Here is a 72089-nt window from a genome sequence, read left to right on the forward strand (position 1 = left end):
AACCAAATGAAAATTTTACTCAAAAAAATTTGAAAACTATAATATATGTTAGAGAATGCACAAAAAATGAACTCCAAGGTTTTTTTTATCCATGTTTGAGAAATTCCATTAGTACAACTCCTAATAATAAGCTTGGTGGAATTGTATAGGAAAGGGACTTCTAACTGATCCTAACATGCTTTAAATGTGGTGGACATGCATGCCGGAAACATGTTGAGGATGCAAGTGGCCTAATGATCCAAAACTTTCACGGAGTAGAACAAATCATATTCTCAAGTAGTCGGATATTTACCAGAGCCAAACAACCCACTTTTTGCCTATCCTTAAAAATCACAGATACTCTTTGGAATGATCTCCCTCAGAATTTGTGCATTTACATTTTTGATATTCAAAATATTTTTTCAGATCCAAAACTCAATCTCCCATTTTGCTCGTAAAGAAAAAGATATGAGGCATAACAAAATGAAAATTTTAGTCAAAAAAATTTGAAAACTATAATAAATGTTAGTGAACGCACTAAGAATGAACACCAAGGTTTTGTTATCAATGTTTGGGAAATTCCTCTAGTACAACCTCTAATAATCAGCTTGGTGGAATTTTATAGGAAAGGGACTTCTAACTGATCCTAACATGCTTTAAATGTGGTTGACATGTATGCCGGTAACATGTTGAGGATGCAAGTGGCCTAATGATCCAAAATTTTCAAGGACTAGAACAAATCATATTCTCAAGTAGTCGGATATTTACCAGAGCCAAACAACCCACTTTTTGCCTATCCTTAAAAATCACAGATACTTTTTCGAATTATCCCTCTCAGCATTTGTGCATTTCCATTTTGGATGTCCAAATTTTTTTTCAGATCCAAAACTCTCGCTCCCATTTTTCTCGTAAACAAAAAATACATGAGGTATAACAAAAAGAAAATTTTACTCAAAAAAATTTGAAAACTATAATATATGTTAGAGAATGCACTAAGAATGAACTCCAAGGTTATTTTTATCCATGTTTGGGAAATTCCACTAGTACAACTCCTAATAATAACCTTGGTGGAATTTTATACGAAAGGGACTTCTAACTGATCCTAACATGCTTTAAATGTGGTGGACATGCATGCCGGAAACATGTTGAGGATGCAAGTGGCCTAATGATCCAAAACTTTCACGGAGAAGAAAAAATCAAATTCTCAAGTGGTTGGATATTTACCAGAGACAAACAACCCACTTTTTGCCTATCCATAAAAATCACAGATACTTTTTGGAATTATATCTCTCAGCATTTGTGCATTCACATTTTGGATGTTCAAATTTTTTTTTCAGATCCAAAACTCACTCTTCCATTTTTCTCGTAAACAAAATAGATATGAGGCATAACCAAATGAAAATTTTACTCAAAAAAATTTGAAAACTATAATATATGTTAGAGAATGCACTAAAAATGAACTCCAAGGTTATTTTTATCCATGTTTGGGAAATTCCACTAGTACAACTCCTCATAATAAGCTTTGTGGAATTTTATAGGAAAGGGACTTCTAACTGATCCTAACATGCTTTAAATGTGGTGGACATGCATGCCGGAAACATGTTGAGGCTGCAAGTGGCCTAATGATCCAAAATTTTCAAGGAGAAGAAAAAATCAAATTCTCAAGTGGTTGGATATTTACCGGAGCCAAACAACCCACTTTTTGCCTATCCATAAAAATCACAGATACGTTTTGGAATTATATCTCTCAGCATTTGTGAATTTCCATTTTGGATGTTCAAATTTTTTTTCAGATCCAAAACTCACTCTCCCATTTTTCTCGTAAACAAAATAGATATGAGGCATAACCAAATGAAAATTTTACTCAAAAAAATTTGAAAACTATAATATATGTTAGAGAATGCACAAAAAATGAACTCCAAGGTTTTTTTTATCCATGTTTGAGAAATTCCATTAGTACAACTCCTAATAATAAGCTTGGTGGAATTGTATAGGAAAGGGACTTCTAACTGATCCTAACATGCTTTAAATGTGGTGGACATGCATGCCGGAAACATGTTGAGGATGCAAGTGGCCTAATGATCCAAAACTTTCACGGAGTAGAACAAATCATATTCTCAAGTAGTCGGATATTTACCAGAGCCAAACAACCCACTTTTTGCCTATCCTTAAAAATCACAGATACTCTTTGGAATGATCTCCCTCAGAATTTGTGCATTTACATTTTTGATATTCAAAATATTTTTTCAGATCCAAAACTCAATCTCCCATTTTGCTCGTAAAGAAAAAGATATGAGGCATAACAAAATGAAAATTTTAGTCAAAAAAATTTGAAAACTATAATAAATGTTAGTGAACGCACTAAGAATGAACACCAAGGTTTTGTTATCAATGTTTGGGAAATTCCTCTAGTACAACCTCTAATAATCAGCTTGGTGGAATTTTATAGGAAAGGGACTTCTAACTGATCCTAACATGCTTTAAATGTGGTTGACATGTATGCCGGTAACATGTTGAGGATGCAAGTGGCCTAATGATCCAAAATTTTCAAGGACTAGAACAAATCATATTCTCAAGTAGTCGGATATTTACCAGAGCCAAACAACCCACTTTTTGCCTATCCTTAAAAATCACAGATACTTTTTCGAATTATCCCTCTCAGCATTTGTGCATTTCCATTTTGGATGTCCAAATTTTTTTTCAGATCCAAAACTCTCGCTCCCATTTTTCTCGTAAACAAAAAATACATGAGGTATAACAAAAAGAAAATTTTACTCAAAAAAATTTGAAAACTATAATATATGTTAGAGAATGCACTAAGAATGAACTCCAAGGTTATTTTTATCCATGTTTGGGAAATTCCACTAGTACAACTCCTAATAATAACCTTGGTGGAATTTTATACGAAAGGGACTTCTAACTGATCCTAACATGCTTTAAATGTGGTGGACATGCATGCCGGAAACATGTTGAGGATGCAAGTGGCCTAATGATCCAAAACTTTCACGGAGAAGAAAAAATCAAATTCTCAAGTGGTTGGATATTTACCAGAGACAAACAACCCACTTTTTGCCTATCCATAAAAATCACAGATACTTTTTGGAATTATATCTCTCAGCATTTGTGCATTCACATTTTGGATGTTCAAATTTTTTTTTCAGATCCAAAACTCACTCTTCCATTTTTCTCGTAAACAAAATAGATATGAGGCATAACCAAATGAAAATTTTACTCAAAAAAATTTGAAAACTATAATATATGTTAGAGAATGCACTAAAAATGAACTCCAAGGTTATTTTTATCCATGTTTGGGAAATTCCACTAGTACAACTCCTCATAATAAGCTTGGTGGAATTTTATAGGAAAGGGACTTCTAACTGATCCTAACATGCTTTAAATGTGGTGGACATGCATGCCGGAAACATGTTGAGGCTGCAAGTGGCCTAATGATCCAAAATTTTCAAGGAGAAGAAAAAATCAAATTCTCAAGTGGTTGGATATTTACCGGAGCCAAACAACCCACTTTTTGCCTATCCATAAAAATCACAGATACGTTTTGGAATTATATCTCTCAGCATTTGTGAATTTCCATTTTGGATGTTCAAATTTTTTTTCAGATCCAAAACTCACTCTCCCATTTTTCTCGTAAACAAAATAGATATGAGGCATAACCAAATGAAAATTTTACTCATAAAAATTTGAAAACTATAATATATGTTAGAGAATACACAAAAAATGAACTCCAAGGTTTTTTTTATCCATGTTTGAGAAATTCCATTAGTACAACTCCTAATAATAAGCTTGGTGGAATTGTATAGGAAAGGGACTTCTAACTGATCCTAACATGCTTTAAATGTGGTGGACATGCATGCCGGAAACATGTTGAGGATGCAAGTGGCCTAATGATCCAAAACTTTCACGGAGTAGAACAAATCATATTCTCAAGTAGTCGGATATTTACCAGAGCCAAACAACCCACTTTTTGTCTATCCTTAAAAATCACAGATACTCTTTGGAATGATCTCCCTCAGAATTTGTGCATTTACATTTTTGATATTCAAAATATTTTTTCAGATCCAAAACTCAATCTCCCATTTTGCTCGTAAAGAAAAAGATATGAGGCATAACAAAATGAAAATTTTAGTCAAAAAAATTTGAAAACTATAATAAATGTTAGTGAACGCACTAAGAATGAACACCAAGGTTTTGTTATCAATGTTTGGGAAATTCCTCTAGTACAACCTCTAATAATCAGCTTGGTGGAATTTTATAGGAAAGGGACTTCTAACTGATCCTAACATGCTTTAAATGTGGTTGACATGTATGCCGGTAACATGTTGAGGATGCAAGTGGCCTAATGATCCAAAATTTTCAAGGACTAGAACAAATCATATTCTCAAGTAGTCGGATATTTACCAGAGCCAAACAACCCACTTTTTGCCTATCCTTAAAAATCACAGATACTTTTTCGAATTATCTCTCTCAGCATTTGTGCATTTCCATTTTGGATGTCCAAATTTTTTTTCAGATCCAAAACTCTCGCTCCCATTTTTCTCGTAAACAAAAAATACATGAGGTATAACAAAAAGAAAATTTTACTCAAAAAAATTTTAAAACTATAATATATGTTAGAGAATGCACTAAGAATGAACTCCAAGGTTATTTTTATCCATGTTTGGGAAATTCCATTAGTACAACTCCTAATAATAACCTTGGTGGAATTTTATACGAAAGGGACTTCTAACTGATCCTAACATGCTTTAAATGTGGTGGACATGCATGCCGGAAACATGTTGAGGATGCAAGTGGCCTAATGATCCAAAACTTTCACGGAGAAGAAAAAATCAAATTCTCAAGTGGTTGGATATTTACCAGAGACAAACAACCCACTTTTTGCCTATCCATAAAAATCACAGATACTTTTTGGAATTATATCTCTCAGCATTTGTGCATTCACATTTTGGATGTTCAAATTTTTTTTTCAGATCCAAAACTCACTCTTCCATTTTTCTCGTAAACAAAATAGATATGAGGCATAACCAAATGAAAATTTTACTCAAAAAAATTTGAAAACTATAATATATGTTAGAGAATGCACTAAAAATGAACTCCAAGGTTATTTTTATCCATGTTTGGGAAATTCCACTAGTACAACTCCTCATAATAAGCTTTGTGGAATTTTATAGGAAAGGGACTTCTAACTGATCCTAACATGCTTTAAATGTGGTGGACATGCATGCCGGAAACATGTTGAGGCTGCAAGTGGCCTAATGATCCAAAATTTTCAAGGAGAAGAAAAAATCAAATTCTCAAGTGGTTGGATATTTACCGGAGCCAAACAACCCACTTTTTGCCTATCCATAAAAATCACAGATACGTTTTGGAATTATATCTCTCAGCATTTGTGAATTTCCATTTTGGATGTTCAAATTTTTTTTCAGATCCAAAACTCACTCTCCCATTTTTCTCGTAAACAAAATAGATATGAGGCATAACCAAATGAAAATTTTACTCAAAAAAATTTGAAAACTATAATATATGTTAGAGAATGCACAAAAAATGAACTCCAAGGTTTTTTTTATCCATGTTTGAGAAATTCCATTAGTACAACTCCTAATAATAAGCTTGGTGGAATTGTATAGGAAAGGGACTTCTATCTGATCCTAACATGCTTTAAATGTGGTGGACATGCATGCCGGAAACATGTTGAGGATGCAAGTGGCCTAATGATCCAAAACTTTCACGGAGTAGAACAAATCATATTCTCAAGTAGTCGGATATTTACCAGAGCCAAACAACCCACTTTTTGCCTATCCTTAAAAATCACAGATACTCTTTGGAATGATCTCCCTCAGAATTTGTGCATTTACATTTTTGATATTCAAAATATTTTTTCAGATCCAAAACTCAATCTCCCATTTTGCTCGTAAAGAAAAAGATATGAGGCATAACAAAATGAAAATTTTAGTCAAAAAAATTTGAAAACTATAATAAATGTTAGTGAACGCACTAAGAATGAACACCAAGGTTTTGTTATCAATGTTTGGGAAATTCCTCTAGTACAACCTCTAATAATCAGCTTGGTGGAATTTTATAGGAAAGGGACTTCTAACTGATCCTAACATGCTTTAAATGTGGTTGACATGTATGCCGGTAACATGTTGAGGATGCAAGTGGCCTAATGATCCAAAATTTTCAAGGACTAGAACAAATCATATTCTCAAGTAGTCGGATATTTACCAGAGCCAAACAACCCACTTTTTGCCTATCCTTAAAAATCACAGATACTTTTTCGAATTATCCCTCTCAGCATTTGTGCATTTCCATTATGGATGTCCAAATTTTTTTTCAGATCCAAAACTCTCGCTCCCATTTTTCTCGTAAACAAAAAATACATGAGGTATAACAAAAAGAAAATTTTACTCAAAAAAATTTGAAAACTATAATATATGTTAGAGAATGCACTAAGAATGAACTCCAAGGTTATTTTTATCCATGTTTGGGAAATTCCACTAGTACAACTCCTAATAATAACCTTGGTGGAATTTTATACGAAAGGGACTTCTAACTGATCCTAACATGCTTTAAATGTGGTGGACATGCATGCCGGAAACATGTTGAGGATGCAAGTGGCCTAATGATCCAAAACTTTCACGGAGAAGAAAAAATCAAATTCTCAAGTGGTTGGATATTTACCAGAGACAAACAACCCACTTTTTGCCTATCCATAAAAATCACAGATACTTTTTGGAATTATATCTCTCAGCATTTGTGCATTCACATTTTGGATGTTCAAATTTTTTTTTCAGATCCAAAACTCTCTCTTCCATTTTTCTCGTAAACAAAATAGATATGAGGCATAACCAAATGAAAATTTTACTCAAAAAAATTTGAAAACTATAATATATGTTAGAGAATGCACTAAAAATGAACTCCAAGGTTATTTTTATCCATGTTTGGGAAATTCCACTAGTACAACTCCTCATAATAAGCTTGGTGGAATTTTATAGGAAAGGGACTTCTAACTGATCCTAACATGCTTTAAATGTGGTGGACATGCATGCCGGAAACATGTTGAGGCTGCAAGTGGCCTAATGATCCAAAATTTTCAAGGAGAAGAAAAAATCAAATTCTCAAGTGGTTGGATATTTACCGGAGCCAAACAACCCACTTTTTGCCTATCCATAAAAATCACAGATACGTTTTGGAATTATATCTCTCAGCATTTGTGAATTTCCATTTTGGATGTTCAAATTTTTTTTCAGATCCAAAACTCACTCTCCCATTTTTCTCGTAAACAAAATAGATATGAGGCATAACCAAATGAAAATTTTACTCAAAAAAATTTGAAAACTGTAATATATGTTAGAGAATGCACAAAAAATGAACTCCAAGGTTTTTTTTATCCATGTTTGAGAAATTCCATTAGTACAACTCCTAATAATAAGCTTGGTGGAATTGTATAGGAAAGGGACTTCTATCTGATCCTAACATGCTTTAAATGTGGTGGACATGCATGCCGGAAACATGTTGAGGATGCAAGTGGCCTAATGATCCAAAACTTTCACGGAGTAGAACAAATCATATTCTCAAGTAGTCGGATATTTACCAGAGCCAAACAACCCACTTTTTGCCTATCCTTAAAAATCACAGATACTCTTTGGAATGATCTCCCTCAGAATTTGTGCATTTACATTTTTGATATTCAAAATATTTTTTCAGATCCAAAACTCAATCTCCCATTTTGCTCGTAAAGAAAAAGATATGAGGCATAACAAAATGAAAATTTTAGTCAAAAAAATTTGAAAACTATAATAAATGTTAGTGAACGCACTAAGAATGAACACCAAGGTTTTGTTATCAATGTTTGGGAAATTCCTCTAGTACAACCTCTAATAATCAGCTTGGTGGAATTTTATAGGAAAGGGACTTCTAACTGATCCTAACATGCTTTAAATGTGGTTGACATGTATGCCGGTAACATGTTGAGGATGCAAGTGGCCTAATGATCCAAAATTTTCAAGGACTAGAACAAATCATATTCTCAAGTAGTCGGATATTTACCAGAGCCAAACAACCCACTTTTTGCCTATCCTTAAAAATCACAGATACTTTTTCGAATTATCCCTCTCAGCATTTGTGCATTTCCATTTTGGATGTCCAAATTTTTTTTCAGATCCAAAACTCTCGCTCCCATTTTTCTCGTAAACAAAAAATACATGAGGTATAACAAAAAGAAAATTTTACTCAAAAAAATTTGAAAACTATAATATATGTTAGAGAATGCACTAAGAATGAACTCCAAGGTTATTTTTATCCATGTTTGGGAAATTCCACTAGTACAACTCCTAATAATAACCTTGGTGGAATTTTATACGAAAGGGACTTCTAACTGATCCTAACATGCTTTAAATGTGGTGGACATGCATGCCGGAAACATGTTGAGGATGCAAGTGGCCTAATGATCCAAAACTTTCACGGAGAAGAAAAAATCAAATTCTCAAGTGGTTGGATATTTACCAGAGACAAACAACCCACTTTTTGCCTATCCATAAAAATCACAGATACTTTTTGGAATTATATCTCTCAGCATTTGTGCATTCACATTTTGGATGTTCAAATTTTTTTTTCAGATCCAAAACTCACTCTTCCATTTTTCTCGTAAACAAAATAGATATGAGGCATAACCAAATGAAAATTTTACTCAAAAAAATTTGAAAACTATAATATATGTTAGAGAATGCACTAAAAATGAACTCCAAGGTTATTTTTATCCATGTTTGGGAAATTCCACTAGTACAACTCCTCATAATAAGCTTGGTGGAATTTTATAGGAAAGGGACTTCTAACTGATCCTAACATGCTTTAAATGTGGTGGACATGCATGCCGGAAACATGTTGAGGCTGCAAGTGGCCTAATGATCCAAAATTTTCAAGGAGAAGAAAAAATCAAATTCTCAAGTGGTTGGATATTTACCGGAGCCAAACAACCCACTTTTTGCCTATCCATAAAAATCACAGATACGTTTTGGAATTATATCTCTCAGCATTTGTGAATTTCCATTTTGGATGTTCAAATTTTTTTTCAGATCCAAAACTCACTCTCCCATTTTTCTCGTAAACAAAATAGATATGAGGCATAACCAAATGAAAATTTTACTCATAAAAATTTGAAAACTATAATATATGTTAGAGAATACACAAAAAATGAACTCCAAGGTTTTTTTTATCCATGTTTGAGAAATTCCATTAGTACAACTCCTAATAATAAGCTTGGTGGAATTGTATAGGAAAGGGACTTCTAACTGATCCTAACATGCTTTAAATGTGGTGGACATGCATGCCGGAAACATGTTGAGGATGCAAGTGGCCTAATGATCCAAAACTTTCACGGAGTAGAACAAATCATATTCTCAAGTAGTCGGATATTTACCAGAGCCAAACAACCCACTTTTTGTCTATCCTTAAAAATCACAGATACTCTTTGGAATGATCTCCCTCAGAATTTGTGCATTTACATTTTTGATATTCAAAATATTTTTTCAGATCCAAAACTCAATCTCCCATTTTGCTCGTAAAGAAAAAGATATGAGGCATAACAAAATGAAAATTTTAGTCAAAAAAATTTGAAAACTATAATAAATGTTAGTGAACGCACTAAGAATGAACACCAAGGTTTTGTTATCAATGTTTGGGAAATTCCTCTAGTACAACCTCTAATAATCAGCTTGGTGGAATTTTATAGGAAAGGGACTTCTAACTGATCCTAACATGCTTTAAATGTGGTTGACATGTATGCCGGTAACATGTTGAGGATGCAAGTGGCCTAATGATCCAAAATTTTCAAGGACTAGAACAAATCATATTCTCAAGTAGTCGGATATTTACCAGAGCCAAACAACCCACTTTTTGCCTATCCTTAAAAATCACAGATACTTTTTCGAATTATCTCTCTCAGCATTTGTGCATTTCCATTTTGGATGTCCAAATTTTTTTTCAGATCCAAAACTCTCGCTCCCATTTTTCTCGTAAACAAAAAATACATGAGGTATAACAAAAAGAAAATTTTACTCAAAAAAATTTTAAAACTATAATATATGTTAGAGAATGCACTAAGAATGAACTCCAAGGTTATTTTTATCCATGTTTGGGAAATTCCATTAGTACAACTCCTAATAATAACCTTGGTGGAATTTTATACGAAAGGGACTTCTAACTGATCCTAACATGCTTTAAATGTGGTGGACATGCATGCCGGAAACATGTTGAGGATGCAAGTGGCCTAATGATCCAAAACTTTCACGGAGAAGAAAAAATCAAATTCTCAAGTGGTTGGATATTTACCAGAGACAAACAACCCACTTTTTGCCTATCCATAAAAATCACAGATACTTTTTGGAATTATATCTCTCAGCATTTGTGCATTCACATTTTGGATGTTCAAATTTTTTTTTCAGATCCAAAACTCACTCTTCCATTTTTCTCGTAAACAAAATAGATATGAGGCATAACCAAATGAAAATTTTACTCAAAAAAATTTGAAAACTATAATATATGTTAGAGAATGCACTAAAAATGAACTCCAAGGTTATTTTTATCCATGTTTGGGAAATTCCACTAGTACAACTCCTCATAATAAGCTTTGTGGAATTTTATAGGAAAGGGACTTCTAACTGATCCTAACATGCTTTAAATGTGGTGGACATGCATGCCGGAAACATGTTGAGGCTGCAAGTGGCCTAATGATCCAAAATTTTCAAGGAGAAGAAAAAATCAAATTCTCAAGTGGTTGGATATTTACCGGAGCCAAACAACCCACTTTTTGCCTATCCATAAAAATCACAGATACGTTTTGGAATTATATCTCTCAGCATTTGTGAATTTCCATTTTGGATGTTCAAATTTTTTTTCAGATCCAAAACTCACTCTCCCATTTTTCTCGTAAACAAAATAGATATGAGGCATAACCAAATGAAAATTTTACTCAAAAAAATTTGAAAACTATAATATATGTTAGAGAATGCACAAAAAATGAACTCCAAGGTTTTTTTTATCCATGTTTGAGAAATTCCATTAGTACAACTCCTAATAATAAGCTTGGTGGAATTGTATAGGAAAGGGACTTCTATCTGATCCTAACATGCTTTAAATGTGGTGGACATGCATGCCGGAAACATGTTGAGGATGCAAGTGGCCTAATGATCCAAAACTTTCACGGAGTAGAACAAATCATATTCTCAAGTAGTCGGATATTTACCAGAGCCAAACAACCCACTTTTTGCCTATCCTTAAAAATCACAGATACTCTTTGGAATGATCTCCCTCAGAATTTGTGCATTTACATTTTTGATATTCAAAATATTTTTTCAGATCCAAAACTCAATCTCCCATTTTGCTCGTAAAGAAAAAGATATGAGGCATAACAAAATGAAAATTTTAGTCAAAAAAATTTGAAAACTATAATAAATGTTAGTGAACGCACTAAGAATGAACACCAAGGTTTTGTTATCAATGTTTGGGAAATTCCTCTAGTACAACCTCTAATAATCAGCTTGGTGGAATTTTATAGGAAAGGGACTTCTAACTGATCCTAACATGCTTTAAATGTGGTTGACATGTATGCCGGTAACATGTTGAGGATGCAAGTGGCCTAATGATCCAAAATTTTCAAGGACTAGAACAAATCATATTCTCAAGTAGTCGGATATTTACCAGAGCCAAACAACCCACTTTTTGCCTATCCTTAAAAATCACAGATACTTTTTCGAATTATCCCTCTCAGCATTTGTGCATTTCCATTATGGATGTCCAAATTTTTTTTCAGATCCAAAACTCTCGCTCCCATTTTTCTCGTAAACAAAAAATACATGAGGTATAACAAAAAGAAAATTTTACTCAAAAAAATTTGAAAACTATAATATATGTTAGAGAATGCACTAAGAATGAACTCCAAGGTTATTTTTATCCATGTTTGGGAAATTCCACTAGTACAACTCCTAATAATAACCTTGGTGGAATTTTATACGAAAGGGACTTCTAACTGATCCTAACATGCTTTAAATGTGGTGGACATGCATGCCGGAAACATGTTGAGGATGCAAGTGGCCTAATGATCCAAAACTTTCACGGAGAAGAAAAAATCAAATTCTCAAGTGGTTGGATATTTACCAGAGACAAACAACCCACTTTTTGCCTATCCATAAAAATCACAGATACTTTTTGGAATTATATCTCTCAGCATTTGTGCATTCACATTTTGGATGTTCAAATTTTTTTTTCAGATCCAAAACTCTCTCTTCCATTTTTCTCGTAAACAAAATAGATATGAGGCATAACCAAATGAAAATTTTACTCAAAAAAATTTGAAAACTATAATATATGTTAGAGAATGCACTAAAAATGAACTCCAAGGTTATTTTTATCCATGTTTGGGAAATTCCACTAGTACAACTCCTCATAATAAGCTTGGTGGAATTTTATAGGAAAGGGACTTCTAACTGATCCTAACATGCTTTAAATGTGGTGGACATGCATGCCGGAAACATGTTGAGGCTGCAAGTGGCCTAATGATCCAAAATTTTCAAGGAGAAGAAAAAATCAAATTCTCAAGTGGTTGGATATTTACCGGAGCCAAACAACCCACTTTTTGCCTATCCATAAAAATCACAGATACGTTTTGGAATTATATCTCTCAGCATTTGTGAATTTCCATTTTGGATGTTCAAATTTTTTTTCAGATCCAAAACTCACTCTCCCATTTTTCTCGTAAACAAAATAGATATGAGGCATAACCAAATGAAAATTTTACTCAAAAAAATTTGAAAACTGTAATATATGTTAGAGAATGCACAAAAAATGAACTCCAAGGTTTTTTTTATCCATGTTTGAGAAATTCCATTAGTACAACTCCTAATAATAAGCTTGGTGGAATTGTATAGGAAAGGGACTTCTATCTGATCCTAACATGCTTTAAATGTGGTGGACATGCATGCCGGAAACATGTTGAGGATGCAAGTGGCCTAATGATCCAAAACTTTCACGGAGTAGAACAAATCATATTCTCAAGTAGTCGGATATTTACCAGAGCCAAACAACCCACTTTTTGCCTATCCTTAAAAATCACAGATACTCTTTGGAATGATCTCCCTCAGAATTTGTGCATTTACATTTTTGATATTCAAAATATTTTTTCAGATCCAAAACTCAATCTCCCATTTTGCTCGTAAAGAAAAAGATATGAGGCATAACAAAATGAAAATTTTAGTCAAAAAAATTTGAAAACTATAATAAATGTTAGTGAACGCACTAAGAATGAACACCAAGGTTTTGTTATCAATGTTTGGGAAATTCCTCTAGTACAACCTCTAATAATCAGCTTGGTGGAATTTTATAGGAAAGGGACTTCTAACTGATCCTAACATGCTTTAAATGTGGTTGACATGTATGCCGGTAACATGTTGAGGATGCAAGTGGCCTAATGATCCAAAATTTTCAAGGACTAGAACAAATCATATTCTCAAGTAGTCGGATATTTACCAGAGCCAAACAACCCACTTTTTGCCTATCCTTAAAAATCACAGATACTTTTTCGAATTATCCCTCTCAGCATTTGTGCATTTCCATTTTGGATGTCCAAATTTTTTTTCAGATCCAAAACTCTCGCTCCCATTTTTCTCGTAAACAAAAAATACATGAGGTATAACAAAAAGAAAATTTTACTCAAAAAAATTTGAAAACTATAATATATGTTAGAGAATGCACTAAGAATGAACTCCAAGGTTATTTTTATCCATGTTTGGGAAATTCCACTAGTACAACTCCTAATAATAACCTTGGTGGAATTTTATACGAAAGGGACTTCTAACTGATCCTAACATGCTTTAAATGTGGTGGACATGCATGCCGGAAACATGTTGAGGATGCAAGTGGCCTAATGATCCAAAACTTTCACGGAGAAGAAAAAATCAAATTCTCAAGTGGTTGGATATTTACCAGAGACAAACAACCCACTTTTTGCCTATCCATAAAAATCACAGATACTTTTTGGAATTATATCTCTCAGCATTTGTGCATTCACATTTTGGATGTTCAAATTTTTTTTTCAGATCCAAAACTCACTCTTCCATTTTTCTCGTAAACAAAATAGATATGAGGCATAACCAAATGAAAATTTTACTCAAAAAAATTTGAAAACTATAATATATGTTAGAGAATGCACTAAAAATGAACTCCAAGGTTATTTTTATCCATGTTTGGGAAATTCCACTAGTACAACTCCTCATAATAAGCTTGGTGGAATTTTATAGGAAAGGGACTTCTAACTGATCCTAACATGCTTTAAATGTGGTGGACATGCATGCCGGAAACATGTTGAGGCTGCAAGTGGCCTAATGATCCAAAATTTTCAAGGAGAAGAAAAAATCAAATTCTCAAGTGGTTGGATATTTACCGGAGCCAAACAACCCACTTTTTGCCTATCCATAAAAATCACAGATACGTTTTGGAATTATATCTCTCAGCATTTGTGAATTTCCATTTTGGATGTTCAAATTTTTTTTCAGATCCAAAACTCACTCTCCCATTTTTCTCGTAAACAAAATAGATATGAGGCATAACCAAATGAAAAATTTACTCAAAAAAATTTGAAAACTGTAATATATGTTAGAGAATGCACAAAAAATGAACTCCAAGGTTTTTCTTATCCATGTTTGAGAAATTCCATTAGTACAACTCCTAATAATAAGCTTGGTGGAATTGTATAGGAAAGGGACTTCTAACTGATCCTAACATGCTTTAAATGTGGTGGACATGCATGCCGGAAACATGTTGAGGATGCAAGTGGCCTAATGATCCAAAACTTTCACGGAGTAGAACAAATCATATTCTCAAGTAGTCGGATATTTACCAGAGCCAAACAACCCACTTTTTGCCTATCCTTAAAAATCACAGATACTCTTTGGAATGATCTCCCTCAGAATTTGTGCATTTACATTTTTGATATTCAAAATATTTTTTCAGATCCAAAACTCAATCTCCCATTTTGCTCGTAAAGAAAAAGATATGAGGCATAACAAAATGAAAATTTTAGTCAAAAAAATTTGAAAACTATAATAAATGTTAGTGAACGCACTAAGAATGAACACCAAGGTTTTGTTATCAATGTTTGGGAAATTCCTCTAGTACAACCTCTAATAATCAGCTTGGTGGAATTTTATAGGAAAGGGACTTCTAACTGATCCTAACATGCTTTAAATGTGGTTGACATGTATGCCGGTAACATGTTGAGGATGCAAGTGGCCTAATGATCCAAAATTTTCAAGGACTAGAACAAATCATATTCTCAAGTAGTCGGATATTTACCAGAGCCAAACAACCCACTTTTTGCCTATCCTTAAAAATCACAGATACTTTTTCGAATTATCTCTCTCAGCATTTGTGCATTTCCATTTTGGATGTCCAAATTTTTTTTCAGATCCAAAACTCTCGCTCCCATTTTTCTCGTAAACAAAAAATACATGAGGTATAACAAAAAGAAAATTTTACTCAAAAAAATTTGAAAACTATAATATATGTTAGAGAATGCACTAAGAATGAACTCCAAGGTTATTTTTATCCATGTTTGGGAAATTCCACTAGTACAACTCCTAATAATAACCTTGGTGGAATTTTATACGAAAGGGACTTCTAACTGATCCTAACATGCTTTAAATGTGGTGGACATGCATGCCGGAAACATGTTGAGGATGCAAGTGGCCTAATGATCCAAAACTTTCACGGAGAAGAAAAAATCAAATTCTCAAGTGGTTGGATATTTACCAGAGACAAACAACCCACTTTTTGCCTATCCATAAAAATCACAGATACTTTTTGGAATTATATCTCTCAGCATTTGTGCATTCACATTTTGGATGTTCAAATTTTTTTTTCAGATCCAAAACTCACTCTTCCATTTTTCTCGTAAACAAAATAGATATGAGGCATAACCAAATGAAAATTTTACTCAAAAAAATTTGAAAACTATAATATATGTTAGAGAATGCACTAAAAATGAACTCCAAGGTTATTTTTATCCATGTTTGGGAAATTCCACTAGTACAACTCCTCATAATAAGCTTTGTGGAATTTTATAGGAAAGGGACTTCTAACTGATCCTAACATGCTTTAAATGTGGTGGACATGCATGCCGGAAACATGTTGAGGCTGCAAGTGGCCTAATGATCCAAAATTTTCAAGGAGAAGAAAAAATCAAATTCTCAAGTGGTTGGATATTTACCGGAGCCAAACAACCCACTTTTTGCCTATCCATAAAAATCACAGATACGTTTTGGAATTATATCTCTCAGCATTTGTGAATTTCCATTTTGGATGTTCAAATTTTTTTTCAGATCCAAAACTCACTCTCCCATTTTTCTCGTAAACAAAATAGATATGAGGCATAACCAAATGAAAATTTTACTCAAAAAAATTTGAAAACTATAATATATGTTAGAGAATGCACAAAAAATGAACTCCAAGGTTTTTTTTATCCATGTTTGAGAAATTCCATTAGTACAACTCCTAATAATAAGCTTGGTGGAATTGTATAGGAAAGGGACTTCTAACTGATCCTAACATGCTTTAAATGTGGTGGACATGCATGCCGGAAACATGTTGAGGATGCAAGTGGCCTAATGATCCAAAACTTTCACGGAGTAGAACAAATCATATTCTCAAGTAGTCGGATATTTACCAGAGCCAAACAACCCACTTTTTGCCTATCCTTAAAAATCACAGATACTCTTTGGAATGATCTCCCTCAGAATTTGTGCATTTACATTTTTGATATTCAAAATATTTTTTCAGATCCAAAACTCAATCTCCCATTTTGCTCGTAAAGAAAAAGATATGAGGCATAACAAAATGAAAATTTTAGTCAAAAAAATTTGAAAACTATAATAAATGTTAGTGAACGCACTAAGAATGAACACCAAGGTTTTGTTATCAATGTTTGGGAAATTCCTCTAGTACAACCTCTAATAATCAGCTTGGTGGAATTTTATAGGAAAGGGACTTCTAACTGATCCTAACATGCTTTAAATGTGGTTGACATGTATGCCGGTAACATGTTGAGGATGCAAGTGGCCTAATGATCCAAAATTTTCAAGGACTAGAACAAATCATATTCTCAAGTAGTCGGATATTTACCAGAGCCAAACAACCCACTTTTTGCCTATCCTTAAAAATCACAGATACTTTTTCGAATTATCCCTCTCAGCATTTGTGCATTTCCATTTTGGATGTCCAAATTTTTTTTCAGATCCAAAACTCTCGCTCCCATTTTTCTCGTAAACAAAAAATACATGAGGTATAACAAAAAGAAAATTTTACTCAAAAAAATTTGAAAACTATAATATATGTTAGAGAATGCACTAAGAATGAACTCCAAGGTTATTTTTATCCATGTTTGGGAAATTCCACTAGTACAACTCCTAATAATAACCTTGGTGGAATTTTATACGAAAGGGACTTCTAACTGATCCTAACATGCTTTAAATGTGGTGGACATGCATGCCGGAAACATGTTGAGGATGCAAGTGGCCTAATGATCCAAAACTTTCACGGAGAAGAAAAAATCAAATTCTCAAGTGGTTGGATATTTACCAGAGACAAACAACCCACTTTTTGCCTATCCATAAAAATCACAGATACTTTTTGGAATTATATCTCTCAGCATTTGTGCATTCACATTTTGGATGTTCAAATTTTTTTTTCAGATCCAAAACTCACTCTTCCATTTTTCTCGTAAACAAAATAGATATGAGGCATAACCAAATGAAAATTTTACTCAAAAAAATTTGAAAACTATAATATATGTTAGAGAATGCACTAAAAATGAACTCCAAGGTTATTTTTATCCATGTTTGGGAAATTCCACTAGTACAACTCCTCATAATAAGCTTTGTGGAATTTTATAGGAAAGGGACTTCTAACTGATCCTAACATGCTTTAAATGTGGTGGACATGCATGCCGGAAACATGTTGAGGCTGCAAGTGGCCTAATGATCCAAAATTTTCAAGGAGAAGAAAAAATCAAATTCTCAAGTGGTTGGATATTTACCGGAGCCAAACAACCCACTTTTTGCCTATCCATAAAAATCACAGATACGTTTTGGAATTATATCTCTCAGCATTTGTGAATTTCCATTTTGGATGTTCAAATTTTTTTTCAGATCCAAAACTCACTCTCCCATTTTTCTCGTAAACAAAATAGATATGAGGCATAACCAAATGAAAATTTTACTCAAAAAAATTTGAAAACTATAATATATGTTAGAGAATGCACAAAAAATGAACTCCAAGGTTTTTTTTATCCATGTTTGAGAAATTCCATTAGTACAACTCCTAATAATAAGCTTGGTGGAATTGTATAGGAAAGGGACTTCTAACTGATCCTAACATGCTTTAAATGTGGTGGACATGCATGCCGGAAACATGTTGAGGATGCAAGTGGCCTAATGATCCAAAACTTTCACGGAGTAGAACAAATCATATTCTCAAGTAGTCGGATATTTACCAGAGCCAAACAACCCACTTTTTGCCTATCCTTAAAAATCACAGATACTCTTTGGAATGATCTCCCTCAGAATTTGTGCATTTACATTTTTGATATTCAAAATATTTTTTCAGATCCAAAACTCAATCTCCCATTTTGCTCGTAAAGAAAAAGATATGAGGCATAACAAAATGAAAATTTTAGTCAAAAAAATTTGAAAACTATAATAAATGTTAGTGAACGCACTAAGAATGAACACCAAGGTTTTGTTATCAATGTTTGGGAAATTCCTCTAGTACAACCTCTAATAATCAGCTTGGTGGAATTTTATAGGAAAGGGACTTCTAACTGATCCTAACATGCTTTAAATGTGGTTGACATGTATGCCGGTAACATGTTGAGGATGCAAGTGGCCTAATGATCCAAAATTTTCAAGGACTAGAACAAATCATATTCTCAAGTAGTCGGATATTTACCAGAGCCAAACAACCCACTTTTTGCCTATCCTTAAAAATCACAGATACTTTTTCGAATTATCCCTCTCAGCATTTGTGCATTTCCATTTTGGATGTCCAAATTTTTTTTCAGATCCAAAACTCTCGCTCCCATTTTTCTCGTAAACAAAAAATACATGAGGTATAACAAAAAGAAAATTTTACTCAAAAAAATTTGAAAACTATAATATATGTTAGAGAATGCACTAAGAATGAACTCCAAGGTTATTTTTATCCATGTTTGGGAAATTCCACTAGTACAACTCCTAATAATAACCTTGGTGGAATTTTATACGAAAGGGACTTCTAACTGATCCTAACATGCTTTAAATGTGGTGGACATGCATGCCGGAAACATGTTGAGGATGCAAGTGGCCTAATGATCCAAAACTTTCACGGAGAAGAAAAAATCAAATTCTCAAGTGGTTGGATATTTACCAGAGACAAACAACCCACTTTTTGCCTATCCATAAAAATCACAGATACTTTTTGGAATTATATCTCTCAGCATTTGTGCATTCACATTTTGGATGTTCAAATTTTTTTTTCAGATCCAAAACTCACTCTTCCATTTTTCTCGTAAACAAAATAGATATGAGGCATAACCAAATGAAAATTTTACTCAAAAAAATTTGAAAACTATAATATATGTTAGAGAATGCACTAAAAATGAACTCCAAGGTTATTTTTATCCATGTTTGGGAAATTCCACTAGTACAACTCCTCATAATAAGCTTTGTGGAATTTTATAGGAAAGGGACTTCTAACTGATCCTAACATGCTTTAAATGTGGTGGACATGCATGCCGGAAACATGTTGAGGCTGCAAGTGGCCTAATGATCCAAAATTTTCAAGGAGAAGAAAAAATCAAATTCTCAAGTGGTTGGATATTTACCGGAGCCAAACAACCCACTTTTTGCCTATCCATAAAAATCACAGATACGTTTTGGAATTATATCTCTCAGCATTTGTGAATTTCCATTTTGGATGTTCAAATTTTTTTTCAGATCCAAAACTCACTCTCCCATTTTTCTCGTAAACAAAATAGATATGAGGCATAACCAAATGAAAATTTTACTCAAAAAAATTTGAAAACTATAATATATGTTAGAGAATGCACAAAAAATGAACTCCAAGGTTTTTTTTATCCATGTTTGAGAAATTCCATTAGTACAACTCCTAATAATAAGCTTGGTGGAATTGTATAGGAAAGGGACTTCTAACTGATCCTAACATGCTTTAAATGTGGTGGACATGCATGCCGGAAACATGTTGAGGATGCAAGTGGCCTAATGATCCAAAACTTTCACGGAGTAGAACAAATCATATTCTCAAGTAGTCGGATATTTACCAGAGCCAAACAACCCACTTTTTGCCTATCCTTAAAAATCACAGATACTCTTTGGAATGATCTCCCTCAGAATTTGTGCATTTACATTTTTGATATTCAAAATATTTTTTCAGATCCAAAACTCAATCTCCCATTTTGCTCGTAAAGAAAAAGATATGAGGCATAACAAAATGAAAATTTTAGTCAAAAAAATTTGAAAACTATAATAAATGTTAGTGAACGCACTAAGAATGAACACCAAGGTTTTGTTATCAATGTTTGGGAAATTCCTCTAGTACAACCTCTAATAATCAGCTTGGTGGAATTTTATAGGAAAGGGACTTCTAACTGATCCTAACATGCTTTAAATGTGGTTGACATGTATGCCGGTAACATGTTGAGGATGCAAGTGGCCTAATGATCCAAAATTTTCAAGGACTAGAACAAATCATATTCTCAAGTAGTCGGATATTTACCAGAGCCAAACAACCCACTTTTTGCCTATCCTTAAAAATCACAGATACTTTTTCGAATTATCCCTCTCAGCATTTGTGCATTTCCATTTTGGATGTCCAAATTTTTTTTCAGATCCAAAACTCTCGCTCCCATTTTTCTCGTAAACAAAAAATACATGAGGTATAACAAAAAGAAAATTTTACTCAAAAAAATTTGAAAACTATAATATATGTTAGAGAATGCACTAAGAATGAACTCCAAGGTTATTTTTATCCATGTTTGGGAAATTCCACTAGTACAACTCCTAATAATAACCTTGGTGGAATTTTATACGAAAGGGACTTCTAACTGATCCTAACATGCTTTAAATGTGGTGGACATGCATGCCGGAAACATGTTGAGGATGCAAGTGGCCTAATGATCCAAAACTTTCACGGAGAAGAAAAAATCAAATTCTCAAGTGGTTGGATATTTACCAGAGACAAACAACCCACTTTTTGCCTATCCATAAAAATCACAGATACTTTTTGGAATTATATCTCTCAGCATTTGTGCATTCACATTTTGGATGTTCAAATTTTTTTTTCAGATCCAAAACTCACTCTTCCATTTTTCTCGTAAACAAAATAGATATGAGGCATAACCAAATGAAAATTTTACTCAAAAAAATTTGAAAACTATAATATATGTTAGAGAATGCACTAAAAATGAACTCCAAGGTTATTTTTATCCATGTTTGGGAAATTCCACTAGTACAACTCCTCATAATAAGCTTGGTGGAATTTTATAGGAAAGGGACTTCTAACTGATCCTAACATGCTTTAAATGTGGTGGACATGCATGCCGGAAACATGTTGAGGCTGCAAGTGGCCTAATGATCCAAAATTTTCAAGGAGAAGAAAAAATCAAATTCTCAAGTGGTGGGATATTTACCGGAGCCAAACAACCCACTTTTTGCCTATCCATAAAAATCACAGATACGTTTTGGAATTATATCTCTCAGCATTTGTGAATTTCCATTTTGGATGTTCAAATTTTTTTTCAGATCCAAAACTCACTCTCCCATTTTTCTCGTAAACAAAATAGATATGAGGCATAACCAAATGAAAATTTTACTCATAAAAATTTGAAAACTATAATATATGTTAGAGAATGCACAAAAAATGAACTCCAAGGTTTTTTTTATCCATGTTTGAGAAATTCCATTAGTACAACTCCTAATAATAAGCTTGGTGGAATTGTATAGGAAAGGGACTTCTAACTGATCCTAACATGCTTTAAATGTGGTGGACATGCATGCCGGAAACATGTTGAGGATGCAAGTGGCCTAATGATCCAAAACTTTCACGGAGTAGAACAAATCATATTCTCAAGTAGTCGGATATTTACCAGAGCCAAACAACCCACTTTTTGTCTATCCTTAAAAATCACAGATACTCTTTGGAATGATCTCCCTCAGAATTTGTGCATTTACATTTTTGATATTCAAAATATTTTTTCAGATCCAAAACTCAATCTCCCATTTTGCTCGTAAAGAAAAAGATATGAGGCATAACAAAATGAAAATTTTAGTCAAAAAAATTTGAAAACTATAATAAATGTTAGTGAACGCACTAAGAATGAACACCAAGGTTTTGTTATCAATGTTTGGGAAATTCCTCTAGTACAACCTCTAATAATCAGCTTGGTGGAATTTTATAGGAAAGGGACTTCTAACTGATCCTAACATGCTTTAAATGTGGTTGACATGTATGCCGGTAACATGTTGAGGATGCAAGTGGCCTAATGATCCAAAATTTTCAAGGACTAGAACAAATCATATTCTCAAGTAGTCGGATATTTACCAGAGCCAAACAACCCACTTTTTGCCTATCCTTAAAAATCACAGATACTTTTTCGAATTATCTCTCTCAGCATTTGTGCATTTCCATTTTGGATGTCCAAATTTTTTTTCAGATCCAAAACTCTCGCTCCCATTTTTCTCGTAAACAAAAAATACATGAGGTATAACAAAAAGAAAATTTTACTCAAAAAAATTTTAAAACTATAATATATGTTAGAGAATGCACTAAGAATGAACTCCAAGGTTATTTTTATCCATGTTTGGGAAATTCCATTAGTACAACTCCTAATAATAACCTTGGTGGAATTTTATACGAAAGGGACTTCTAACTGATCCTAACATGCTTTAAATGTGGTGGACATGCATGCCGGAAACATGTTGAGGATGCAAGTGGCCTAATGATCCAAAACTTTCACGGAGAAGAAAAAATCAAATTCTCAAGTGGTTGGATATTTACCAGAGACAAACAACCCACTTTTTGCCTATCCATAAAAATCACAGATACTTTTTGGAATTATATCTCTCAGCATTTGTGCATTCACATTTTGGATGTTCAAATTTTTTTTTCAGATCCAAAACTCACTCTTCCATTTTTCTCGTAAACAAAATAGATATGAGGCATAACCAAATGAAAATTTTACTCAAAAAAATTTGAAAACTATAATATATGTTAGAGAATGCACTAAAAATGAACTCCAAGGTTATTTTTATCCATGTTTGGGAAATTCCACTAGTACAACTCCTCATAATAAGCTTTGTGGAATTTTATAGGAAAGGGACTTCTAACTGATCCTAACATGCTTTAAATGTGGTGGACATGCATGCCGGAAACATGTTGAGGCTGCAAGTGGCCTAATGATCCAAAATTTTCAAGGAGAAGAAAAAATCAAATTCTCAAGTGGTTGGATATTTACCGGAGCCAAACAACCCACTTTTTGCCTATCCATAAAAATCACAGATACGTTTTGGAATTATATCTCTCAGCATTTGTGAATTTCCATTTTGGATGTTCAAATTTTTTTTCAGATCCAAAACTCACTCTCCCATTTTTCTCGTAAACAAAATAGATATGAGGCATAACCAAATGAAAATTTTACTCAAAAAAATTTGAAAACTATAATATATGTTAGAGAATGCACAAAAAATGAACTCCAAGGTTTTTTTTATCCATGTTTGAGAAATTCCATTAGTACAACTCCTAATAATAAGCTTGGTGGAATTGTATAGGAAAGGGACTTCTAACTGATCCTAACATGCTTTAAATGTGGTGGACATGCATGCCGGAAACATGTTGAGGATGCAAGTGGCCTAATGATCCAAAACTTTCACGGAGTAGAACAAATCATATTCTCAAGTAGTCGGATATTTACCAGAGCCAAACAACCCACTTTTTGCCTATCCTTAAAAATCACAGATACTCTTTGGAATGATCTCCCTCAGAATTTGTGCATTTACATTTTTGATATTCAAAATATTTTTTCAGATCCAAAACTCAATCTCCCATTTTGCTCGTAAAGAAAAAGATATGAGGCATAACAAAATGAAAATTTTAGTCAAAAAAATTTGAAAACTATAATAAATGTTAGTGAACGCACTAAGAATGAACACCAAGGTTTTGTTATCAATGTTTGGGAAATTCCTCTAGTACAACCTCTAATAATCAGCTTGGTGGAATTTTATAGGAAAGGGACTTCTAACTGATCCTAACATGCTTTAAATGTGGTTGACATGTATGCCGGTAACATGTTGAGGATGCAAGTGGCCTAATGATCCAAAATTTTCAAGGACTAGAACAAATCATATTCTCAAGTAGTCGGATATTTACCAGAGCCAAACAACCCACTTTTTGCCTATCCTTAAAAATCACAGATACTTTTTCGAATTATCCCTCTCAGCATTTGTGCATTTCCATTTTGGATGTCCAAATTTTTTTTCAGATCCAAAACTCTCGCTCCCATTTTTCTCGTAAACAAAAAATACATGAGGTATAACAAAAAGAAAATTTTACTCAAAAAAATTTGAAAACTATAATATATGTTAGAGAATGCACTAAGAATGAACTCCAAGGTTATTTTTATCCATGTTTGGGAAATTCCACTAGTACAACTCCTAATAATAACCTTGGTGGAATTTTATACGAAAGGGACTTCTAACTGATCCTAACATGCTTTAAATGTGGTGGACATGCATGCCGGAAACATGTTGAGGATGCAAGTGGCCTAATGATCCAAAACTTTCACGGAGAAGAAAAAATCAAATTCTCAAGTGGTTGGATATTTACCAGAGACAAACAACCCACTTTTTGCCTATCCATAAAAATCACAGATACTTTTTGGAATTATATCTCTCAGCATTTGTGCATTCACATTTTGGATGTTCAAATTTTTTTTTCAGATCCAAAACTCACTCTTCCATTTTTCTCGTAAACAAAATAGATATGAGGCATAACCAAATGAAAATTTTACTCAAAAAAATTTGAAAACTATAATATATGTTAGAGAATGCACTAAAAATGAACTCCAAGGTTATTTTTATCCATGTTTGGGAAATTCCACTAGTACAACTCCTCATAATAAGCTTTGTGGAATTTTATAGGAAAGGGACTTCTAACTGATCCTAACATGCTTTAAATGTGGTGGACATGCATGCCGGAAACATGTTGAGGCTGCAAGTGGCCTAATGATCCAAAATTTTCAAGGAGAAGAAAAAATCAAATTCTCAAGTGGTTGGATATTTACCGGAGCCAAACAACCCACTTTTTGCCTATCCATAAAAATCACAGATACGTTTTGGAATTATATCTCTCAGCATTTGTGAATTTCCATTTTGGATGTTCAAATTTTTTTTCAGATCCAAAACTCACTCTCCCATTTTTCTCGTAAACAAAATAGATATGAGGCATAACCAAATGAAAATTTTACTCAAAAAAATTTGAAAACTATAATATATGTTAGAGAATGCACAAAAAATGAACTCCAAGGTTTTTTTTATCCATGTTTGAGAAATTCCATTAGTACAACTCCTAATAATAAGCTTGGTGGAATTGTATAGGAAAGGGACTTCTAACTGATCCTAACATGCTTTAAATGTGGTGGACATGCATGCCGGAAACATGTTGAGGATGCAAGTGGCCTAATGATCCAAAACTTTCACGGAGTAGAACAAATCATATTCTCAAGTAGTCGGATATTTACCAGAGCCAAACAACCCACTTTTTGCCTATCCTTAAAAATCACAGATACTCTTTGGAATGATCTCCCTCAGAATTTGTGCATTTACATTTTTGATATTCAAAATATTTTTTCAGATCCAAAACTCAATCTCCCATTTTGCTCGTAAAGAAAAAGATATGAGGCATAACAAAATGAAAATTTTAGTCAAAAAAATTTGAAAACTATAATAAATGTTAGTGAACGCACTAAGAATGAACACCAAGGTTTTGTTATCAATGTTTGGGAAATTCCTCTAGTACAACCTCTAATAATCAGCTTGGTGGAATTTTATAGGAAAGGGACTTCTAACTGATCCTAACATGCTTTAAATGTGGTTGACATGTATGCCGGTAACATGTTGAGGATGCAAGTGGCCTAATGATCCAAAATTTTCAAGGACTAGAACAAATCATATTCTCAAGTAGTCGGATATTTACCAGAGCCAAACAACCCACTTTTTGCCTATCCTTAAAAATCACAGATACTTTTTCGAATTATCCCTCTCAGCATTTGTGCATTTCCATTTTGGATGTCCAAATTTTTTTTCAGATCCAAAACTCTCGCTCCCATTTTTCTCGTAAACAAAAAATACATGAGGTATAACAAAAAGAAAATTTTACTCAAAAAAATTTGAAAACTATAATATATGTTAGAGAATGCACTAAGAATGAACTCCAAGGTTATTTTTATCCATGTTTGGGAAATTCCACTAGTACAACTCCTAATAATAACCTTGGTGGAATTTTATACGAAAGGGACTTCTAACTGATCCTAACATGCTTTAAATGTGGTGGACATGCATGCCGGAAACATGTTGAGGATGCAAGTGGCCTAATGATCCAAAACTTTCACGGAGAAGAAAAAATCAAATTCTCAAGTGGTTGGATATTTACCAGAGACAAACAACCCACTTTTTGCCTATCCATAAAAATCACAGATACTTTTTGGAATTATATCTCTCAGCATTTGTGCATTCACATTTTGGATGTTCAAATTTTTTTTTCAGATCCAAAACTCACTCTTCCATTTTTCTCGTAAACAAAATAGATATGAGGCATAACCAAATGAAAATTTTACTCAAAAAAATTTGAAAACTATAATATATGTTAGAGAATGCACTAAAAATGAACTCCAAGGTTATTTTTATCCATGTTTGGGAAATTCCACTAGTACAACTCCTCATAATAAGCTTGGTGGAATTTTATAGGAAAGGGACTTCTAACTGATCCTAACATGCTTTAAATGTGGTGGACATGCATGCCGGAAACATGTTGAGGCTGCAAGTGGCCTAATGATCCAAAATTTTCAAGGAGAAGAAAAAATCAAATTCTCAAGTGGTTGGATATTTACCGGAGCCAAACAACCCACTTTTTGCCTATCCATAAAAATCACAGATACGTTTTGGAATTATATCTCTCAGCATTTGTGAATTTCCATTTTGGATGTTCAAATTTTTTTTCAGATCCAAAACTCACTCTCCCATTTTTCTCGTAAACAAAATAGATATGAGGCATAACCAAATGAAAATTTTACTCATAAAAATTTGAAAACTATAATATATGTTAGAGAATGCACAAAAAATGAACTCCAAGGTTTTTTTTATCCATGTTTGAGAAATTCCATTAGTACAACTCCTAATAATAAGCTTGGTGGAATTGTATAGGAAAGGGACTTCTAACTGATCCTAACATGCTTTAAATGTGGTGGACATGCATGCCGGAAACATGTTGAGGATGCAAGTGGCCTAATGATCCAAAACTTTCACGGAGTAGAACAAATCATATTCTCAAGTAGTCGGATATTTACCAGAGCCAAACAACCCACTTTTTGTCTATCCTTAAAAATCACAGATACTCTTTGGAATGATCTCCCTCAGAATTTGTGCATTTACATTTTTGATATTCAAAATATTTTTTCAGATCCAAAACTCAATCTCCCATTTTGCTCGTAAAGAAAAAGATATGAGGCATAACAAAATGAAAATTTTAGTCAAAAAAATTTGAAAACTATAATAAATGTTAGTGAACGCACTAAGAATGAACACCAAGGTTTTGTTATCAATGTTTGGGAAATTCCTCTAGTACAACCTCTAATAATCAGCTTGGTGGAATTTTATAGGAAAGGGACTTCTAACTGATCCTAACATGCTTTAAATGTGGTTGACATGTATGCCGGTAACATGTTGAGGATGCAAGTGGCCTAATGATCCAAAATTTTCAAGGACTAGAACAAATCATATTCTCAAGTAGTCGGATATTTACCAGAGCCAAACAACCCACTTTTTGCCTATCCTTAAAAATCACAGATACTTTTTCGAATTATCTCTCTCAGCATTTGTGCATTTCCATTTTGGATGTCCAAATTTTTTTTCAGATCCAAAACTCTCGCTCCCATTTTTCTCGTAAACAAAAAATACATGAGGTATAACAAAAAGAAAATTTTACTCAAAAAAATTTTAAAACTATAATATATGTTAGAGAATGCACTAAGAATGAACTCCAAGGTTATTTTTATCCATGTTTGGGAAATTCCATTAGTACAACTCCTAATAATAACCTTGGTGGAATTTTATACGAAAGGGACTTCTAACTGATCCTAACATGCTTTAAATGTGGTGGACATGCATGCCGGAAACATGTTGAGGATGCAAGTGGCCTAATGATCCAAAACTTTCACGGAGAAGAAAAAATCAAATTCTCAAGTGGTTGGATATTTACCAGAGACAAACAACCCACTTTTTGCCTATCCATAAAAATCACAGATACTTTTTGGAATTATATCTCTCAGCATTTGTGCATTCACATTTTGGATGTTCAAATTTTTTTTTCAGATCCAAAACTCACTCTTCCATTTTTCTCGTAAACAAAATAGATATGAGGCATAACCAAATGAAAATTTTACTCAAAAAAATTTGAAAACTATAATATATGTTAGAGAATGCACTAAAAATGAACTCCAAGGTTATTTTTATCCATGTTTGGGAAATTCCACTAGTACAACTCCTCATAATAAGCTTTGTGGAATTTTATAGGAAAGGGACTTCTAACTGATCCTAACATGCTTTAAATGTGGTGGACATGCATGCCGGAAACATGTTGAGGCTGCAAGTGGCCTAATGATCCAAAATTTTCAAGGAGAAGAAAAAATCAAATTCTCAAGTGGTTGGATATTTACCGGAGCCAAACAACCCACTTTTTGCCTATCCATAAAAATCACAGATACGTTTTGGAATTATATCTCTCAGCATTTGTGAATTTCCATTTTGGATGTTCAAATTTTTTTTCAGATCCAAAACTCACTCTCCCATTTTTCTCGTAAACAAAATAGATATGAGGCATAACCAAATGAAAATTTTACTCAAAAAAATTTGAAAACTATAATATATGTTAGAGAATGCACAAAAAATGAACTCCAAGGTTTTTTTTATCCATGTTTGAGAAATTCCATTAGTACAACTCCTAATAATAAGCTTGGTGGAATTGTATAGGAAAGGGACTTCTAACTGATCCTAACATGCTTTAAATGTGGTGGACATGCATGCCGGAAACATGTTGAGGATGCAAGTGGCCTAATGATCCAAAACTTTCACGGAGTAGAACAAATCATATTCTCAAGTAGTCGGATATTTACCAGAGCCAAACAACCCACTTTTTGCCTATCCTTAAAAATCACAGATACTCTTTGGAATGATCTCCCTCAGAATTTGTGCATTTACATTTTTGATATTCAAAATATTTTTTCAGATCCAAAACTCAATCTCCCATTTTGCTCGTAAAGAAAAAGATATGAGGCATAACAAAATGAAAATTTTAGTCAAAAAAATTTGAAAACTATAATAAATGTTAGTGAACGCACTAAGAATGAACACCAAGGTTTTGTTATCAATGTTTGGGAAATTCCTCTAGTACAACCTCTAATAATCAGCTTGGTGGAATTTTATAGGAAAGGGACTTCTAACTGATCCTAACATGCTTTAAATGTGGTTGACATGTATGCCGGTAACATGTTGAGGATGCAAGTGGCCTAATGATCCAAAATTTTCAAGGACTAGAACAAATCATATTCTCAAGTAGTCGGATATTTACCAGAGCCAAACAACCCACTTTTTGCCTATCCTTAAAAATCACAGATACTTTTTCGAATTATCTCTCTCAGCATTTGTGCATTTCCATTTTGGATGTCCAAATTTTTTTTCAGATCCAAAACTCTCGCTCCCATTTTTCTCGTAAACAAAAAATACATGAGGTATAACAAAAAGAAAATTTTACTCAAAAAAATTTGAAAACTATAATATATGTTAGAGAATGCACTAAGAATGAACTCCAAGGTTATTTTTATCCATGTTTGGGAAATTCCACTAGTACAACTCCTAATAATAACCTTGGTGGAATTTTATACGAAAGGGACTTCTAACTGATCCTAACATGCTTTAAATGTGGTGGACATGCATGCCGGAAACATGTTGAGGATGCAAGTGGCCTAATGATCCAAAACTTTCACGGAGAAGAAAAAATCAAATTCTCAAGTGGTTGGATATTTACCAGAGACAAACAACCCACTTTTTGCCTATCCATAAAAATCACAGATACTTTTTGGAATTATATCTCTCAGCATTTGTGCATTCACATTTTGGATGTTCAAATTTTTTTTTCAGATCCAAAACTCACTCTTCCATTTTTCTCGTAAACAAAATAGATATGAGGCATAACCAAATGAAAATTTTACTCAAAAAAATTTGAAAACTATAATATATGTTAGAGAATGCACTAAAAATGAACTCCAAGGTTATTTTTATCCATGTTTGGGAAATTCCACTAGTACAACTCCTCATAATAAGCTTGGTGGAATTTTATAGGAAAGGGACTTCTAACTGATCCTAACATGCTTTAAATGTGGTGGACATGCATGCCGGAAACATGTTGAGGCTGCAAGTGGCCTAATGATCCAAAATTTTCAAGGAGAAGAAAAAATCAAATTCTCAAGTGGTTGGATATTTACCGGAGCCAAACAACCCACTTTTTGCCTATCCATAAAAATCACAGATACGTTTTGGAATTATATCTCTCAGCATTTGTGAATTTCCATTTTGGATGTTCAAATTTTTTTTCAGATCCAAAACTCACTCTCCCATTTTTCTCGTAAACAAAATAGATATGAGGCATAACCAAATGAAAATTTTACTCAAAAAAATTTGAAAACTATAATATATGTTAGAGAATGCACAAAAAATGAACTCCAAGGTTTTTTTTATCCATGTTTGAGAAATTCCATTAGTACAACTCCTAATAATAAGCTTGGTGGAATTGTATAGGAAAGGGACTTCTAACTGATCCTAACATGCTTTAAATGTGGTGGACATGCATGCCGGAAACATGTTGAGGATGCAAGTGGCCTAATGATCCAAAACTTTCACGGAGTAGAACAAATCATATTCTCAAGTAGTCGGATATTTACCAGAGCCAAACAACCCACTTTTTGCCTATCCTTAAAAATCATAGATACTCTTTGGAATGATCTCCCTCAGAATTTGTGCATTTACATTTTTGATATTCAAAATATTTTTTCAGATCCAAAACTCAATCTCCCATTTTGCTCGTAAAGAAAAAGATATGAGGCATAACAAAATGAAAATTTTAGTCAAAAAAATTTGAAAACTATAATAAATGTTAGTGAACGCACTAAGAATGAACACCAAGGTTTTGTTATCAATGTTTGGGAAATTCCTCTAGTACAACCTCTAATAATCAGCTTGGTGGAATTTTATAGGAAAGGGACTTCTAACTGATCCTAACATGCTTTAAATGTGGTTGACATGTATGCCGGTAACATGTTGAGGATGCAAGTGGCCTAATGATCCAAAATTTTCAAGGACTAGAACAAATCATATTCTCAAGTAGTCGGATATTTACCAGAGCCAAACAACCCACTTTTTGCCTATCCTTAAAAATCACAGATACTTTTTCGAATTATCTCTCTCAGCATTTGTGCATTTCCATTTTGGATGTCCAAATTTTTTTTCAGATCCAAAACTCTCGCTCCCATTTTTCTCGTAAACAAAAAATACATGAGGTATAACAAAAAGAAAATTTTACTCAAAAAAATTTTAAAACTATAATATATGTTAGAGAATGCACTAAGAATGAACTCCAAGGTTATTTTTATCCATGTTTGGGAAATTCCACTAGTACAACTCCTAATAATAACCTTGGTGGAATTTTATACGAAAGGGACTTCTAACTGATCCTAACATGCTTTAAATGTGGTGGACATGCATGCCGGAAACATGTTGAGGATGCAAGTGGCCTAATGATCCAAAACTTTCACGGAGAAGAAAAAATCAAATTCTCAAGTGGTTGGATATTTACCAGAGACAAACAACCCACTTTTTGCCTATCCATAAAAATCACAGATACTTTTTGGAATTATATCTCTCAGCATTTGTGCATTCACATTTTGGATGTTCAAATTTTTTTTTCAGATCCAAAACTCACTCTTCCATTTTTCTCGTAAACAAAATAGATATGAGGCATAACCAAATGAAAATTTTACTCAAAAAAATTTGAAAACTATAATATATGTTAGAGAATGCACTAAAAATGAACTCCAAGGTTATTTTTATCCATGTTTGGGAAATTCCACTAGTACAACTCCTCATAATAAGCTTTGTGGAATTTTATAGGAAAGGGACTTCTAACTGATCCTAACATGCTTTAAATGTGGTGGACATGCATGCCGGAAACATGTTGAGGCTGCAAGTGGCCTAATGATCCAAAATTTTCAAGGAGAAGAAAAAATCAAATTCTCAAGTGGTTGGATATTTACCGGAGCCAAACAACCCACTTTTTGCCTATCCATAAAAATCACAGATACGTTTTGGAATTATATCTCTCAGCATTTGTGAATTTCCATTTTGGATGTTCAAATTTTTTTTCAGATCCAAAACTCACTCTCCCATTTTTCTCGTAAACAAAATAGATATGAGGCATAACCAAATGAAAATTTTACTCAAAAAAATTTGAAAACTATAATATATGTTAGAGAATGCACAAAAAATGAACTCCAAGGTTTTTTTTATCCATGTTTGAGAAATTCCATTAGTACAACTCCTAATAATAAGCTTGGTGGAATTGTATAGGAAAGGGACTTCTAACTGATCCTAACATGCTTTAAATGTGGTGGACATGCATGCCGGAAACATGTTGAGGATGCAAGTGGCCTAATGATCCAAAACTTTCACGGAGTAGAACAAATCATATTCTCAAGTAGTCGGATATTTACCAGAGCCAAACAACCCACTTTTTGCCTATCCTTAAAAATCACAGATACTCTTTGGAATGATCTCCCTCAGAATTTGTGCATTTACATTTTTGATATTCAAAATATTTTTTCAGATCCAAAACTCAATCTCCCATTTTGCTCGTAAAGAAAAAGATATGAGGCATAACAAAATGAAAATTTTAGTCAAAAAAATTTGAAAACTATAATAAATGTTAGTGAACGCACTAAGAATGAACACCAAGGTTTTGTTATCAATGTTTGGGAAATTCCTCTAGTACAACCTCTAATAATCAGCTTGGTGGAATTTTATAGGAAAGGGACTTCTAACTGATCCTAACATGCTTTAAATGTGGTTGACATGTATGCCGGTAACATGTTGAGGATGCAAGTGGCCTAATGATCCAAAATTTTCAAGGACTAGAACAAATCATATTCTCAAGTAGTCGGATATTTACCAGAGCCAAACAACCCACTTTTTGCCTATCCTTAAAAATCACAGATACTTTTTCGAATTATCTCTCTCAGCATTTGTGCATTTCCATTTTGGATGTCCAAATTTTTTTTCAGATCCAAAACTCTCGCTCCCATTTTTCTCGTAAACAAAAAATACATGAGGTATAACAAAAAGAAAATTTTCCTCAAAAAAATTTTAAAACTATAATATATGTTAGAGAATGCACTAAGAATGAACTCCAATGTTTTTTTATCCATGTTTGGGAAATTCCACTAGTACAACTCCTAATAATAAGCTTGGTGGAATTTTATAGGAAAGGGACTTCTAACTGATCCTAACATGCTTTAAATGTGGTGGACATGCATGCCGGAAACATGTTGAGGATGCAAGTGGCCTAATGATCCAAAACTTTCACGGAGAAGAAAAAATCAAATTCTCAAGTGGTTGGATATTTACCAGAGCCAAACACCCCACTTTTTGCCTATCCATAAAAATCACAGATACTTTTTGGAATTATATCTCTCAGCATTTGTGCATTCACATTTTGGATGTTCAAATTTTTTTTCAGATCCAAAACTCACTCTTCCATTTTTCTCGTAAACAAAATAGATATGAGGCATAACCAAATGAAAATTTTACTCAAAAAAATTTGAAAACTATAATATATGTTAGAGAATGCACTAAAAATGAATTCCAAGGTTATTTTTATCCATGTTTGGGAAATTCCACTAGTTCAACTCCTCGTAATAAGCTTGGTGGAATTTTATAGGAAAGGGATTTCTAACTGATCCTAACGTGCTTTAAATGTGGTGGACATGCATGCCGGAAACATGTTGAGGATGCAAGTGGCCTAATGATCCAAAATTTTCAAGGAGAAGAAAAAATCAAATTCTCAAGTGGTTGGATATTTACCGGAGCCAAACAACCCACTTTTTGCCTATCCATAAAAATCACAGATACGTTTTGGAATTATATCTCTCAGCATTTGTGCATTTCCATTTTGGATGTTCAAATTTTTTTTCAGATCCAAAACTCACTCTCCCATTTTTCTCGTAAACAAAATAGATATGAGGCATAACCAAATGAAAATTTTACTCAAAAAAATTTGTAAACTATAATATATGTTAGAGAATGCACAAAAAATGAACTCCAAGGTTTTTTTTATCCATGTTTGAGAAATTCCATTAGTACAACTCCTAATAATAAGCTTGGTGGAATTTTATAGGAAAGGGACTTCTAACTGATCCTAACATGCTTTAAATGTGGTGGACATGCATGCCGGAAACATGTTGAGGATGCAAGTGGCCTAATGATCCAAAACTTTCACGGAGTAGAACAAATCATATTCTCAAGTAGTCGGATATTTACCAGAGCCAAACAACCCACTTTTTGCCTATCCTTAAAAATCAAAGATACTCTTTGGAATGATCTCCCTCAGAATTTGTGCATTTACATTTTTGATATTCAAAATATTTTTTCAGATCCGAAACTCAATCTCCCATTTTGCTCGTAAAGAAAAAGATATGAGGAATAACAAAATGAAAATTTTAGTCAAAAAAATTTGAAAACTATAATAAATGTTAGTGAACGCACTAAAAATGAACTCCAAGTTTTTGTTATCCATGTTTGGGAAATTCCACTAGTACATCCCCAAATAATAAAATTGGTGGAATTTTATAGGAAATGGACTTCTAACTGATCCTAACATGCTTTAAATGTGGTTGACAATTATGCCGGTAACATGTTGAGGATGCAAGTGGCCTAATGATCCAAAAATTTGAAAGAGTAGAAAAAATCAAATTCTCAAGCGGTTGGATATTTACCAGAGCCAAACAACCCACTTTCTTGCCTACCATTAAAAATCTCAGATACTTTTTGGAATTATATCTCTCAGCATTTGTGCATTTCCATTTTGGATGTTCAATTTTTTTTTCAGATCCAAAACTCACTCTCCCATTTTTCTCGTAAACGAAAAAGATATTAGCCATAACAAAATGAAAATTTTATGCAAAAAAATTTGAAAACTATAATAAATGTGAGTGAACGCACTAAGAATGAACACCAAGGTTTTGTTATCCATGTTTGCGTAATTCCTCTAGTACAACCTCTAATAATAAGTTTGGTGAAATTTTATAGGAAAGGGACTTCTAATTGATTCTAACATGCTTTAAATGTGGTGGACATACATGCCGGAAACATGTTGAGGATGCAAGTGGCCTAATGATCCAAAACTTTCACGGAGAAGAAAAAATCAAATTCTCAAGTGGTTGGATATTTACCAGAGCCAAACACCCCACTTTTTGCCTATCCATAAAAATCACAGATACTTTTTGGAATTATATCTCTCAGCATTTGTGCATTCACATTTTGGATGTTCAAATTTTTTTTCAGATCCAAAACTCACTCTTCCATTTTTCTCGTAAACAAAATAGATATGAGGCATAACCAAATGAAAATTTTACTCAAAAAAATTTGAAAACTATAATATATGTTAGAGAATGCACTAAAAATGAATTCCAAGGTTATTTTTATCCATGTTTGGGAAATTCCACTAGTTCAACTCCTCGTAATAAGCTTGGTGGAATTTTATAGGAAAGGGATTTCTAACTGATCCTAACGTGCTTTAAATGTGGTGGACATACATGCCGAAAACATGTTGAGGATGCAAGTGGCCTAATGATCCAAAATTTTCAAGGAGAAGAAAAAATCAAATTCTCAAGTGGTTGGATATTTACCGGAGCCAAACAACCCACTTTTTGCCTATCCATAAAAATCACAGATACGTTTTGGAATTATATCTCTCAGCATTTGTGCATTTCCATTTTGGATGTTCAAATTTTTTTTCAGATCCAAAACTCACTCTCCCATTTTTCTCGTAAACAAAATAGATATGAGGCATAACCAAATGAAAATTTTACTCAAAAAAATTTGTAAACTATAATATATGTTAGAGAATGCACAAAAAATGAACTCCAAGGTTTTTTTTATCCATGTTTGAGAAATTCCATTAGTACAACTCCTAATAATAAGCTTGGTGGAATTTTATAGGAAAGGGACTTCTAACTGATCCTAACATGCTTTAAATGTGGTGGACATGCATGCCGGAAACATGTTGAGGATGCAAGTGGCCTAATGATCCAAAACTTTCACGGAGTAGAACAAATCATATTCTCAAGTAGTCGGATATTTACCAGAGCCAAACAACCCACTTTTTGCCTCTCCTTAAAAATCAAAGATACTCTTTGGAATGATCTCCCTCAGAATTTGTGCATTTACATTTTTGATATTCAAAATATTTTTTCAGATCCGAAACTCAATCTCCCATTTTGCTCGTAAAGAAAAAGATATGAGGAATAACAAAATGAAAATTTTAGTCAAAAAAATTTGAAAACTATAATAAATGTTAGTGAACGCACTAAGAATGAACACCAAGTTTTTGTTATCCATGTTTGGGAAATTCCACTAGTACATCCCCAAATAATAAGCTTGGTGGAATTTTATAGGAAAGGGACTTCTAACTGATCCTAACATGCTTTAAATGTGGTTGACATGTATGCCGGTAACATGTTGAGGATGCAAGTGGCCTAATGATCCAAAATTTTCAAAGACAAGAACAAATCATATTCTCAAGTAGTCGGATATTTACCAGAGCCAAACAACCCACTTTTTGCCTATCCTTAAAAATCACAGATACTTTTTCGAATTATCTCTCTCAGCATTTGTACATTTCCATTTTGGATGTCAAAATTTTTTTTCAGATCCAAAACTCTCGCTCCCATTTTTCTCGTAAACAAAAAATACATGAGGTATAACAAAAAGAAAATTTTCCTCAAAAAAATTTTAAAACTATAATATATGTTAGAGAATGCACTAAGAATGAACTCCAATGTTTTTTTATCCATGTTTGGGAAATTCCACTAGTACAACTCCTAATAATAAGCTTGGTGGAATTTTATAGGAAAGGGACTTCTAACTGATCCTAACATGCTTTAAATGTGGTGGACATGCATGCCGGAAACATGTTGAGGATGCAAGTGGCCTAATGATCCAAAACTTTCACGGAGAAGAAAAAATCAAATTCTCAAGTGGTTGGATATTTACCAGAGCCAAACACCCCACTTTTTGCCTATCCATAAAAATCACAGATACTTTTTGGAATTATATCTCTCAGCATTTGTGCATTCACATTTTGGATGTTCAAATTTTTTTTCAGATCCAAAACTCACTCTTCCATTTTTCTCGTAAACAAAATAGATATGAGGCATAACCAAATGAAAATTTTACTCAAAAAAATTTGAAAACTATAATATATGTTAGAGAATGCACTAAAAATGAATTCCAAGGTTATTTTTATCCATGTTTGGGAAATTCCACTAGTTCAACTCCTCGTAATAAGCTTGGTGGAATTTTATAGGAAAGGGATTTCTAACTGATCCTAACGTGCTTTAAATGTGGTGGACATGCATGCCGGAAACATGTTGAGGATGCAAGTGGCCTAATGATCCAAAATTTTCAAGGAGAAGAAAAAATCAAATTCTCAAGTGGTTGGATATTTACCGGAGCCAAACAACCCACTTTTTGCCTATCCATAAAAATCACAGATACGTTTTGGAATTATATCTCTCAGCATTTGTGCATTTCCATTTTGGATGTTCAAATTTTTTTTCAGATCCAAAACTCACTCTCCCATTTTTCTCGTAAACAAAATAGATATGAGGCATAACCAAATGAAAATTTTACTCAAAAAAATTTGTAAACTATAATATATGTTAGAGAATGCACAAAAAATGAACTCCAAGGTTTTTTTTATCCATGTTTGAGAAATTCCATTAGTACAACTCCTAATAATAAGCTTGGTGGAATTTTATAGGAAAGGGACTTCTAACTGATCCTAACATGCTTTAAATGTGGTGGACATGCATGCCGGAAACATGTTGAGGATGCAAGTGGCCTAATGATCCAAAACTTTCACGGAGTAGAACAAATCATATTCTCAAGTAGTCGGATATTTACCAGAGCCAAACAACCCACTTTTTGCCTATCCTTAAAAATCAAAGATACTCTTTGGAATGATCTCCCTCAGAATTTGTGCATTTACATTTTTGATATTCAAAATATTTTTTCAGATCCGAAACTCAATCTCCCATTTTGCTCGTAAAGAAAAAGATATGAGGAATAACAAAATGAAAATTTTAGTCAAAAAAATTTGAAAACTATAATAAATGTTAGTGAACGCACTAAAAATGAACTCCAAGTTTTTGTTATCCATGTTTGGGAAATTCCACTAGTACATCCCCAAATAATAAAATTGGTGGAATTTTATAGGAAATGGACTTCTAACTGATCCTAACATGCTTTAAATGTGGTTGACAATTATGCCGGTAACATGTTGAGGATGCAAGTGGCCTAATGATCCAAAAATTTGAAAGAGTAGAAAAAATCAAATTCTCAAGCGGTTGGATATTTACCAGAGCCAAACAACCCACTTTCTTGCCTACCATTAAAAATCTCAGATACTTTTTGGAATTATATCTCTCAGCATTTGTGCATTTCCATTTTGGATGTTCAATTTTTTTTTCAGATCCAAAACTCACTCTCCCATTTTTCTCGTAAACGAAAAAGATATTAGCCATAACAAAATGAAAATTTTATGCAAAAAAATTTGAAAACTATAATAAATGTGAGTGAACGCACTAAGAATGAACACCAAGGTTTTGTTATCCATGTTTGCGTAATTCCTCTAGTACAACCTCTAATAATAAGTTTGGTGAAATTTTATAGGAAAGGGACTTCTAATTGATTCTAACATGCTTTAAATGTGGTGGACATACATGCCGGAAACATGTTGAGGATGCAAGTGGCCTAATGATCCAAAACTTTCACGGAGAAGAAAAAATCAAATTCTCAAGTGGTTGGATATTTACCAGAGCCAAACACCCCACTTTTTGCCTATCCATAAAAATCACAGATACTTTTTGGAATTATATCTCTCAGCATTTGTGCATTCACATTTTGGATGTTCAAATTTTTTTTCAGATCCAAAACTCACTCTTCCATTTTTCTCGTAAACAAAATAGATATGAGGCATAACCAAATGAAAATTTTACTCAAAAAAATTTGAAAACTATAATATATGTTAGAGAATGCACTAAAAATGAATTCCAAGGTTATTTTTATCCATGTTTGGGAAATTCCACTAGTTCAACTCCTCGTAATAAGCTTGGTGGAATTTTATAGGAAAGGGATTTCTAACTGATCCTAACGTGCTTTAAATGTGGTGGACATACATGCCGAAAACATGTTGAGGATGCAAGTGGCCTAATGATCCAAAATTTTCAAGGAGAAGAAAAAATCAAATTCTCAAGTGGTTGGATATTTACCGGAGCCAAACAACCCACTTTTTGCCTATCCATAAAAATCACAGATACGTTTTGGAATTATATCTCTCAGCATTTGTGCATTTCCATTTTGGATGTTCAAATTTTTTTTCAGATCCAAAACTCACTCTCCCATTTTTCTCGTAAACAAAATAGATATGAGGCATAACCAAATGAAAATTTTACTCAAAAAAATTTGTAAACTATAATATATGTTAGAGAATGCACAAAAAATGAACTCCAAGGTTTTTTTTATCCATGTTTGAGAAATTCCATTAGTACAACTCCTAATAATAAGCTTGGTGGAATTTTATAGGAAAGGGACTTCTAACTGATCCTAACATGCTTTAAATGTGGTGGACATGCATGCCGGAAACATGTTGAGGATGCAAGTGGCCTAATGATCCAAAACTTTCACGGAGTAGAACAAATCATATTCTCAAGTAGTCGGATATTTACCAGAGCCAAACAACCCACTTTTTGCCTCTCCTTAAAAATCAAAGATACTCTTTGGAATGATCTCCCTCAGAATTTGTGCATTTACATTTTTGATATTCAAAATATTTTTTCAGATCCGAAACTCAATCTCCCATTTTGCTCGTAAAGAAAAAGATATGAGGAATAACAAAATGAAAATTTTAGTCAAAAAAATTTGAAAACTATAATAAATGTTAGTGAACGCACTAAGAATGAACACCAAGTTTTTGTTATCCATGTTTGGGAAATTCCACTAGTACATCCCCAAATAATAAGCTTGGTGGAATTTTATAGGAAAGGGACTTCTAACTGATCCTAACATGCTTTAAATGTGGTTGACATGTATGCCGGTAACATGTTGAGGATGCAAGTGGCCTAATGATCCAAAATTTTCAAAGACAAGAACAAATCATATTCTCAAGTAGTCGGATATTTACCAGAGCCAAACAACCCACTTTTTGCCTATCCTTAAAAATCACAGATACTTTTTCGAATTATCTCTCTCAGCATTTGTACATTTCCATTTTGGATGTCAAAATTTTTTTTCAGATCCAAAACTCTCGCTCCCATTTTTCTCGTAAACAAAAAATACATGAGGTATAACAAAAAGAAAATTTTCCTCAAAAAAATTTTAAAACTATAATATATGTTAGAGAATGCACTAAGAATGAACTCCAATGTTTTTTTATCCATGTTTGGGAAATTCCACTAGTACAACTCCTAATAATAAGCTTGGTGGAATTTTATAGGAAAGGGACTTCTAACTGATCCTAACATGCTTTAAATGTGGTGGACATGCATGCCGGAAACATGTTGAGGATGCAAGTGGCCTAATGATCCAAAACTTTCACGGAGAAGAAAAAATCAAATTCTCAAGTGGTTGGATATTTACCAGAGCCAAACACCCCACTTTTTGCCTATCCATAAAAATCACAGATACTTTTTGGAATTATATCTCTCAGCATTTGTGCATTCACATTTTGGATGTTCAAATTTTTTTTCAGATCCAAAACTCACTCTTCCATTTTTCTCGTAAACAAAATAGATATGAGGCATAACCAAATGAAAATTTTACTCAAAAAAATTTGAAAACTATAATATATGTTAGAGAATGCACTAAAAATGAATTCCAAGGTTATTTTTATCCATGTTTGGGAAATTCCACTAGTTCAACTCCTCGTAATAAGCTTGGTGGAATTTTATAGGAAAGGGATTTCTAACTGATCCTAACGTGCTTTAAATGTGGTGGACATGCATGCCGGAAACATGTTGAGGATGCAAGTGGCCTAATGATCCAAAATTTTCAAGGAGAAGAAAAAATCAAATTCTCAAGTGGTTGGATATTTACCGGAGCCAAACAACCCACTTTTTGCCTATCCATAAAAATCACAGATACGTTTTGGAATTATATCTCTCAGCATTTGTGCATTTCCATTTTGGATGTTCAAATTTTTTTTCAGATCCAAAACTCACTCTCCCATTTTTCTCGTAAACAAAATAGATATGAGGCATAACCAAATGAAAATTTTACTCAAAAAAATTTGTAAACTATAATATATGTTAGAGAATGCACAAAAAATGAACTCCAAGGTTTTTTTTATCCATGTTTGAGAAATTCCATTAGTACAACTCCTAATAATAAGCTTGGTGGAATTTTATAGGAAAGGGACTTCTAACTGATCCTAACATGCTTTAAATGTGGTGGACATGCATGCCGGAAACATGTTGAGGATGCAAGTGGCCTAATGATCCAAAACTTTCACGGAGTAGAACAAATCATATTCTCAAGTAGTCGGATATTTACCAGAGCCAAACAACCCACTTTTTGCCTATCCTTAAAAATCAAAGATACTCTTTGGAATGATCTCCCTCAGAATTTGTGCATTTACATTTTTGATATTCAAAATATTTTTTCAGATCCGAAACTCAATCTCCCATTTTGCTCGTAAAGAAAAAGATATGAGGAATAACAAAATGAAAATTTTAGTCAAAAAAATTTGAAAACTATAATAAATGTTAGTGAACGCACTAAAAATGAACTCCAAGTTTTTGTTATCCATGTTTGGGAAATTCCACTAGTACATCCCCAAATAATAAAATTGGTGGAATTTTATAGGAAATGGACTTCTAACTGATCCTAACATGCTTTAAATGTGGTTGACAATTATGCCGGTAACATGTTGAGGATGCAAGTGGCCTAATGATCCAAAAATTTGAAAGAGTAGAAAAAATCAAATTCTCAAGCGGTTGGATATTTACCAGAGCCAAACAACCCACTTTCTTGCCTACCATTAAAAATCTCAGATACTTTTTGGAATTATATCTCTCAGCATTTGTGCATTTCCATTTTGGATGTTCAATTTTTTTTTCAGATCCAAAACTCACTCTCCCATTTTTCTCGTAAACGAAAAAGATATTAGCCATAACAAAATGAAAATTTTATGCAAAAAAATTTGAAAACTATAATAAATGTGAGTGAACGCACTAAGAATGAACACCAAGGTTTTGTTATCCATGTTTGCGTAATTCCTCTAGTACAACCTCTAATAATAAGTTTGGTGAAATTTTATAGGAAAGGGACTTCTAATTGATTCTAACATGCTTTAAATGTGGTGGACATACATGCCGGAAACATGTTGAGGATGCAAGTGGCCTAATGATCCAAAACTTTCACGGAGAAGAAAAAATCAAATTCTCAAGTGGTTGGATATTTACCAGAGCCAAACACCCCACTTTTTGCCTATCCATAAAAATCACAGATACTTTTTGGAATTATATCTCTCAGCATTTGTGCATTCACATTTTGGATGTTCAAATTTTTTTTCAGATCCAAAACTCACTCTTCCATTTTTCTCGTAAACAAAATAGATATGAGGCATAACCAAATGAAAATTTTACTCAAAAAAATTTGAAAACTATAATATATGTTAGAGAATGCACTAAAAATGAATTCCAAGGTTATTTTTATCCATGTTTGGGAAATTCCACTAGTTCAACTCCTCGTAATAAGCTTGGTGGAATTTTATAGGAAAGGGATTTCTAACTGATCCTAACGTGCTTTAAATGTGGTGGACATACATGCCGAAAACATGTTGAGGATGCAAGTGGCCTAATGATCCAAAATTTTCAAGGAGAAGAAAAAATCAAATTCTCAAGTGGTTGGATATTTACCGGAGCCAAACAACCCACTTTTTGCCTATCCATAAAAATCACAGATACGTTTTGGAATTATATCTCTCAGCATTTGTGCATTTCCATTTTGGATGTTCAAATTTTTTTTCAGATCCAAAACTCACTCTCCCATTTTTCTCGTAAACAAAATAGATATGAGGCATAACCAAATGAAAATTTTACTCAAAAAAATTTGTAAACTATAATATATGTTAGAGAATGCACAAAAAATGAACTCCAAGGTTTTTTTTATCCATGTTTGAGAAATTCCATTAGTACAACTCCTAATAATAAGCTTGGTGGAATTTTATAGGAAAGGGACTTCTAACTGATCCTAACATGCTTTAAATGTGGTGGACATGCATGCCGGAAACATGTTGAGGATGCAAGTGGCCTAATGATCCAAAACTTTCACGGAGTAGAACAAATCATATTCTCAAGTAGTCGGATATTTACCAGAGCCAAACAACCCACTTTTTGCCTCTCCTTAAAAATCAAAGATACTCTTTGGAATGATCTCCCTCAGAATTTGTGCATTTACATTTTTGATATTCAAAATATTTTTTCAGATCCGAAACTCAATCTCCCATTTTGCTCGTAAAGAAAAAGATATGAGGAATAACAAAATGAAAATTTTAGTCAAAAAAATTTGAAAACTATAATAAATGTTAGTGAACGCACTAAGAATGAACACCAAGTTTTTGTTATCCATGTTTGGGAAATTCCACTAGTACATCCCCAAATAATAAGCTTGGTGGAATTTTATAGGAAAGGGACTTCTAACTGATCCTAACATGCTTTAAATGTGGTTGACATGTATGCCGGTAACATGTTGAGGATGCAAGTGGCCTAATGATCCAAAATTTTCAAAGACAAGAACAAATCATATTCTCAAGTAGTCGGATATTTACCAGAGCCAAACAACCCACTTTTTGCCTATCCTTAAAAATCACAGATACTTTTTCGAATTATCTCTCTCAGCATTTGTACATTTCCATTTTGGATGTCAAAATTTTTTTTCAGATCCAAAACTCTCGCTCCCATTTTTCTCGTAAACAAAAAATACATGAGGTATAACAAAAAGAAAATTTTCCTCAAAAAAATTTTAAAACTATAATATATGTTAGAGAATGCACTAAGAATGAACTCCAATGTTTTTTTATCCATGTTTGGGAAATTCCACTAGTACAACTCCTAATAATAAGCTTGGTGGAATTTTATAGGAAAGGGACTTCTAACTGATCCTAACATGCTTTAAATGTGGTGGACATGCATGCCGGAAACATGTTGAGGATGCAAGTGGCCTAATGATCCAAAACTTTCACGGAGAAGAAAAAATCAAATTCTCAAGTGGTTGGATATTTACCAGAGCCAAACACCCCACTTTTTGCCTATCCATAAAAATCACAGATACTTTTTGGAATTATATCTCTCAGCATTTGTGCATTCACATTTTGGATGTTCAAATTTTTTTTCAGATCCAAAACTCACTCTTCCATTTTTCTCGTAAACAAAATAGATATGAGGCATAACCAAATGAAAATTTTACTCAAAAAAATTTGAAAACTATAATATATGTTAGAGAATGCACTAAAAATGAATTCCAAGGTTATTTTTATCCATGTTTGGGAAATTCCACTAGTTCAACTCCTCGTAATAAGCTTGGTGGAATTTTATAGGAAAGGGATTTCTAACTGATCCTAACGTGCTTTAAATGTGGTGGACATGCATGCCGGAAACATGTTGAGGATGCAAGTGGCCTAATGATCCAAAATTTTCAAGGAGAAGAAAAAATCAAATTCTCAAGTGGTTGGATATTTACCGGAGCCAAACAACCCACTTTTTGCCTATCCATAAAAATCACAGATACGTTTTGGAATTATATCTCTCAGCATTTGTGCATTTCCATTTTGGATGTTCAAATTTTTTTTCAGATCCAAAACTCACTCTCCCATTTTTCTCGTAAACAAAATAGATATGAGGCATAACCAAATGAAAATTTTACTCAAAAAAATTTGTAAACTATAATATATGTTAGAGAATGCACAAAAAATGAACTCCAAGGTTTTTTTTATCCATGTTTGAGAAATTCCATTAGTACAACTCCTAATAATAAGCTTGGTGGAATTTTATAGGAAAGGGACTTCTAACTGATCCTAACATGCTTTAAATGTGGTGGACATGCATGCCGGAAACATGTTGAGGATGCAAGTGGCCTAATGATCCAAAACTTTCACGGAGTAGAACAAATCATATTCTCAAGTAGTCGGATATTTACCAGAGCCAAACAACCCACTTTTTGCCTATCCTTAAAAATCAAAGATACTCTTTGGAATGATCTCCCTCAGAATTTGTGCATTTACATTTTTGATATTCAAAATATTTTTTCAGATCCGAAACTCAATCTCCCATTTTGCTCGTAAAGAAAAAGATATGAGGAATAACAAAATGAAAATTTTAGTCAAAAAAATTTGAAAACTATAATAAATGTTAGTGAACGCACTAAAAATGAACTCCAAGTTTTTGTTATCCATGTTTGGGAAATTCCACTAGTACATCCCCAAATAATAAAATTGGTGGAATTTTATAGGAAATGGACTTCTAACTGATCCTAACATGCTTTAAATGTGGTTGACAATTATGCCGGTAACATGTTGAGGATGCAAGTGGCCTAATGATCCAAAAATTTGAAAGAGTAGAAAAAATCAAATTCTCAAGCGGTTGGATATTTACCAGAGCCAAACAACCCACTTTCTTGCCTACCATTAAAAATCTCAGATACTTTTTGGAATTATATCTCTCAGCATTTGTGCATTTCCATTTTGGATGTTCAATTTTTTTTTCAGATCCAAAACTCACTCTCCCATTTTTCTCGTAAACGAAAAAGATATTAGCCATAACAAAATGAAAATTTTATGCAAAAAAATTTGAAAACTATAATAAATGTGAGTGAACGCACTAAGAATGAACACCAAGGTTTTGTTATCCATGTTTGCGTAATTCCTCTAGTACAACCTCTAATAATAAGTTTGGTGAAATTTTATAGGAAAGGGACTTCTAATTGATTCTAACATGCTTTAAATGTGGTGGACATACATGCCGGAAACATGTTGAGGATGCAAGTGGCCTAATGATCCAAAACTTTCACGGAGAAGAAAAAATCAAATTCTCAAGTGGTTGGATATTTACCAGAGCCAAACACCCCACTTTTTGCCTATCCATAAAAATCACAGATACTTTTTGGAATTATATCTCTCAGCATTTGTGCATTCACATTTTGGATGTTCAAATTTTTTTTCAGATCCAAAACTCACTCTTCCATTTTTCTCGTAAACAAAATAGATATGAGGCATAACCAAATGAAAATTTTACTCAAAAAAATTTGAAAACTATAATATATGTTAGAGAATGCACTAAAAATGAATTCCAAGGTTATTTTTATCCATGTTTGGGAAATTCCACTAGTTCAACTCCTCGTAATAAGCTTGGTGGAATTTTATAGGAAAGGGATTTCTAACTGATCCTAACGTGCTTTAAATGTGGTGGACATACATGCCGAAAACATGTTGAGGATGCAAGTGGCCTAATGATCCAAAATTTTCAAGGAGAAGAAAAAATCAAATTCTCAAGTGGTTGGATATTTACCGGAGCCAAACAACCCACTTTTTGCCTATCCATAAAAATCACAGATACGTTTTGGAATTATATCTCTCAGCATTTGTGCATTTCCATTTTGGATGTTCAAATTTTTTTTCAGATCCAAAACTCACTCTCCCATTTTTCTCGTAAACAAAATAGATATGAGGCATAACCAAATGAAAATTTTACTCAAAAAAATTTGTAAACTATAATATATGTTAGAGAATGCACAAAAAATGAACTCCAAGGTTTTTTTTATCCATGTTTGAGAAATTCCATTAGTACAACTCCTAATAATAAGCTTGGTGGAATTTTATAGGAAAGGGACTTCTAACTGATCCTAACATGCTTTAAATGTGGTGGACATGCATGCCGGAAACATGTTGAGGATGCAAGTGGCCTAATGATCCAAAACTTTCACGGAGTAGAACAAATCATATTCTCAAGTAGTCGGATATTTACCAGAGCCAAACAACCCACTTTTTGCCTCTCCTTAAAAATCAAAGATACTCTTTGGAATGATCTCCCTCAGAATTTGTGCATTTACATTTTTGATATTCAAAATATTTTTTCAGATCCGAAACTCAATCTCCCATTTTGCTCGTAAAGAAAAAGATATGAGGAATAACAAAATGAAAATTTTAGTCAAAAAAATTTGAAAACTATAATAAATGTTAGTGAACGCACTAAGAATGAACACCAAGTTTTTGTTATCCATGTTTGGGAAATTCCACTAGTACATCCCCAAATAATAAGCTTGGTGGAATTTTATAGGAAAGGGACTTCTAACTGATCCTAACATGCTTTAAATGTGGTTGACATGTATGCCGGTAACATGTTGAGGATGCAAGTGGCCTAATGATCCAAAATTTTCAAAGACAAGAACAAATCATATTCTCAAGTAGTCGGATATTTACCAGAGCCAAACAACCCACTTTTTGCCTATCCTTAAAAATCACAGATACTTTTTCGAATTATCTCTCTCAGCATTTGTACATTTCCATTTTGGATGTCAAAATTTTTTTTCAGATCCAAAACTCTCGCTCCCATTTTTCTCGTAAACAAAAAATACATGAGGTATAACAAAAAGAAAATTTTCCTCAAAAAAATTTTAAAACTATAATATATGTTAGAGAATGCACTAAGAATGAACTCCAATGTTTTTTTATCCATGTTTGGGAAATTCCACTAGTACAACTCCTAATAATAAGCTTGGTGGAATTTTATAGGAAAGGGACTTCTAACTGATCCTAACATGCTTTAAATGTGGTGGACATGCATGCCGGAAACATGTTGAGGATGCAAGTGGCCTAATGATCCAAAACTTTCACGGAGAAGAAAAAATCAAATTCTCAAGTGGTTGGATATTTACCAGAGCCAAACACCCCACTTTTTGCCTATCCATAAAAATCACAGATACTTTTTGGAATTATATCTCTCAGCATTTGTGCATTCACATTTTGGATGTTCAAATTTTTTTTCAGATCCAAAACTCACTCTTCCATTTTTCTCGTAAACAAAATAGATATGAGGCATAACCAAATGAAAATTTTACTCAAAAAAATTTGAAAACTATAATATATGTTAGAGAATGCACTAAAAATGAATTCCAAGGTTATTTTTATCCATGTTTGGGAAATTCCACTAGTTCAACTCCTCGTAATAAGCTTGGTGGAATTTTATAGGAAAGGGATTTCTAACTGATCCTAACGTGCTTTAAATGTGGTGGACATGCATGCCGGAAACATGTTGAGGATGCAAGTGGCCTAATGATCCAAAATTTTCAAGGAGAAGAAAAAATCAAATTCTCAAGTGGTTGGATATTTACCGGAGCCAAACAACCCACTTTTTGCCTATCCATAAAAATCACAGATACGTTTTGGAATTATATCTCTCAGCATTTGTGCATTTCCATTTTGGATGTTCAAATTTTTTTTCAGATCCAAAACTCACTCTCCCATTTTTCTCGTAAACAAAATAGATATGAGGCATAACCAAATGAAAATTTTACTCAAAAAAATTTGTAAACTATAATATATGTTAGAGAATGCACAAAAAATGAACTCCAAGGTTTTTTTTATCCATGTTTGAGAAATTCCATTAGTACAACTCCTAATAATAAGCTTGGTGGAATTTTATAGGAAAGGGACTTCTAACTGATCCTAACATGCTTTAAATGTGGTGGACATGCATGCCGGAAACATGTTGAGGATGCAAGTGGCCTAATGATCCAAAACTTTCACGGAGTAGAACAAATCATATTCTCAAGTAGTCGGATATTTACCAGAGCCAAACAACCCACTTTTTGCCTATCCTTAAAAATCAAAGATACTCTTTGGAATGATCTCCCTCAGAATTTGTGCATTTACATTTTTGATATTCAAAATATTTTTTCAGATCCGAAACTCAATCTCCCATTTTGCTCGTAAAGAAAAAGATATGAGGAATAACAAAATGAAAATTTTAGTCAAAAAAATTTGAAAACTATAATAAATGTTAGTGAACGCACTAAAAATGAACTCCAAGTTTTTGTTATCCATGTTTGGGAAATTCCACTAGTACATCCCCAAATAATAAAATTGGTGGAATTTTATAGGAAATGGACTTCTAACTGATCCTAACATGCTTTAAATGTGGTTGACAATTATGCCGGTAACATGTTGAGGATGCAAGTGGCCTAATGATCCAAAAATTTGAAAGAGTAGAAAAAATCAAATTCTCAAGCGGTTGGATATTTACCAGAGCCAAACAACCCACTTTCTTGCCTACCATTAAAAATCTCAGATACTTTTTGGAATTATATCTCTCAGCATTTGTGCATTTCCATTTTGGATGTTCAATTTTTTTTTCAGATCCAAAACTCACTCTCCCATTTTTCTCGTAAACGAAAAAGATATTAGCCATAACAAAATGAAAATTTTATGCAAAAAAAATTGAAAACTATAATAAATGTGAGTGAACGCACTAAGAATGAACACCAAGGTTTTGTTATCCATGTTTGCGTAATTCCTCTAGTACAACCTCTAATAATAAGTTTGGTGAAATTTTATAGGAAAGGGACTTCTAATTGATTCTAACATGCTTTAAATGTGGTGGACATACATGCCGGAAACATGTTGAGGATGCAAGTGGCCTAATGATCCAAAACTTTCACGGAGTAGTAGAACAAATCATATTCTCAAGTAGTCGGATATTTACCAGAGCCAAACAACCCACTTTTTGCCTATCTTTAAAAATCACAGATACTTTTTCGAATTATCTCTCTCAGCATTTGTGCATTTCCATTTTGGATGTCAAAATTTTTTTTCAGATCCAAAACTCTCGCTCCCATTTTTCTCGTAAACAAAAAATACATGAGGCATAACAAAAAAAAAATTTTACTCAAAAAATTTTTAAAACTATAATATATGTTAGAGAATGCACTAAAAATGAACTCCAATGTTTTTTTATCCATGTTTGGGAAATTCCACTAGTACAACTCCTAATAATAAGCTTGGTGGAATTTTATAGGAAAGGGACTTCTAACTGATCCTAACATGCTTTAAATGTGGTGGACATGCATGCCGGAAATATGTTGAGGATGCAAGTGGCCTAATGATCCAAAACTTTCACAGAGTAGAAAAAATCAAATTCTCAAGAGGTTGGATATTTACCAGAGCCAAACAAACCACTTTTTGCCTATCCTTAAAAATCACAGATACTCTTTGGAATGATCTCCCTCAGAATTTGTGCATTTACATTTTTGATATTCAAAATCTTTTTTCAGATCCAAAACTCAATCTCCCATTTTGCTCGTAAAGAAAAAGATATGAGGCATAACAAAATGAAAATTTTAGTCAAAAAAATTTGAAAACTATAATAAATGTAAGTGAACGCACTAAAAATGAACTCCAAGTTTTTGTTATCCATGTTTGGGAAATTCCACTTGTACATCCCCAAATAATAAAATTGGTGGAATTTTATAGGAAATGGACTTCTAACTGATCCTAACAAGCTTTAAATGTGGTTGACATGTATGCCGGTAACATGTTGAGGATGCAAGTGGCCTAATGATCCAAAAATTTGAAAGAGTAGAAAAAATCAAATTCTCAAGCGGTTGGATATTTACCAGAGCCAAACAACCCACTTTCTTGCCTACCATTAAAAATCACAGATACTTTTTGGAATTATATCTCTCAGCATTTGAGCATTTCCATTTTGGATGTTCAATTTTTTTTTCAGATCCAAAACTTACTCTCCCATTTTTCTCGTAAACGAAAAAGATATTAGCCATAACAAAATGAAAATTTTATGCAAAAAAATTTGAAAACGATAATAAATGTGAGTGAACGCACTTACAATGAACACCAAGGTTTTGTTATCCATGTTTGCGTAATTCCTCTAGTACAACCTCTAATAATAAGCTTGGTCGAATTTTATAGGAAAGGGACTTCTAATTGATTCTAACATGCTTTAAATGTGGTGGACATACATGCCGGAAACATGTTGAGGATGCAAGTGGCCTAATGATCCAAAATTTTCAAGGACTAGAACAAACCATATTCTCAAGTAGTCGGATATTTACCAGAGCCAAACAACCCACTTTTTGCCTATCCTTAAAAATCACAGATACTTTTTCGAATTATCTCTCTCAGCATTTGTGCATTTCCATTTTGGATGTGCAAATTTTTTTTCAGATCCAAAACTCTCGCTCCCATTTTTCTCGTAAACAAAAAATACATGAGGTATAACAAAAAGAAAATTTTCCTCAAAGAAATTTTAAAACTATAATATATGTTAGAGAATGCACTAAGAATGAACTCCAATGTTTTTTTATCCATGTTTGGGAAATTCCACTAGTACAACTCCTAATAATAAGCTTGGTGGAATTTTATAGGAAAGGGACTTCTAACTGATCCTAACATGCTTTAAATGTGGTGGACATGCATGCCGGAAACATGTTGAGGATGCAAGTGGCCTAATGATCCAAAACCTTCACGGAGAAGAAAAAATCAAATTCTCAAGTGGTTGGATATTTACCAGAGCCAAACAACCCACTTTTTGCCTATCCATAAAAATCACAGATACTTTTTGGAATTATATCTCTCAGCATTTGTGCATTCACATTTTGGATGTTCAAATTTTTTTTCAGATCCAAAACTCACTCTTCCATTTTTCTCGTAAACAAAATAGATATGAGGCATAACCAAATGAAAATTTTACTCAAAAAAATTTGAAAACTATAATATATGTTAGAGAATGCACTAAAAATGAACTCCAAGGTTATTTTTATCCATGTTTCGGAAATTCCACTAGTACAACTCCTCATAATAAGCTTGGTGGAATTTTCTAGGAAAGGGACTTCTAACTGATCCTAACATGCTTTAAATGTGGTGGACATGCATGCCGGAAACATGTTGAGGATGCAAGTGGCCTAATGATCCAAAATTTTCAAGGAGAAGAAAAAATCAAATTCTCAAGTGGTTGGATATTTACCGGAGCCAAACAACCCACTTTTTGCCTATCCATAAAAATCACAGATACGTTTTGGAATTATATCTCTCAGCATTTGTGCATTTCCATTTTGGATGTTCAAAGTTTTTTCAGATCCAAAACTCACTCTCCCATTTTTCTCGTAAACAAAATAGATATGAGGCATAACCAAATGAAAATTTTACTCAAAAAAATTTGAAAACTATAATATATGTTAGAGAATGCACAAAAAATGAACTCCAATGTTTTTTTTATCCATGTTTGAGAAATTCCATTAGTACAACTCCTAATAATAAGCTTGGTGGAATTTTATAGGAAAGGGACTTCTAACTGATCCTAACATGCTTTAAATGTGGTGGACATGCATGCCGGAAATATGTTGAGGATGCAAGTGGCCTAATGATCCAAAACTTTCACGGAGTAGAACAAATCATATTCTCAAGTAGTCGGATATTTAGCAGAGCCAAACAACCCACTTTTTGCCTATCTTTAAAAATCACAGATACTTTTTCGAATTATCTCTCTCAGCATTTGTGCATTTCCATTTTGGATGTCAAATTTTTTTTTCAGATCCAAAACTCTCGCTCCCATTTTTCTCGTAAACAAAAAATACATGAGGCATAACAAAAAGAAAATTTTACTCAAAAATTTTTTAAAACTATAATATATGTTAGAGAATGCACTAAAAATGAACTCCAATGTTTTTTTATCCATGTTTGGGAAATTCCACTAGTACAACTCCTAATAATAAGCTTGGTGGAATTTTATAGGAAATGGACTTCTAACTGATCCTAACATGCTTTAAATGTGGTTGACATGTATGCCGGTAACATGTTGAGGATGCAAGTGGCCTAATGATCCAAAAATTTGAAAGAGTAGAAAAATCAAATTCTCAAGCGGTTGGATATTTACCAGAGCCAAACAACGCACTTTCTTGGCTACCATTAAAAATCATAGATACTTTTTGGAATTATATCTCTCAGCATTTGTGCATTTCCATTTTGGATGTTCAATTTTTTTTTTCAGATCCAAAACTCACTCTCCCATTTTTCTCGTAAACGAAAAAGATATTAGCCATAACAAAATGAAAATTTTATGCAAAAAAATTTGAAAACTATAATAAATGTGAGTGAACGCACTAAGAATGAACACCAAGGTTTTGTTATCCATGTTTGCTAATTCCTCTAGTACAACCTCTAATAATAAGCTTGGTGGAATTTTATAGGAAAGGGACTTCTAATTGATTCTAACATGCTTTAAATGTGGTGGACATACATGCCGGAAACATGTTGAGGATGCAAGTGGCCTAATGATCCAAAATTTTCAAGGAGTAGAACAAATCATATTCTCAAGTAGTCGGATATTTACCAGAGCCAAACAACCCACATTTTGCCTATCCTTAAAAATCACAGATACTTTTTCGAATTATCTCCCTCAGCATTTGTGCATTTCCATTTTGGATGTCCAAATTTTTTTTCAGATCCAAAACTCTCGCTCCCATTTTTCTCGTAAACAAAAAATACATGAGGTATAACAAAAAGAAAATTTTCCTCAAAAAAATTTTAAAACTATAATATATGTTAGAGAATGCACTAAGAATGAACTCCAATGTTTTTTTATCCATGTTTGGGAAATTCCACTAGTACAACTCCTAATAATAAGCTTGGTGGAATTTTATAGGAAAGGGACTTCTAACTGATTCTAACATGCTTTAAATGCGGTGGAAATGCATGCCGGAAACATGTTGAGGATGCAAGTGGCCTAATGATCCAAAACTTTCACGGAGAAGAAAAAATCAAATTCTCAAGTGGTTGGATATTTACCAGAGCCAAACAACCCACTTTTTGCCTATCCATAAAAATCACAGATACTTTTTGGAATGATATCTATCAGCATTTGTGCATTCACATTTTGGATGTTCAAATTTTTTTTCAGATCCAAAACTCACTCTCCCATTTTTCTCATAAACAAAATAGATATGAGGCATAACCAAATGAAAATTTTACTCAAAAAAATTTGAAAACTATATTATATGTTAGAGAATGCACTAAAAATGAACTCCAAGGTTATTTTTATCCATGTTTGGGAAATTCCACTAGTACAACTCCTAATAATAAGCTTGGTGGAATTTTATAGGAAAGGGATTTCTAACTGATCCTAACATGCTTTAAATGTGGTGGACATGCATGCCGGAAACATGTTGAGGATGCAAGTGGCCTAATGATCCAAAAATTTCAAGGAGAAGAAAAAATCAAATTCTCAAGTAGTTGGATATTTACCGGAGCCAAACAACCCACTTTTTGCCTATCCTTAAAAATCACAGATACTTTTTCGAATTATATCTCTCAGCATTTGTGCATTTCCATTTTGGATGTCCAAATTTTTTTTCAGATCCAAAACTCTTGCTCCCATTTTTCTCGTAAACAAAAAATACATGAGGTATAACAAAAAGAAAATTTTACTCAAAAAAATTTTAAAACTATAATATATGTTAGAGAATGCACTAAGAATGAACTCCAATGTTTTTTTATCCATGTTTGGGAAATTCCACTAGTACAACTCCTAATAATAACCTTGGTGGAATTTTATAGGAAAGAGACTTCTAACTGATCCTAACATGCTTTAAATGTGGTGGACATGCATGCCGGAAACATGTTGAGGATGCAAGTGGCCTAATGATCAAAAACTTTCACGGAGTAGAAAAAATCAAATTCTCAAGTGGTTGGATATTTACCAGAGCCAAACAAACCACTTTTTGCCTATCCTTAAAAATCACAGATACTATTTGGAATGATCTCCCTCAGAATTTGTGCATTTACATTTTTGATATTCAAAATATTTTTTCAGATCCAAAACTCAATCTCCCATTTTGCTCGTAAACAAAAAGATATGAGGCATAACAAAATGAAAATTTTAGTCAAACAAATTTGAAAACTATAATAAATGTAAGTGAACGCACTAAAAATGAACTCCAAGTTTTTGTTATCCATGTTTGGGAAATTCCACTAGTACATCCCCAAATAATAAAATTGGTGGAATTTTATAGGAAATGGACTTCTAACTGATCCTAACATGCTTTAAATGTGGTTGACATGTATGCCGGTAACATGTTGAGGATGCAAGTGGCCTAATGATCCAAAAATTTGAAAGAGTAGAAAAAATCAAATTCTCAAGCGGTTGGATATTTACCAGAGCCAAACAACCCACTTTCTTGCCTACCATTAAAAATCACAAATACTTTTTGGAATTATATCTATCAGCATTTGTGCAGTCACATTTTGGATGTTCAAATTTTTTTTCAGATCCAAAACTCACTCTCCCATTTTTCTCTTAAACAAAATAGATATGAGGCATAACCAAATGAAAATTTTACTCAAAAAAATTTGAAAACTATATTATATGTTAGAGAATCCACTAAAAATGAACTCCAAGGTTATTTTTATCCATGTTTGGGAAATTCCACTAGTACAACTCCTCATAATAAGCTTGGTGGAATTTTATAGGAAAGGGACTTCTAACTGATCCTAACATGCTTTAAATGTGGTGGACATGCATGCCGGAAACATGTTGAGGATGCAAGTGGCCTAATGATCCAAAAATTTCAAGGAGAAGAAAAAATCAAATTCTCAAGTAGTTGGATATTTACCGGACCCAAACAACCCACTTTTTGCCTATCCATAAAAATCACAGATACGTTTTGGAATTATATCTCTCAGCATTTGTGCATTCACATTTTGGATGTCCAAATTTTTTTTCACATCCAAAACTCTCGCTCCCATTTTTCTCGTAAACAAAAAATACATGAGGCATAACAAAAAGAAAATTTTACTCAAAAAATTTTTAAAACTATAATATATGTTAGAGAATGCACTAAAAATGAACTCCAATGTTTTTTTATCCATGTTTGGGAAATTCCACTAGTACAACTCCTAATAATAAGCTTGGTGGAATTTTATAGGAAAGGGACTTCTAACTGATCCTAATATGCTTTAAATGTGATGGACATGCATGCCGGAAACATGTTGAGGATGCAAGTGGCCTAATGATCCAAAACTTTCACGGAGTAGAAAAAATCAAATTCTCAACTGGTTGGATATTTACCAGAGCCAAACAACCCAGTTTTGCCTATCCATAAAAATCACAGTTACTTTTTGGAATTATATCTCTCAGCATTTGTGCATTCACATTTTGGATGTTCAAATTATTTTCAGATCCAAAACTCACTCTCCCATTTTTCTCGTAAACAAAATAGATATGAGGCATAACCAAATGAAAATTTTACTCAAAAAAATTTGAAAACTATAATATATGTTAGAGAATGCACTAAAAATGAACTCCAAGGTTTTTTTTATCCATGTTTGAGAAATTCCATTAGTACAACTCCTAATAATAAGCTTGGTGGAATTTTAAAAGAAAGAGACTTCTAACTGATCCTAACATGTTTTAAATGTGGTGGACATGCATGCTGGAAACATGTTGAGGATGCAAGTGGCCTAATGATCCAAAACTTTCACGGAGTAGAAAAAATCATATTATCAAGTGGTTGGATATTTACCAGAGCCAAACAAACCACTTTTTGCCTATCCTGAAAAATCATAGATACTTTTTGGAATGATCTCCTTCAGAATTTGTGCATTTACATTTTGGATATTCAAATTTTTTTTTCAGATCCAAAACTCAATCTCCCATTTTGCTCGTAAACAAAAAGATACGAGGCATAACAAAATGAAAATTTTAGTCAAAAAAATTTGAAAACTATAATAAATGTAAGTGAACGCACTAAAAATGAACTCCAAGTTTTTGTTATCCATGTTGGGGAAATTCCACTAGTACATCTCCAAATAATAACCTTGGTGGAATTTTATAGGAAATGGACTTCTAACTAATCCTAACATGGTTTAAATGTGGTTGACATGTATGCCAGTAACATGTTGGGGATGCAAGTGTCCTAATGATCCAAAATTTTCAAAGAGTAGAAAAAATCAAATTTTCAAGCGGTTGGATATTTACCAGAGCCAAACAACCCACTTTTTTGCCTATCATTAAAAATCACAGATACTTTTTGGAATTATATCTCTCAGCATTTGTGCATTTCCATTTTGGATGTTCAATTTTTTTTTTCAGATCCAAAACTCACTCTCCCATTTTTCTCGTAAACGAAAAAGATATTAGCCATAACAAAATGAAAATTTTATGCAAAAAATTTGAAAACTATAATAAATGTAAGTGAACGCACTAAGAATGAACACCAAGGTTTTGTTATCCATGTTTGCGTAATTCCTCTAGTACAACCTCTAATAATAAGCTTGGTGGAATTTTATAGAAAAGGGACTTCTAACTGATTATCACATGCTTTAAATGTGGTGGACATACATGCCGGAAACATGTTGAGGATGGAAGTGGCCTAATGATCCAAAATTTTCAAGGAGTAGAACAAATCATATTCTCAAGTGGTCGGATATTTACCAGAGCCAAACAACCCACTTTTTGCCTAACCTTAAAAATCACAGATACTTTTTCGAATTATCTCTCTCAGCATTTGTGCATTTCCATTTTGGATGTCCAAATTTTTTTTCAGATCCAAAACTATCGCTCCCATTTTTCTCGTAAACAAAAAATACATGAGGCATAACAAAAAGAAAATTTTACTCAAAAAAATTTTCAAAATATAATATATGTTAGAGAATGCACTAAAAATGAACTCCAATATTTTTTTATCCATGTTTGGGAAATTCCACTAGAACAACTCCTAATAATAAGCTTGGTGGAATTTTATAGGAAAGGGACTTCTAACTGATCCTAACATGCTTTAAATGTGGTAGACATGCATGCCGGAAACATGTTGAGGATGCAAGTGGCCTAATGATCCAAAAATTTCAAGGATTAGAAAAAATCAAATTCTCAAGTGGTTGGATATTTACCAGAACCAAACAACCCACTTTTTGCCTATCCATAAAAATCACAGATACTTTTTGGAATTATATCTCTCAGCATTTGTGCATTTCCATTTTGGATGTTCAAATTACTTTTCAGATCCAAAACTCACTCTCCCATTTTTCTCGTAAACAAAATAGATATGAGGCATAACCAAATGAAAATTTTACTCAAAAAAACTTGAAAACTATAATATATGTTAGAGAATGCACTAAAAATGAACTCCAAGGTTTTTTTTATCCATGTTTGAGAAATTCCATTAGTACAACTCCTAATAATAAGCTTGATGGAATTTTAAAAGAAAGAGACTTCTAACTAATCCTAACATGCTTTAAATGTGGTGGACATGCATGCCGGAAACATGTTGAGGATGCAAGTGGCCTAATGATCCAAAACTTTCACGGAGTAGAAAAAATCATATTCTCAAGTGGTTGGATATTTACCAGAGCCAAACAAACCACTTTTTGCCTATCCTTAAAAATCACAGATACTATTTGGAATGATCTCCCTCAGAATTTGTGCATTTCAATTTGGATATTCAAATTTTTTTTTCAGATCCAAAACTCAATCTCCCATTTTGCTCGTAAACAAAAAGATACGAGGCATAACAAAATGAAAATTTTAGTCAAAAAAATTTGAAAACTATAATAAATGTAAGTGAACGCACTAAAAATGAACTCCAAGTTTTTGTTATCCATGTTGGGGAAATTCCACTAGTACATCCCCAAATAATAAGCTTGGTGGAATTTTATAGGAAATGGACTTCTAACTGATCCTAACATGCTTTAAATGTGGTTGACATGTATGCCGGTAACATGTTCAGGATGCAAGTATCCTAATGATCCAAAAATTTGAAAGAGTAGAAAAAATCAAATTTTCAAGCGGTTGGATATTTGCCAGAGCCAAACAACCCACTTTTTTGCCTATCATTAAAAATCACAGATACTTTTTGGAATTATATCCCTCAGCCTTTGTGCATTTCCATTTTGGATGTTCAATTTTTTTTTTCAGATCCAAAACTCACTCTCCCATTTTTCTCATAAACAAAAAAGATATTAGCCATAACAAAATGAAAATTTTATGCAAAAAATTTGAAAACTATAATAAATGTAAGTGAACGCACTAAGAATGAAAACCAAGGTTTTGTTATCCATGTTTGCGTAATTCCTCTAGTACAACCTCTAATAATAAGCTTGGTGGAATTTTATAGGAAAGGGACTTCTAATTGATTCTAACATTCTTTAAATGTGGTGGACATACATGCCGGAAACATGTTGAGGATGGAAGTGGCCTAATGATCCAAAATTTTCAAGGAGTAGAACAAATCATATTCTCAAGTAGTCGGATATTTACCAGAGCCAAACAACCCACTTTTTGCCTATCCTTAAAAATCACAGATACTTTTTCGAATTATCTCTCTCAGCATTTGTGCATTTCCATTTTGGATGTCCAAATTTTTTTTCAGATCCAAAACTCTCGCTCCCATTTTTCTCGTAAACAAAAAATACATGAGGCATAACAAAAAGAAAATTTTACTCAAAAAAATTTTAAAACTATAATATATGTTAGAGAATGCACTAAGAATGAACTCCAAGGTTTTTTTAATCCATGTTTGAGAAATTTCATTAGTACAACTCCTAATAATAAGCTTGGTGGAATTTCATTGGAAAGGGACTTCTAACTGATCCTAACATGCTTTAAATGTGGTGGACATGCATGCCGGAAACATGTTGAGGATGCAAGTAGCCTAATGATCCAAAACTTTCACGGAGTAGAAAAAATCAAATTCTCAAGTGGTTGGATATTTACCAGAGCCAAACAACCCACTTTTTGCCTATCCTTAAAAATCACAGATACTTTTTGGAATGATCTCCCTCAGAATTTGTGCATTTCCATTTTGGATGTTCAATTTTTTTTTTCAGATCCAAAACTCACTCTCCCATTTTTCTCGTATACAAAAAAGATATTAGCCAAAACAAAATGAAAATTTTATGCAAAAAAATTTGAAAACTATAATAAATTTAAGTGAACGCACTAAGAATGAACGCCAAGGTTTTGTTATCCATGTTTACGTAATTCCTCTAGTACAACCTCTAATAATAAGCTTGGTGGAATTTTATAGGAAAGGGACTTCTAATTGATTCTAACATGCTTTAAATGTGGTGGACATACATGCCGGAAACATGTTGAGGATGGAAGTGGCCTAAAGATCCAAAATTTTCAAGGAGTAGAACAAATCATATTCTCAAGTAGTCGGATATTTACCAGAGCCAAACAACCCACTTTTTGCCTATCCTTAAAAATCACAGATACTTTTTCGAATTATCTCTCTCAGCATTTGTGCATTTCCATTTTAGATGTCCAAATTTTTTTTCAGAACCAAAACTCTCGCTCCCATTTTTCTTGTAAACAAAAAATACATGAGGCATAACAAAAAGAAAATTTTACTCAAAAAAATTTTAAAACTATAATATATGTTAGAGAATGCACTAAGAATGAACTCCAAGTTTTTGTTATCCATGTTTGGGAAATTCCTCTAGTACAACCTCTAATAGTAAGCTTGGTGGAATTTTATAGGAAAGGGACTTCTAATTGATTCTAACATGCTTTAAATGTGGTGGACATACATGCCGGAAACATGTTGAGGATGCAAGTGGCCTAATGATCCAAACTTTTCAAGGAGTAGAAAAAATCAAATTTTCAAGCGGTTGGATATTTACCAGAGCCAAACAACCCACTCTTTTGCCTATCATTAAAAATCACAGATACTTTTTGGAATTATATCTCTTAGCATTTGTGCATTTCCATTTTGGATGTTCTATTTTTTTTTCAGATCCAAAACTCACTCTCCCATTTTTCTCGTAAACAAAAAAGATATTAGCCATAACAAAATGAAAATTTTATGCAAAAAAATTTGAAAACTATAATAAATGTAAGTGAACGCACTAAGAATGAACACCAAGGTTTTGTTATCCATGTTTGCGTAATTCCTCTAGTACAACCTCTAATAATAAGCTTGGTGGAATTTTATAGGAAAGGGACTTCTAATTGATTCTAACATGCTTTAAATGTGGTGGACATACATGCCGGAAACATGTTGAGGATGGAAGTGGCCTAATGATCCAAAATTTTCAAGGAGTAGAACAAATCATATTCTCAAGTAGTCGGATATTTACCAGAGCCAAACAACCCACTTTTTGCCTATCTTTAAAAATCACAGATACTTTTTCGAATTATCTCTCTCAGCATTTGTGCATTTCCATTTTGGATGTCCAAATTTTTTTTCAGATCCAAAACTCACTCTCCTATTTTTCTCGTAAACAAAATAGATATGAGGCATAACCAAATGAAAATTTTACTCAAAAAAATTTGAAAACTATAATATATGTTAGCGAATGCACTAAAAATGAACTCCAAGGTTTTTTTTATCCATGTTTGAGAAATTCCTCTAGTACAACTCCTAATAATAAGCTTGGTGGAATTTTATAAGAAAGGGACTGCTAACTGATCCTAACATGCTTTAAATGTGGTGGACATGCATGCCGGAAACATGTTGAGGATGCAAGTGGCCTAATGATCCAAAACTTTCACTGAGTAGAAAAAATTATATTCTCAAGTGGTTGGATATTTAGCAGAGCCAAACAAACTACTTTTTGGAATGATCTCCCTCAGAATTTCTGCATTTACATTTTGGATATTCAAATTTTTTTTTCAGATCCAAAACTCACTCTCCCATTTTTCTCGTAAATAAAAAAGATATTAGCCATAACAAAATGAAAATTTTATGCAAAGAAAATTTGAAAACTATAATAAATGTAAGTGAACGCACTAAGAATGAACACCAAGGTTTTGTTATCCATGTTTGCGTAATTCCTCTAGTACAACCTCTAATAATAAGCTTGGTGGAATTTTATAGAAAAGGGACTTCTAATTGATTCTAACATGCTTTAAATGTGGTGGACATTCATGCCGGAAACATGTTGAGGATGGAAGTGGCCTAATGATCCAAAATTTTCAAGGAGTAGAACAAATCATATTCTCAAGTAGTCGGATATTTACCAGAGCCAAACAACCCACTTTTTGCCTATCCTTAAAAATCACAGATACTTTTTCGAATTATCTCTCTCAGCATTTGTGCATTTCCATTTTGGATGTCCAAATTTTTTTTCAGATCCAAAACTCTCGCTCCCATTTTTCTCGTAAACAAAAAATACTTGAGGCATAACAAAAAAAAAATTTTACTCAAAAAAATTTTAAAACTATAATATTTGTTAGAGAATGCACTAAGAATGAACTCCAATGTTTTTATATCCATGTTTGGGAAATTCCACTAGTACAACTCCTAATAATAAGCTTGGTGGAATTTTCAGATCCAAAATGGAAAAACACAATTGCTGAGAGAGATAATTCCAAAAAGTATCTGTGATTTTTAAGGATAGGCAAAAAGTGGGTTGTTTGGCACTGGTAAATATCCAACCACTTGAGAATTTGATTTTTTCTACTCCCTGAACTCCCTGAAATTTTTGGATCATTAAGTCACTTGCATCCTCAACATGTTTCTGTCATGCATGTCAACCATATTTAAAGCATGTTAGGATCAGTTAGAAGTCCCTTTCCTATAAAATTCCACCAAGCTTTTTATTAGGGGTTGTACTAGTGGAATTTCCGAAACATGGATAACTAAACCTTGGAGTTCATTTTTAGTGCCTTCACTTACTTTTATTATAGTTTTCAAATTTTTTTGCCTAAATTTTTCATTTTATTATGCCTCATATCTTTTTTGTTTACGAGAAAAATTGAATAGTGAGTTTTGGATCTGAAAGAAAAATAAGAACATCCAAAATGGAAATGCACAAATGCTGAGAGAGATAATTTCAAAAAGTATCTATGATTTTCAAGGTTAGGCAATAAAGTGGGTTGTTTTGCTCTGGTAAATATCCAAACACTTGAGAATTTGATTTTTTCTACTCCTTGAAATTTTTGGATCATTAGGCCACTTGCATCCTCAACATGTTTCCGGCCTGCATGTCTACCAAATTTATAGCATGTTAGGTTCAGTTAGAAGTCATTTCCTATAAAATACCATAAAGCTTATTATTAAAGGTTGTACTAGTGGAATTTCCCAAACATGGATAACAAAATCTTGGAGTTCATTTTAAGTGCCTCCACTTACATTTATTATAGTTTTCAAATTTTTTTTCCTAAAATTTTCATTTTGTTCTGCTTCATATCTTTTTTGTTTACGAGAAAAATGGGACAGTGAGTTTTGGATCTGAAAAAAAATTTGAACATCCCAAATGGAAATGCACAAATGCTGAGAGAGATAATTCCAAAAAGTATCTGCGATTTTTAAGGATAGGAAAAAAGTGGGTTGTTTGGCTCTGGTAAATATCTAACCACTTGAGAATTTGATTTTTACTACTTGAAATTTTTGGATAATTAGGTCACTTGCATCCTCTGCATGTTTCTAACATGCATGTCCACCACATTTAAAGCATGTTAGGATCAGTCAGAAGTATCCTATAAAATTCCACCAAGCTTATTATTAGGGGTTGTACTAGTGGAATTTCCCAACCAAGGGAAACAAAACCTTGGAGTTCATTTTTAGTATGTTCACTTACATTTATTATAGTTTTCAATTTTTTTTTACTAAAATTTTCATTTTGATCTGCCTCATTTTTTGTTTTCGAGAAAAATGGGAGAGTGGGATCTGAAAAAAAATAAGAACATCCAAAATGGAAATGCACAAATGCAGAGAGAGATAATTCCAAAAAGTATCTGTGATTTTCAAGGTTAGGCAAAAAACTGGGTTGTTTTGCTATGGTAAATATCCAACCATTTGAGAATTTGATTTTTTCTACTACTTGAAATTTTTGGATCATTAGGCCACTTGTATCCTTAACATGTTTCCGGCCTGCATGTCCACCACATTTATAGCATGTTAGGATCAGTTAGAAGTCCCTTTGCTATAAAATTCCAGCAAGCTTATTATTAGGAGTTGTACTAGTGGAATTTCCCAAATATGGATAACAAAACCTTGGAGTTCATTTTTAGTGCCTTCACTTACGTTTATTATAGTTTTCAAATTTTTTTGACTAAAATTTTCATTTTGTTATGCCTCATATCTTTTTTGTTTACGAGAAAAGTGGGAGAGTGAGTTTTGGATCTGAAAAAAATTGGAACATCCAAAATGGAAATGCACAAAAGCTGACGGAGATAATTCCAAAAAGTATCTGTGATTTTTAAGGACAGGTAAAAAGTGGATTGTTTGGCTCTGGTAAATATCCAACCACTTGAGAATTTGATTTTTTATACTCTTTGAAAATTTTGGATCATTAGGCCACTTGCATCCTCAACATGTTTCCGGCATGCATGTCCACCACATTTATAGCATGTTAGGATCAGTTAGAAGTCCTTTTCCTGTAAAATTCCACCAAGCTTATTATTAGGAGTTGAACTATTGGAATTTCCCAAAAATGGATAACAAAACCTAAGAATTCATTTTTAGTGTGTTCACTTACATTTATTATAGTTTTTAAATTTTTTTGACTAAAATTATCATTTTGTTATGCGTCATATCTTTTTTGTTTACGAGAAAAATGGGAGAGTGAGTTTTGGATCTGAAAAAAAATTTGAACATCCCAAATGGAAATGCATAAATACTCAGAGAGATAATTTCAAAAAGTATCTATGATTTTTAAGGATAGGCAAAAAGTGGGTTGTTTGGCTCTGGTAAAATTCCAACCACTTGAGAATTTGATTTTTTCTACTCCTTGAAATTTTTGGATCATTAGGCCACTTGCATCCACAACATGTTTCCGGCCTGCATGTCTACCACATTTATAGCATGTTAGGATCAGTTAGAAGTCTCTCTCCTATAAAATACCATCAAGGATAATATTAGGGGTTGTACTAGTGGAATTTCCCAAACATGGATAACAAAACCTTGGAGTTCATTTTTAGTGCCTTCACTTACATTTATTATAGTTTTCAATTTTTTTTGACTAAAATTTTCATTTTGTTATGCCTCATATCTTTTTTGTTTACGAGAAAAGTGGGAGAGTGAGTTTTGGATCTGAAAAAAATTGGAACATCCAAAATGGAAATGCACAAAAGCTGACGGAGATAATTCCAAAAAGTATCTGTGATTTTTAAGGATAGGCAAAAAGTGGATTGTTTGGCTCTGGTAAATATCCAACCACTTGAGAATTTGATTTTTTATACTCTTTGAAAATTTTAGATCATTAGGCCACTTGCATCCTCAACATGTTTCCGGCATGCATGTCCACCACATTTATAGCATGTTAGGATCACTTAGAAGTCCTTTTCCTATAAAATTCCACCAAGCTTATTATTAGGAGTTGTACTATTGGAATTTCCCAAAAATGGATAACAAAACCTAAGAATTCATTTTTTGTGTGTTCACTTACATTTATTATAGTTTTTAAATTTTTTCGACTAAAATTATCATTTTGTTATGCCTCATATCTTTTTTGTTTTCGAGAAAAATGGGAGAGTGAGTTTTGGATCTAAAAAAAAATTTGAACATCCCAAATGGAAATGTATAAATACTCAGAGAGATAATTTCAAAAAGTATCTATGATTTTTAAGGATAGGCAAAAAGTGGGTTGTTTGGCTCCGGTAAATATCCAACTACTTGAGAATATGATTTGTTCTACTCCGTGAAAGTTTTGGATCATTAGGCCACTTGCATCCTCAACATGTTTCCGGCATGCATGTCCACCACATTTAAAGCATGTTAGGATCAGTTAGAAGTCCCTTTCCTATACAATTCCACCAAGCTTATTATTAGGAGTTGTACTAATGGAATTTCTCAAACATGGATAAAAAAAACCTTGGAGTTCATTTTTTGTGCATTCTCTAACATTTATTATAGTTTTCAATTTTTTTTGCCTAAAATTCTCGTTTTGTTATGCCTCATATCTTTTTTGTTTACGAGAAAAATGGGAGAGTGAGTTTGGGATCTAGAAAAAAATTTGAACATCCAACATGGAAATGCACAAATGCTGAGGGAGATAATTGCAAAAAGTATCTGTGATTTTTAAGGATAGGCAAAAAGTGGGTTGTTTGGCTCTGGTATATATCCAACCACTTGAGCATTTCATTTTTACTACTCTTTGAAATTTTTGGATCAATAGGTCACTTGCATCCTCAACATGTTTCTGGCATGCATGTCCAGCATATTTAAAACATGTTAGGATCAATTAGAAGTCCCTTTCCGATAATGGTCTACCAAGCTAATTATTAGGGATTGTACTAGTGGAATTTCCCAAAAAAGGGTAACAAAATCTTGGAGTTCATTTTTAGTGCATTCACTTACATTTATTATAGTTTTCAAATTTTTTTGCCTAAAATTTTCATTTTGTTATGCCTGATATCGTTTTTGTTTACGAGAAAAATGGGAGAGTGAGTTTTGGATCTGAAAAAAAAATCGAACATCCAAAATAGAAATGCACAAATGCTCAGAGAGATAATTCCATAAAGTATTTGTGATTTTTAAGGAAAGGCAAACAGTGGGTTGTTGGGCTCTGGTAAATATCCAACCACTTGAGAATTTGATTTTTACTACTCCTTGAAATTTTCGGATCATTAGGTCACTTGCATCCTCAACATGTTTCTGGCATGCATGTCCACCACATTTAAAGCAGTTTATGATCAGTTAGAAGTCCCTTTCCTTTAAAATTCCACCAAGCTTTTTATTAGGGGTTGTACTAGTGGAATTTGCCAAACATGGATAACTAAACATTGGAGTTCATTTTTAGTGCCTTCACTTACATTTATTATAGTTTTCAAATTTTTTTGCCTAAAATTTTCATTTTGTTATGCTTCATATCTTTTTTTTACGAGAAAAATGGGAGAGTGAGTTTTGGATCTGAAAAAAAATTTGAACAACCAAAATGGAAATGCACAAATGCTGAGGGAGATAATTCCAAAAAGTATCAGTGATTTTTAAGGATAGGCAAAAAGTGGGTTGTTTGGCTCTGGTAAATATCCAACCACTTGAGAATTTGATTTTTACTACTCCTTGAAATTTTCGGATCATTAGGTTACTTGCATCCTCAACATGTTTCTAGCATGCATGTCCACCACATTTAAAGCAGTTTATGATCAGTTAGAAGTCCCTTTCCTTTAAAATTGCGCCAAGCTTATTATTAGGAGTTATATTAGTGTAATTTCCCAAACATGGATAACAAAACCTTGGAGTTCATTTTTAGTGCGTTCACTTACATTTATTATAGTTTTCAAATATTTTTGACTAAAATCTTTATTTTGTTATGCCTATATCTTTTTTGTTTACAAGAAAAATTGGAGAGTGAGTTTTGGATCTGAAAAAAAATTTGACCATCCAAAATGGAAATGCACAAATACACAGAGAGGTAATTCCATAAAGTATTTGTAATTTTTATGGATAGGCAAAAAGTGGGTTGTTTGGCTCTGGTAAATATCCAACCACTTGAGCATTTGATTTTTACTACTCCTTGAAATTTTCGGATCATTAGGTCACTTCCATCCTCAACATTTTTCTGGCATGCATGTCTACCACATTTAAAGCATGTTAGGATCAGTTAGAAGTGCCTTTCATATAAAATTCCACCAAGATCTTTATTTGGGTTTGTACTAGTGGAATTTCCGAAACATGGATAACTAAACCTTGGAGTTCATTTTTAGTGCCTTCACTTACATTTATTATAGTTTTTAAAATTATTTTGCCTAAAATTTTCATTTTGTTATGCTTCATATCTTTTTTTGTTTACGAGAAAAATGGGAGAGTGAGTTTTGGATCTGAAAAAAAATTTGAACATTCAAAATGAAAATACACAAATGCTGAGGGAGATAATTCCAAAAAGTATCTGTGATTTTTAAGGTTAGGCAAAAAGTGGGTTGTTTTGCTCTGGTAAATATCCAACCACTTGAGAATTTGATTTTTTCTACTCCTTGAAATTTTTGGATTATTACGTCACTTTCATCCTCATAATGTTTCTGGCATGCATGTCCACCACATTTAAAGCATGTTAGGATCAGTTAGAAGTCGCTTATCTATAAAATTTCACAAAGCTTATTATTAGGGGTTGTACTAGTGGAATTTCCCAAACATGGATAACAAAACGTTGGAGTTCAATTTTAGTGTGTTCACTTACATTTATTATATATTTCAAATTTTTTGCATAAAATTTTAATTTTGTTATGCGTCATATTTTTTTGTTCACGATAAAAATGGGAGAGTGAGTGGATCTGAAAAAAAATTTGAACATCTAAAATGGAAATGCACAAATGCTCAGTGAGATAATTCCATAAAGTATTTGTGATTTTTAAGGATAGGCAAAAAGTGGGTTGTTTGGCTCAGGTAAATATCCAACCACTTGAGAATTTGATTTTTTCTACTCTTTGAAATTTTTGGATCATTAGGTCACTTGCATCCTCAACATGTCTGTGACATGCATGTCCACCACATTTAAAGCATGTTAGGTTCATTTAGAAGTCCATTTCCTATAAAATTCCACCAAGCTTATTATTAGGGGTTGTACTATTGGAATTTCCCGAACATGGTTAAACCTTGAAGTTCATTTTTAGAGCAATCACTATAATTTATTATAGTTTTCAAATTTTTTTGCATAAAATTTTCACTTTGTTATGCCTCGTATCTTTTTTGTTTACGAGAAAAATGGGAGAGTGAGTTTTGGATCTAAAAAAAATTTGAACATCCAAAATAGAAAAACACAATTGCTGAGAGAGATAATTCCAAAAAGTATCTGTGATTTTTAAGGATAGGCAAAAAGTGGGTTGTAAGGCACTGGTAAATATCCAACCACTTGAGAATTTGATTTTTTCTACTGCCTGAAATTTTTGGAGCATTAGGTCACTTGCATCCTCAACATATTTGTGGCATGCATGTCCACCACATTTAAAGCATGTTAGGATTAGTTAAGTCCCTTTCCTATAAATTTCCTCCAAGCTTTTTATTAAGGGTTGTACTAGTGGAATTTCCGAAACACTGATAACAAAACCTTGGAGTTCATTTTTGCAGCGTTCACTTACATTTATTATTTTTTTCAAAAAATTTTGGATACAATAACTCTAAAATTTTTATTTTTTTGTGCCTCATATCTTTTTTGTTTACAAGAAAAATGGGAGAGTGAGTTTTGGATCAAAAAAGAAATAAGAACATCCAAAATGGAAATGCACAAATGCTGCGAGAGATAATTCCAAAAAGTATCTGTGATTTTCAAAGATAGGCAAAAAGTGGGTTGTTTTGCTCTGGTAAATATCCAACCACTTGAGAATTTGATTTTTACTACTCCTTGAAATTTTTGGATCATTAGGTCACTTGCATCCTCATCATGTTTCTGGCATGCATGTCCACATCATTTAAAGCATGTTAGGATCAGTTACAAGTCCCTATCCTATAAAATTCCACCAAATTTATTATTAGGAGTTGTACTAGTGGAATTTCCCAAACAAGGGCAGCAAAACCTTGGGGTTCATTTTTAGTGCATTCACTTACATTTATTATAGATTTCAATTTTTTTTGCAAAAAATTTTAATTTTGTTATGCCTTGTATCTTTTTTGTTTACGATAAAAATGGGAGAGAGAGTTTTGGATCTGAAAAAAAATTTGAACATCCGAAATGGAAAAACACAATTGCTGAGAGAGATAATTCCAAACAATATTTGTGATTTTTAAGGCTAGGCAAAAAGTGGGTTGTTTGGCACTTGTAAATATCCAACCACTCAAGAATTTGATTTTTTCTACTCCTTGAAATTTTTGGATCATTAGGCCACTTGCATCCTCAACATGTTTCCGGCCTGCATGTCCACCACATTTATAGCATGTTAGGATAAGTTAGAAGTCCCTTTCCTATAAAATACCATCAAGCTTATTATTAGGGGTTGTACTAGTGGAATTTCCTAAACAAGGATAACAAAACCTTGGAGTTCATTTTTAGTGCCTTCACTTACATTTATTATAGTTTTCAAATTTTTTAACCTAAAATTTTCATTTTTTTTATGCCACATATCTTTTTTGTTTACGAGAAAAATGGGGAAGTGAGTTTGGATCTGAAAAAAAATTTCAACATCCAAAATGGAAATGCACAAATGCTGAGGGAGATAATTCTAAAAAGTATCTGTGATTTTTAAGGATAGGCAAAAAGTGGGTTGTTTGGCTCTGGTAAATATCCAACCACTTGAGAATTTGATTTTTTCTACTCCTTGAAATTTCTAGATCATTAGGCCACTTGCATCGTCAACATGTTTCCAGCCTGCATGTCTACCAAATTTATAGCATGTTAGGATCAGTTAGAAGTCCCTTTTCCTATAAAATTCCATCAAGCTTATTATTAGGGGTTGTACTAGTGGAATTTCCCAAACATGGATAACAAAACCTTGGAGTTCATTTTTAGTGCCTTCACTTACATTTATTATTGTTTTCAAATTTTTTTGCCTAAAATTTTCCTTTTGTTATGCTGCTTATCTTTTTTGTTTACGAGAAAAATGGGAGAGTGAGTTTTGGATCTGAAAAAAATATTTGAGCATCCAAAATGGAAATGCACAAATGCTGGGGGAGATAATTCCAAAAAGTATGTATGATTTTTAAGAATAGGAAAAAAGTGGGTTGTTTGGCTATGGTAAATATCCAACCACTTGAGAATTTGATTTTTACTACTCCTTGAAATTTTCGAATCATTAGGTCACTTGCATCCTCAACAAGTTTCTGGCATGCTTGTCCACCACATTTAAAGCATGTTAGGATCAGTTAGAAGTCCCTTTCCTATAAAATTCCACCAAGCTTTTTATTAGGGGTTGTACTAGTGGAATTTCCCAAACAAGGGTAACAAAACCTTGGAGTTCATTTTTAGTGAGTTCACTTACATTTATTATAGTTTTCAAATTTTTTCGACTAAATGTTTCATTTTGTTATGCCTCATATTTTTTTTGTTTTCGAGAAAAATGGGAGCGTGAGTTTTGGATCTGAAAAAAAATAAGAACATCCAAAATGGAAATGCACAAATGCTGAGAGAGATAATTCCAAAAAGTATCTGTGATTTTCAATGTTAGGCAAAAAGTGGGTTGTTTTGCTCTGGTAAATATCCAACCACTTGAGAATTTGATTTGTCTACTCCTTGAAAATTTTGGATCATTAGGTCACTTGCATCCTCAACATGTTTGTGGCATGCATGTCCACCACATTTAAAGCATGTTAGGATCAGTTAGAAGTCCCTTTCCTATAAAATTCTACCAAGCTTATGATTAGGGGTTGTACTAGTGGAATTTCCCAAAGAAGGGAAACGAACATTTATTATAGTTTTCAATTTTTTTTGCCTAAAATTTTTATTTTGTTATTCCTCATATCTTTTTTGTTTAAAACAAAAATGGGAGAGTGAGTTTTGGTTCTGAAAAAAATTTGAACGTCCAAAATGGA

This window comes from Aristolochia californica, unplaced genomic scaffold, assembly GCF_029961685.1.
Source record: "Aristolochia californica isolate CCGP_79_NKW_82.1479 unplaced genomic scaffold, dmAriCali1.0.hap1 SCAF_11, whole genome shotgun sequence".
Lineage (NCBI taxonomy): Eukaryota > Viridiplantae > Streptophyta > Magnoliopsida > Piperales > Aristolochiaceae > Aristolochia > Aristolochia californica.